Here is a 72089-nt window from a genome sequence, read left to right on the forward strand (position 1 = left end):
CAAGTTATCAATGTAACAAAATAATTATCAGTTGCGTATTGCTGAAAAAAGAATTTAACCAAAATTATGGGGTTAACTATTACCTGGTGAATTCTATATGACAACATATTAGCCAGAGTCCAATTGCCAGATAAGCAGAGTATTTTTTTCTCATGCAATATAAATAGTTGGCTTTGAGAATTGGTATTCTTGCAATTCTGTTCTGATGAGTGCAAGGTGAAAAGTTCCAACAACATGTTTCTTTTTCGACAATGTTCAAGATCTGCACTATCATGCAATGAATTACCAATTACAGGTAATGAGAGCTCAATTTTGAATTGAATATTTCTTTGGTCCCTTCTTTTTCTTTCTATGCGGCAATATATATTTGTGTTTTAAAAGAGCTTTCTAAAGTTGTTCCATAATTGATAATGTACCAGTGTAAAACTTGCTCCCACTTTCACCATTTAAAGCAGATAACATAAATCCCTTTAAGAGGAAGCTAGAAAAACATATGAGGGAGAAAGGAATGAAAGAATATGTTGATTGTATAGAATAAATTGAGTGGGAAGAAGGTCTTATGGAACATAAACACTGGCACAAACCATTTGGGCTGATTGGCCTGTTTCAATGCCATAAAAATTTAACAGTTCTAAAACATTTTAGATCAGCTTTGATAGTGTATTTCACATTGTATGACCATTCCAAGTCTGCTGACTATAAAACTAACATACTGAGGTATTTTTACAGCCCCTTACCCACCCTGCAACCATTCTTCTTGACTGGGGTTATGTAAAATAGATCAGAAGCCCCAGTCTGCCGATCCATACTCAACCTGATCCTAATAATACACAGATAAGATGCCTACTATACTGCCCACTCACCTTAACTATCCAATTAAGTAATAGTCAGGGGGTGTCACTCTGCCTCCTCTGCTATAATGTGCTGCGAAATGGAAGGTAGATGGACTGGGAAGGCTAAAGTTGTTGCAAGGGTGGGAAGGAATGAAGGTACCTACTAGCAATTCCCTCTACAGATTTATGGGATTGAAAAGAATTTGGCATAAGGTGTGACAGAAACATATTGCTATTCCTTTAGTGTTGCTGGGTCAACATCCAGGAATTCCCTAGCTAATGGCACAGTGGGTCAACCTACAGGACTTGAGCTGCAGCAGTTCAAGAAGGCAGTGAAATAATTCCACAGACTCGAGTGTACCACCACCAAGTCACCTTTTATTTACACATGGAAAATCTTTAACACCAATCCAACTATTTCAGAGCCAGTCCTCAGACTAAACAGAATGCCTGACACTCCTGTTCTTATCTGTCAGCCAGGGCTCTCTGACTGGACTAGATTAAAAGCCCCAATCAGGGAACTTATTTTCTATGAGGTCACCTGGCTGACCTCATTACACTCAATACAGGCAGCTCACCAGTAATTTCTAAAGGACAGCTAAGGATGGGCAATAAATGCTGGCCCAGCCTGTGATGCCAACATCCTATCAGTGAATTATAGAAAAAGAACTGAAAATGAATTTAAGGTATCCAAAACAACATCAACATGCAAAGTAACTTTCTATTATGTCATGAGCATCATGTAAAAACATTCCCATAAAGCTGTGCGTTTTTACTACATTAGAATACAGCCTGTACCTGAAGACTGAAGGGGAAATAATTGGCTTTAGATCTTTGCTTCAATTTATGCTCTGCTATCTCTTCCAGGTCCCAAAATAGCATGAATGTGGCAATTGTTCTACAGCACACTCTGTCTACATTTTTCATGATCTAGGCTTGATTTCTATGTTGGTGTGTATAAATATATGTACATACTTTGGTCTATAAGTTGAAGTGACAAAAGAGGAGGACTCACAGCAGTGCTTGCTTTTCCCCCAGTGAAAACTGAGAGAGCAAGGGCACATGCAAGAGTCATTAAGCCTGGGGGAAAGATGCCTTTTGTCTCCTGCCCCCTTGCACTCTTGCTGTTTGTCATTGGAGCTGCCTTTGTAAATGTATCATAATCTCAGTCACTGCAGATGCAGCAGTGCATTATCTTAATGTAGTTACATCCTTCTAAAATCACATTGCTCTTTAAGTGAATCTTTTCTTTGGCTAATTTAACATTATTGAGGTTTAACTACATCTCCCAATCTTTTACCGATTTACTGCTCTTCTCCTTTGGATCTTTAATACGTTGGGCAGAATTGTACCAGAAATTAGTTAAGTATTATTTCTGGTGATTTTCACTGAGGGTTTCTCTCAATGTGTCTGAGCGGGATTTTTTTTGCACCGTCTTCCTAAATTTGCATTAGTACCTATGTACCAAACCCCTGTGGTGCCCCACTCACCTCAAGCAGACATATTGACCAGGGATTCCTATCATTGGCTCCATCTTTAAAGTCAGCTACTCACCCGATCAAGTGTTGGGAGTTCTGCTGCTACCCTGCACAGTTCCATATCTAAGGATGGAGAACATTCCAATGGAGACATTCAGGGAAGGTTCAGTAGGATGATCCCTAGTATGGAGGGATTGTTTCTTCAGCAAAGGTTAAAAAGGTTGGCATCTACTCACTGGAGTTTAGTAGTATGAGAGGTGATCTCAATGAAACATATTAGATTCTTAAAAGACTTGACAGGATAAATGTTAAGAAGATGTTTCCTCTTATGGGAGAGTCTAGAAGCTGAAGGCATAGTCTCAGAATAAAGTAGAATTCAAGACTCAGATGAGAAGGAATTTCTTCTCTCAGAGAGTTGTGAGTCTTTGGAACTCCTTGCAACAGAGTTAGAGTCCTTGTGTAATGCTGTAAGGCTGAGATAGATTCTTCATCAATAGGGGAGTCGTTATGGGGAAATGGCAAGAAAGTGGATATGACGAATGTCAAACCAGCCTTGAACCTATTGAATGGCAGAGAAAGCTTGAGCGACTGAATGGCCTACTCCTATTTCTATTTCTAATGGTCTTGTAATCTAAAGCCATTAGTTCCAAACACTCTCAACCCAGACTTAGATAGCAACTTTCAGATTATTGTCAGGATTAACTTTTTAATGATATTTTCTGAAGGTCAATTAATGTTTTCTTCAGTTTTACATCCTTTCTTTTAGTAGTTGTGGCTGTTTGTGCTGGTTATGGATGGTTAGTGTACTATTTGTTCTCAGTAAGTGATGACTTTCACCATGGAAGATTAACAGTGATTGAGGTGCGAGTTTATTGAGTGACAACTGATTACTGGAAAATATTATCATATTTCAATTTTGCAAGTAAGTAAAATTTGTAAAACTTATTTTGAACATTCAGAACTACAAATTTGTCTCAGATGATGTCACAAAATGAGCCATATTAAATTGGTCACCCATTATACACAGCAACTGCAAATTCGTTGAAACCAAATATCATATAATAGCTGGCCAATTTGATGCTAGAGGTTTTGCAAAATCATCTAAGACAAATTTGAAGCTCACATTGCCTGCAATCATAGGGCAGGGGTGTGGTGTTTGGAGTGGGAAATTAGCTGATATTAATGTTGTCTCATTTATTTCTCAGTTCAACATTATCTCAAATTTACTGCAGTAATCTAGCTACTGATGTTCCAATGCCACTTCTCAATCAGCACAAGCCGACAGAAATCACAAACACAATTGATTCTGCTTTGATGAATTAAGGCTGAATCTGACGGGCACCATATTTAGAAGAGCCAAGCGCTCTCGATTTAGCACAGCAAAAATAATTAAAGAAGGGGGAAGAAAGCCGTGAAAGCACATTAACTCTTCAGCTTGTGGGATTATAAAGACAGGTTTCACAAATTTAACAAAACCAATTGCAGCAATTAGCAAAACAAATTACTGTCTGATAGCTGCTATGAAACCATTAACAATCTGGATTTTGGTCTGAATCAGCTAATTGTTTTTTTATGGGGAGACTGGAAAAACTCTATGGGGAGAACTGTATCTAATTACTGTCTACAGAAAATCAGCAGTAGGTAAAGGTTGGTCTGGAACAAGATTGCATTAGTGGTAAAAGAACGTTAAAGCATCTCTAAGGTCATTTTGACAGCATCATATTTACCATGCTATGATTCTAACCTATTCAAGAAACAAAAAATACTATTCAATTGCCTTCAACATTTTTCAGCTCTTAGTGGCACTTGACAAAATTTGCTAATTGTATTCAATTTTATTTTTATTCTTGACTTGTTAACATCACATCCCTCTTCATTGTCAGTGATGCATTAACTGCCCCACAGGAATAGCCTTTGGCTCTCTGCAAGTTCATGTGTCTCCTTTAATAAAATGGAATTGAGTGTACCCTGCACAAAATGCTGGGGAAAACAAACATGATTTAAGATTGTCTATAACTGAGATGCCCAACCTTGTTTCTTTTCATTGTGCCTTGTTTCTGAGATTCATTATTTTAGTACAGCAAAAGAGCATGCTGTCTTTTCACCTAATAAAAGTATATTACATGGGATAGATATTATACAAATAGCAGATTTCCATTCTTAAGATATTTAATGTGATGATAAAAGATCTCATCATGACTAATTTTTGTCTCAGTGAGTTGGATGAGCTGTTTATTCATTGACTGGGGTCTCTGTTCCCAGATTACAGTGAGCATTACCATCCACAGATAGAGTTAAGGGGTTGGATGTGCAAATGGTCCTGATGCAGGTGTGGCTTTCAGACCTTGGAATCTTGATGCTTCTGAGACAGTTTTAAATTTTCAAAGGGTGGAATGGGATGCTGTTCCCCACTAATTAACAGTCCATTCAGCTCATTAAGCAGTTTTTTTTTAAAATAAGGCTCAGTGGCCACAATTGGAATTTTCAACTTTTAATTCAAACTCAAAACAACCTGATGCATGCTAAAGCACAATTGTTAGCTTTGCTGCGGGAATATTTGAACCTTTCTTTCAATTTAATTAAGACCGACCTTTCCTCGACCTCTCTTGTGCTAGTTCTGGTGCTCCACTATAAATTAATCTGCGTGGCAACTTCCATTCCCAACATTGCCCGAGCTCGGACTTTTTCATTGGAAAAAAGAAGGAAGAGAGGGGACCTAATTGAGGTGTACAAGATAATGAGAGGCATACATAGAGTTGATAGCCAGAGACTTTTTCCCAGGCAGAAATTGTTAACACGAGGGATCATAGTTTTAAGCTGTTTGGCGGAAAGTATAGAGGGGATGTCAGAGGCGGGTTCTTTACGCAGAGAGTTGTGGGAGCTTGGAATGCGTTGCCAGCAGCAGTTGTGGAAGCGAGGTCATTGGGGATATTTTAAAGACTGCTGGACATGCATATGGTCACAGAAATTTGAGGGTTCGTACATTAGGTTTACCTTTCATGAGGATCAATGGTCCGCATAATATCGTGGGCTGAAGGGCCTGTTCTGTGCTGTACTGTTCTATGTTCTATGTTCTATGTTCTATTGCCACTGCCTGGCCTTGTTGCAGCTCCCAGTCTGGACTAAGGGCTAAGTGCCTGTAATTGAACAGAGGATAGAATGTTTCTCAATGGAGAAAAAATAAGGAAGGTATTGAAATATTCAAAGCCAGTGTTACAGTGAATATATGTGAATGCAAAGAGTATAATAAATAAGATTAGTGAGGCACAGGGACAGATTATCATGTGGAGTTATAATGTTATTGCTGTATTGAAAACCTGGCTGAAGGGAGGATAAGGTTGAGTTAAATATTCCTGGTACAAGGTGTTTAGGAAAGGAAAAAGGAGGAAGAGGAGTGGTATTATTGGTAAAGGAAAACATTGTAATGTTGGAGAAAGAGGATGTCTGACACGACGTAATAAATAAATTAATTAATATAACTAATTCAAGGACAGGATTGATTTGGCTCGAGTTAAGAAATAAGAAGAAAGTGATTACATTGCTATGTGTACTCTACAGGCCACTAACTAGTGGAGATGACACAGAGATACCAACCTGCAGAGAAACTTCAGAGAGGTGCATACATTGTAGAGTAGTTATATTGGGGGGGTTTAATTATCTGATTGGAGACTGAGATAGTGGCACCATAATGGTAATAGTACTTAGATTGTATTCAGGGGAATTTCCACTCCAATGAAAAAGAAGGCACTTAAACTAGGTTCTTGGGAATGCAGTGGACACAGTAGATTATGTGTCAGTGCAGAATTATTTAAGGAAAGCCAGCATAGATTTCTCAAGGGAAAATTGTGATTAACACATGCCCTGAAGTTTTTTTTTGAAGAGGCAATGGAGACGGTTGACAAGACTAATGCTGTTGATGTTAAACCCTCCTCTTGTGAAGAAGGGTCACTGGACACAAAACATTTTCTCTGCTTTCTCTCCACACATGCTGCCAGACCTGCTGAGTTTCTTCAGCAATGCTCAGGAAGTGGCTTGCTATTCAATTAGAGACAGTGACAGACTCTTGAGGCCAATGGAACTCCAGGAGGCCCCTGGAGCATGGTAGCAACTGCAACCTATAGTTCTGGGAACAGAGATAATAGGCACCTTCACCTTAACTCACCCCTTTGGCAGCTTCTAAAACTTAAAAGTAATAAAACAATGCCCACAGAAACTGGGCCTCCATGATGGAGGAGCACCTCTCCACAAAGTTGTCTGAGATCAGGTAGGTGTTGCAATCTATCTAGAGTGCTTGGCCTTACCTCGATCTGTTACTGAAAGTCTGCCCTCCAGACAGCTGGCCCACTTTTCAATGTCATGGGCAATCGGCAGGCAACTGTAACCTCTACATGTAGAAGAGTAATGCTTTTGCTCCCATTTCCACCTGTGGGTAAAGGGCCATAGGCCTGGAAAGTACTGGCAAATTGGTACACAGGCTGGCAGCATTAGTGTATCTTTCTGTTCACCTCCATACTGTGGGCAAAGCTCCTGTTCTATGTCCCTGCCTCTTTATTATGTTCAGTCTTTTTATTTCATACCATGATTTTTTCGGTTTGATTTGGTTATGAATTGCATTCTTAATTTGATGAAGGAAGGTACTGGAAACAGTCACATGGAATTTTCTCAGTTCATTCTATCACTTGTCACTCATTTGGGGTGGCACGATAGCTCAGTGGTTAGCACTGCTGCCTCACAGTGCCAATGTCCCAGGTTTGATTACCATCCTCGGGCAACTGTCTGTGTGGAGTTTGCACATTCTCCCCATGTCTGCGTGGGTTTCCTCTTGGTATTCTGGTTTCCTCCCACATTCCAAAGATGTGCACGTCAGGTGAACTGGCCATTCTACATTGTCCATAGTTGTTAGGAGCATTAGTCGGGGGGTGGGTTACACTTCGGAGAGTCGGTGTGGACTTGTTGGGCCAATGGGACTGTTTCCACACTGTAGGGAATCTAATCTAATCTAAAATAACTTTGGTGGAAGTTTGGTACTACATTCATTTATGCCAATGTAAGGGCAACCATCCTGGAGAACCCTCAAGAAATGCATAAGCAAGAGTGAAGAAATTATCTCCATGAGTTCATGAGTCAATTTTGTGCTCCCTATTTGTATGTACATGGGAGATTTGAAAAGTGAAATACTTAGTTGCTTAGTGATCTGCTAATTTTTGTTTCTCATTATCATTTTTAGCTACTTTTGGTCACTTTTAACTAGTTAGACACTTAACAACTAAATAATTCAGATAGTCAATCATAACTCTGCCCTTTTTGCATTGTTCATTTGCTCTCTGGTTGTGGTGCCTCTGGTGTGCAAAGCAGTTATTACCCAACTTGGATGTCATTGTAAAGGTAAAGGTAAAGGTAAGTATTTTTCTTGACCCCATGTGCAGGGAGAAGGCTTTTCTATGATGCTGTATGGAAGAGAACACCAGAATTCTGGCCAAGCAATGAAAAAGGAAGGGCGATACGTGTCCAGGTCAGAACAGTGTGTAGCTTGGAGGGCAAAATGAGGATAGTTGCAATCCCATCCATCTGTTTGCTGTGTCCTTCTAGGTGATTTCAGAATTGCTGTTGAAGCCACCAAAGTGAGCTTCTAAAATTACCTTCTCATTCAATCAGACAGCAGTAATACAGGGATGGTGGAAGAGGGATGGGTATTGTTCTGATAGATGGGATGTTAATCTAGTGAATGGTTTAATCCTAATTGGTATTTAGTTTCTTCAATTTGTTGCCACTACTCCAAACCAGATAAGGTGGAGGCATTCCTGAGCATTGCTTTATAGGTGGTGGAAAGACTTTGAAAAGGCAGGAGATGGGCTGCTCATTGCAAAACATAATCAACATCTGACTGGCTGCATTTGGTCCTTAAGCAGTGTTCTTTCCTTTCCTTTCAGCAACATAGTTTTGCAGACATCAGACTCTGCAATCATCAACAAGGCTGTAACTGAAAGGGGGATCCTTCATCCCTTTATGTTAATCCAAGCCTTTGGTGGTGTCGCAATAGCAGTTGTGTTGTAACAATGCAGACAGCGTCCCTGAAGTCAATGTCAAAGCATCCTCTCATGGTTGAAATCCCATGGAATGAGCCTGAAATGATTCATGACCCATTGAGAAAGACAGTATTAGGCTGCTTTCAGAGAACATCTGCCCTGCTGAAGTCTTCTGTGAGGAGGAGTCTCCCAATCAACTCTCTACCAAGTCTCTAAAGAGTGCATTGCTGGGTGTGCTGTTATCGAACAACTGAGGAGTATGCGATGCAAGATATTAATTATATAGACATTAAGTAGGCAAACCATTTTAATATCATTTGAGGTGCTTGGCTAAATGCCATGTGTGCACTCATTAATAAATCAAACCTAGCAAGGAGTGATAGACTGTTGTTAGAAACGTATTTCACTCAGTGCGTATTTAGGACTACTGGAGTTCGCAACACAGAAACCAACCAGGCATATAAAGTGATCCCATTTTGCAATGTCGAAAAAAAAATCATGTCATGCATTCAGAATGTAAGTCAATATTCCCACCATGCCCCAGTTTTTAACCAATACATGCGATCATGTTAGTAGTCAGCCTCAATATTTCCTTTCTGGATATTTTACTTACTAATGCCTTCCAATAAGGTTCAACAGGCAATACAAGTTGCATTGTAAAGATGTGCGGGGGCTTTAGAACGCATTCGCAAAGACGATGAATGTCAAAGATGGTGGCCTCCCATAGTTTCCTCATTTAAGTGGCTCCAACTGGAACTTTTTAAAATCAATCTGTTCAGGGATATTATGATACACCATTGTAGAGTATGACACTTCAACCTCAACCTCTGGCCCAGGGACAATACCACTGCACCACAAACGCCCCAGTGGTCTACTTTTATACATATTTATAAGTTGATCCTTGTTTCTGGAGAGATTTCTTTGCAGGCTTCAATGATTGACTTAGAATGTCATATCTAGGATAATCTCTTTCAGGTTACACTTGATCCACATTGATGAAGTGCTTGTGGGAATTAGGCAGACCAGAATACCTAGGTGATATGGTCAGTGGATAGACCCTTTGCTATTGCCATGTTGTTTTTGTGCTGCTTTAAAGAATCTGAATTCATGTTCTCTTCAAATCTAAATTTGGAGCATTGAGCATTAACATGTTGTCCAACAAACAATCTGGAAGGAGGAATCATTAATTTTGAGGATGTGACCAGTGACGTACAGGGGAAGCTGGTAGATGGATTTTCAAAATCGACCAATATGGTGCCACATATTGGTATAAAATGACAAGTCACAGGATTGAGATTAATATATTTTTATGAATTACATATTGGTTAATGATTGAAATGCAAAGAGTAGGAATGTATGAGACATTTTTCTGGTTGACAGGCTGTACCTTGTGGGATACAACAAGATCAGTGCTGGGACCTCAGCTATTTACAATCTATGTTTATACTTAAATGAGGAAACTTGAGTGCAACATAACAAAGTTTGCTGATGATGCAAAATTAGGTGGGAAGGAAAGCTGCAAGGAGGATGCAGAGAAGCTGAAGAGGAATATAGTTGAGTGAGTGAGCAACAATGTAAGAGATGGAATACAATGTGAGTTGCATTGTGATGGTGTGAAATTACCCATTTTGATAGGAAACATAATGACATAGGATTAAGATACTAGGAAACTTTTCCATTTGGAGGCAATAAGGTGTCCTTATACTATACATGAATCACAGAAGGTTAACGTGCAGGTTAAGTAAGGAATTAGGAAGGCAGGTGTTATGTTAATTTTGGCTATAAAACATTTGGAGCATAAGAATTGTTACTATAATCATATAAGGTGTAGGACAGACCACACCTGAACGTGTGTGCAGTGTTGATCTCCTTATGTGAGGAAAGATGTACATGTTCCAATTGCATCAGACTAGCCCCTGAGATAAAACAAAAAACTGTGGATGCTGAACTCTGGTCAGTTCTGATGAACAATCAGTAGATTCGAACCATTAACTCTGCTTTCTCCCCACAGATGCTCTCAGACTTGATGAACTTTGCCAGCAATTTCTGTTTTAGTTTCAAGAATGATTGAATTGTCCCACAAGGAGACAATAAATGAATAAGGTCTACATTCTGATTAATTTAGGAAAATGAGACAGTGAACTATTTGAAATATACAAAACTCTTAGGGTTTTGGGAGGGTTAATGCTGAGAAAAAAGATGCCCCCGGTTTTGGAATCAAGTCTGGGAAAGTCTCCGAATAAAGAGTCAGTCATATTTCTTCACTCAAAGGGCTATGAACCTTTGGAATTCATTACCCCAGAGGGTTGTGGGTGTTCAGTTGCTGAGTTTGTTCAAGGAGTAAATTTTAAGATAATTAAGGGATATAACAGATAGTGCAGAAAGATGCAATGGAAGACCAGCAATGCTCTTACAAAATTATGGAGCATGCTGAAAGTGCTCTTATTTGTGTTTTTGACATTTTATCTACTTCTGGCATTTTGGTCAAGAGCGAATCATTACGGCTCAATCATCGAAAAAAACTAAGGAAACAAGCAGCTGGGCAGCTATATTAAGGGCACACAATAACATTGATCTATAGTGTGACCTTAACAATGACACCTGTAGTGAATCCATAAAAGCTATCTTAATATCCATTTTCTTTTACATGATACTTTGTGTGGGTCCCATGAACTTTAAGCAGGAGAAATAAAACAGAAAATTTTGTATGTCTACAATAGGTCAGTCAGTATCTGAGAGAAATAGAAAGAACTGCAGATGCTGTAAATCCGAAACAAAAACAGAAGTTACTGGAAAAGCTCAGCAGGTCTGGCAGCATTTGTGAAGAGAAATCAAAGTTAACATTTTGGGACCGGTGACCCTTCCTCAGAACTTAACAGCTATGAAACATTAACTTTTATTTCTCTTCACTGATGCTGGCTGACAGTCTGAGTTTTTCCAGCTACTTCTGTTTTTGTTTCTGAGTAACAGGCTGCCCCCAATCCCAAGTACTTTAATTTTACGTACTAAACTCTTATCTGAGACTTTATCAACGTCAACTGAAAATTCAAGTAAATCACATCCAGTGGCTCCTCCTTATCAACTCTACTAGTCACATCCTTTCAAAAAATATTTGTCAAGCATGATTTCCCTTTCATAAATCCATACTGACTGTATTTTCTGTATTGTTATCCACTGTCTTCTCCTGGAATGAGACAAAGCCAGGGATTAAGTGAGATGAAAGTGGGTGTTGTATTAGTGTTTTTGTAGGTGGGAGTAAAGTGTTGAGGTTCCCAGTGAGTGAAAGGGCAGCGCAAGGCCCATGCAGGGTTTGTGCTGAGGGCTAAATGGAGGTAAGAGCAAATGAGGAAAGATACTGCATATGATAGTGAGAGTGGCAGAACGTAAGCCTTCGTGGGAGGTGAATGCAGTAACAGAGTGAGAATAAGGTAGCAGAGAGAAGGTGGAAGCACATGCTCTGGTGGAACAGTGATCACCTTCTTCTTACACTGCTGGGCATTCCTGCAGATGGCTGAGACTGCATTCACTTGGGTAGCAAACTCACAACAGCTGACAAGGTCTGGTGTCATAGCCTCCTCTGCTGATTCCGTGGCAAGAGGACGAACTTCCTCTGCACCATCCCAAACATCAGGACAGCCAGCTCCCTGTCCGCAAACTGGGGTAGCAAATTCCCCTTATTTGCCATGTTTGAGGCAAATGACCTGAAGTGTACAAAACTGCTCCAGACTAACAGTGCTTGACTAGATGTATACACCATCACCAGAGCTCCCTGGGAATCCCGGGAAATCCCAGATGGGGTGAGTACTTCCAAATATAATGAGTGGGATAATCAGGCTTGCATCAGAAGAGAGGGGCGCCAGCGGGGTGTGGTTAGTAGTTAATGGCATGCAGTTCTGTGCCAAGGGCTTGCAGCCTCAACATTAACATACAACTGAGACACTCAGCATCACCCTCTCCTTCCTGGGTGCCCAGTCTGTCAACCTGCAAACTTCACACTTCCCCAGGTCATTGCCCCAAGCTATCTACATGCTTCCACACCAGCCTTCCCTTCCCCTTCTCCCTTAGTTTCTGTGAACAGAAGTTTTGGGACAATGTTGACCCATTTTCTGAGCTCCCAGCACTGAACCAGACCCCTGACTGGTGGCCACACATGTCTCTGACTACAGCAGATCTTCACCCCACCTCTGAACTGGCCCCCATGGAGATGTAGGTTTGACCATACTCAAATAGGCATGGACTCCCTGTAAAATTCCACCCCAACCTGACTGTGTCCAAAGTCTAGTATTTCTTTGGGAGACTGCCCTTGATTAACCATTCCCCTGAATGATGACTGCCCTCACAGATTACATGTGGACTACTGCCCTTTGGCTTTCAAACATGTACTGCTGCTTCCTGCAGATGCAGTTAATTTGCTGTGAATACTGCTACCATGTAGAGGTGCTATGTGACACACTAATGCATGACAAGATACATGCGCCCTTGACTGAGGACTGATGCACAGCATAGCCGCCTGCCTGTTGTGTGACTGCATGAATTGTCAGTGCAAGGCAAGGAAAGGCATACATGCATTGGGCATGACAAGGTGAATGTGTGCTGAGAGAGTATGAGATCAGTCCTGGTAGGAACAGCCTGGACTAGATGATTGTCCATGTGCGGTATCATTGGAAGAAAAGTGATATCATTCCAAGTCAGGATGTTGACAGGAATTTGTTGATCTTGGTGTTGTCATGTATCTGCTGTCTTTATCCTTCTAGCTGTAATAGTAGAGAATTTGAGAGGAATGAACTAAAGAGCTTTGGTTAATTTCTGCACGGCAGCTTTGTAGATGCTGCTACTGAGTGTCAGTGCTGGATGGAGTGAATGTGGATATGGGGACAGTTAAGTGGGCAGCTTTGTCTTGGATGATGCCAAACCTTTTGAGTGTTGAAGCTTCACCCATCCAGGCAGATGGGGAGTATGCCATCATCCTCCTGACGTGTGTCTTGTGGGTGGTGGACAGATCTTGAGGAGTCAGGAGGCGAATTACTTGTCACAGAATTCCTTGCCCTTGATAAAAAAACAAAAAAACTCCAGATGCTGGAAATCAGAAACAAAACAGAAATTTCTGGAAAAGCTAAGGAGGTCTGGCAGCATCTGTGAAGAGAAATTAGAGTTAACATTTCAGGTCATGTGACCTTCTGCAGAACTGTTGTGATGAAGGGTCACAGGATCTGAAATCTTAACTTTGATTTCTCTCCACAAATATTGCCAGACCTGCTGAACTTTTCCATCAATTTCTGATCTTCTAGACATTTATATGGATGATCCAGTTCAGTTTCTGATTAATAGTAATCCTCAGGATGTTGATAGTAGGTGATTCAACAATGGCAATGCCATTCAATGTCAAGGGGCTCTTTCCTGTTGGATATGGTTACAGGTATTGCCTCACATTTGTGTGGAATGAATGTTACTTGCCACTTATCAACCTGGATTACATTCTGATGACTATTTCACCAGATCACTCCATGATTGTTAAATGTAAAGTGACTTCGCAAGATTTACAGATAGCTATTTTAAATCTACAAGGTATGCCTCTAGGCAATGGTTTTCCCTCACTGACCACCCTCATATTTGAAGACACATCCACACACATTTTTCCCTCCCACATTCTCATCACTGAACAATATATTGTTGGATAGAAGGGAGAAAATGATACAAGGGCATGGTGGCACAGTGGTTAGTACTGCTGCCTCACAGCGCCAGAGACCTGGGTTCAATTCCTGCCTCAGGCGACTGACTGTGTGGAGTTTGCACGTTCTCCCCATGTCTGCGTGGGTTTCCTCCGGGTGCTCCGGTTTCCTCCCACAGTCCAAAGATGTGCAGATTAGGTGAATTGACCATGCTAAATTGCCCGTAGTGTTAGGTAAGGGGTAAATGTAGGGGTATGGGTGGGTTACGCTTTGGCGGGTCGGTGTGGACTTGTTGGGCCGAAGGGCCTGTTTCCACACTGTAATGTAATCTAAAAGGGCATGATCTATGAAAAACCAGTTATTTCAACTTGAATCAGGACAAAACATTAGAGTTCAAGATATTCACAGAAAGAGGTGAGTTCATGGAGAGACATAGCCGGGGTTGCATGCCATTGTAATGAACAATGGTCACGTCTTGCAAAGAAAGAGATGACAACCTGATCTGTATATTATCAAGCACCTGTCTCTCAAAATGATCACATGGATACTGAAGACACCAACCATATTCTTAGAACAAATGATACATATCCACCTGCAATGTCAGATAGCACACTGCAAAGTGAAGCTACACCACCAAGACATGATTACTGTATAAAGACTACACCTGGCCATGTACATTCACAGAGGTATTACCTAAACGAATGGAGACAATATATCTATTTTCATCCTTGTATATGTTTAACAAAAAGGTTCTTATTTGTTAAAGGGATCAGAAAGTTACAAATAATGTCACGGAGCAGAGCAAGTAGCCTGATGACAGTGACATGGAGCAGTCACGATGCATAAAAATGATTTTCGTGTATTATGATATAGATTCTAGACTAGAAAGGCCTATACCTTTAAGACTGTCACATGACATCACCACTTGTGACATTCCAGTACCCACCTTAACTTCAGTCACTCTCTGTTGTTGTGGAGTCAGTATAGTCTGTTCAGATGGTCAGGTATGTGACTGTAATGTAAAGTAACATTAAGAAGCACAAAAACCATATTGTATGAGTAAATCTATGATCTTGTAGCTGTGTGAGTAGTGCTAGTCAACTTCAAAATGTGTGTCGCAACAAGAAATTGACTTTCCTATGTGGACTAACATATATGACAGGGCTCATCAGCTGGGATGGGATCATGAGCAGGGGTGTTGGGGGAGTCAGAAAAACAGCATGGGGTAACTTTCAGTCACCCACCTCCCCTTGCCAATGCCTGGACCCTAGATCAGGCACTGAGTACCCGGCAATAAAGGACTCCAATTTCCTCACCCCTCCCTAGCACCAACCATCTACAATGACCCAATATTTTGGGGGTTTGCATGTAACAAATCACCCACCTGCCCACCCACCAGGGAGCTATGGCCTCAAAGGGCCATTTTAAGTCAAATCTAGAGTGCAGACATTTGTCATAATGTTTTTTAAAATGGAAACTGATTTCTTTAAAAAACTCTGTAAGAACTCAATAACCTCTTACACAGAGAGGTGACTTGTGGCTATGATACGTAAGATTCACTTTAAGCCATGTTCAAGTCAGACGAGCCGCAACTGACCATTCTGATTAAAAATGTTGTTTCAGTGCCAATTCTGAACAAGTGAAAGATACAAACCATGACATAGTCTTATTGTGCACTTTAAAAACAACACTGCTTGGAAACATGCCCCGTTTTTATATGACTTGCTGAAATTTTCTTTGTTGCGAATAAAAATAAGTCAAGTGCTTCAGGGCTCTTGGGTGGGAGCTGACAAGTGATGAGGAAACCAAGGAAAATCATTTCTACGCATTGTGACGGCTCCATGTCACTGTCACCAGGCCACTTGCTCTGCTCTGTGACACTATTTGTAACTTCCAGCATATTTACCAGAAACAGAACTTCAACCTGATTGTTTAACTGAGACATGCCAGCCACTGGGCCACACATTTGCAGGATTTACAGTGGAGCCAGCACTTTTGTCACTCAATGATAGAAAGTGACAGAGACATGCAATGAACAGCTGATGCTCACCAGGTTTGTAAGGTGAGATCCTAAGCAAAGCTGAATGGAAATGCCTTGCACTACAACACGTACATAATACCCGATGAGCATGTGGCCTTGAAGCTGTCTCTGATGAATATCAATAGGTGGCGCTTTGGTACTAGAGCACACGCAGTCTGGAATTGTATTCAGATGTTATCAATGTGTAGTGTTAGTTCCAATTTAACACACAGAGCACTTTACTAGGGAGAGCTTCGTTGTAACTTTTTTTGATTGTAAATGCATTTTCTTGATTTCATTCTACAAACAAAATAAAGCAAAGTTACTACTCATTCTCAACCACTCCCAAATTCATCTTGCTTCTTAAATGCACATGATTTAGCAAAACAAAAACTTACAATTACCAAAATAATCTTTGGAACTTTCCTCTGTGGCGAAACTCCAATCCAAGGAAATTAACTTCTGTTCAGACCTGTGGCTCCTTCTGTTCTGGTTGTGTTAGATATAGGCAACGCTTCAAAGATGTAAGATGCAAAATGTTCTGGGATGGAGAAGGTCTGATAAGTATCTGGGGTGGTGGGGAAGTTGTATGTGACACTAGCAGAAAGGTATTAAAAGATGCCTCAGAGACAGTTCTTAGTGACACGTTCTTGTCCAGTATGATGTTCTGTTGTGCCATGGACATCCTCCTAAGAAAATTTGTGTCTGGTTAGGAGATAAACATCTTGCCAAAGAATGGAAACATTGAGAACATTGAAACAGAATGAACATTGCATTCAAGAATGGTTCCCTGTTACATAATAGATCCCATATTAACTGATGGACACCCTTTTAAGGATACGTTTATTCCTACGTATTTCTTATACATTGTCGCGTGTGCAAGCCTTTGTCATGAAATGTGGCTAGCCCATTATAAGGCTTTACTCCAATTAGGTTATTTTTTTCGGGGTTGAAGCTCAGAACAATACATGTCACTGACAGATGCTTGTAATTTTGCAAATGGATATAAGCCTGTTTATTTTAAATGTTTTCAGTAGTAGAAAAAGTGGCAGACACTGCCTAAGAACACTGCCTTGAGAATAAGAAAACATATATGATGCAACAATAAGGCAAACATATGAATGTGGCAATTGGAAGTTTACCCAGAGATGTGCTCATTTGCAGGGATAAAACAATTCTTTACAAACAATACAGATAGTAATATTTAAGGTGAAATGCAGTCCAAGTTATTCAGTATTTCCTTACACTTTTAAGATTTTATATCCCTTGAAATATTTTTGGATTTAGTTTTCAGTTGGCTTCTCCTTAAAGTGGTTGTTGACTGATTATTTTATAGGCAAATGTTCTCTGCATAAGAACACATACTTACAACTTTGCTGTAGTTAAGGCAATGAAAAAATTCACCCTCATGAGAAAATGGAGGACTTCAGTTGAATGTATTTTGTGCCTTTAACATAGAAAAAAATCCTAACAAGCTTCATCGATCTCATCCAACAACACGTTAATTAATTATTTTAAACTATATAAATTACATTATTACTTAGAAATCTTCTGGTGATTATACTATTTCACAGTACTTCAGCCAAATTATATTCTGCTGAACCATTTGAAACTAATTATGTAATTTAGATTATTTCAGAATGGTATTTTCTTGTTACAGTGTTCCTGATTTAGGTTTCAAATTGATATTTTAGTTAAGTTCACAAGAAGTAAGATGATAACTCTAAGCGAACAAAAAAAGCTGAAAGGATTGCACATGGTGAAATGGTGAATTAAGAAAAATAAATCTTTGTACAAAGTTTGTGTGTGAACAGGGCAGGATTCTAAACAGTTTGTTTCTTCTTAAGTAGAACCAGTTCAATTTTAGCAGTGTTAAGGAAAGTATAGGAAACAGCTAGCACTATCAAGAAATGCCTTTGAAGGAGCTTGTCTAAACACCCCATCCTACCCCCCCTCCCCCCCCTCCCCCACCAACCCCTTGCCAAACACATTTACAACTCCTTGGTGCTAGTAATGTGTAAATCAGGGGAGATTAACAGTCCTGAATTAACAGAGTTTGTGTTTATTAAGCGCTGCCGGATTGTTTCTGCCTGACTGCATCTTTTTTTTGTGGTAGATTAGCTTTCCCTCATAAGTCCCCTTTATAGGTTACACCACTTCTGCCCCTTGCTGTTCTGCCCAGCTTATTCAACTAAGAGCAGGAGGTTCAGGGCTCCAGATCTTCCCCCCCCCCCCCCCCCCCGCCCCCAACACCTGCCATCGAAATCACTCTGTAAGTTATTGACAGGAGGTGAGTTTGTATGAGGCGTGACTGGTCTTGCCAGCATGTCCTTCCCCAGAGAGGGAATGGAATGCAGTGCAGTCTCTGTACAATTTCACACTGCAGCAGAAGCTATTGAATGGAAAAGACCGGCAAAGTGCAGAAAGTTGCATGTTGCCAAATATAATTTTGCAGCCTTTAGGTTCAAACTGACACAGTCCCACACCTGCCCCCCAGCGACACAAACACATACACAACATACACATACACCCCCCCCGCCCCCAGTTCTGTCTCTTGCTACTTTCCAAACCTGTGCCATTTACTTTCTCACTCGGAGTGGGACGCCTTTGATGACTCGATGCTGCACAACAGCAACAAAGGTGGCCTTTTACAAGCCAGCCTCGGCATCTGCTCGGGAAAAGCACTCCAATACGGACACCTGCTGTGGTTCTGAAGCATCCACGGCTCTCTCCCCTCCACCGCCACCTCCCTCCCCCACTCTGCCCCCGCCAACGGAGCAGTACTGAATGCCAGCACCAAGCCAAGAAACACCATCTGATGCAAGTCTATCGTAATGGAAGTCCAGCATGGGGCTAAATGAGGAGCCACTTCCACAATGCTGAGGGCTAATGACAAAACAGTCCCTCATGCTCACTGCTGCTGTCAACATTAGGATGGCATATGGCACTTGCCCATTTTCTTTCTCACTACCTTTTTTTAATTTAGCATTTATGCAAAGCCTTTTTATGTTCATAATTATACTCTGTTTACAAGACATTGGAAAGCTCAGCCTTTCATGAATCGTGTAACTTGTCTTTCCTTACCTCCTATCTGATTACATGTTATCTTATAGTTAACAAAGCCAAACAATTACAGTGTACAAGTAGGGCATATAAAGCCTTGTTTCCTGTGTTCCCCTGTGGAAGATTTAATATGGTTTTCAACTGATATGGAGACATTGCAGTAACAGGTTTTATTGGATGCAATTGTTATTGTTGTGGTGCCTTGAATAGAATTTTCATTTTTGTTTCTTCTGTGATGTTGTAGTTATCTTACTTGGAATCTGAGTGCATTTTTATGAGAACTGCTGTTAATATATTTTTTCTCTAAGAGTACCACCAAGTCTCCAGTTTGTGGGGGGGTTGGCGGTGTGATGGATGTAAAGCAAGGAACGAATCAATTAAAGAGGTAAAGAAAACAAATTAGGCAAAAAAGAGCAAGAGGAGAGAAATATCCACAAGAATGAGATTAAAGGCAATGAATTTGGGTCAAATAGCAAACACAATTAAGAACAAAGACTAAACTAAAAGGGTATGAAATATAACAGATAAACAAGGGGCTTTACTGAGGTCTTGCATGAGCATAAATGCATCATTTAATGATATTAATTTGCGTCAGTATTTGGAGTAAAATGATATTTCTCGCAAAAAAATGGTTTACGTGAATGATAACATTATTTACAATGATTTTTCACCATATACTTGATAACACAAAATCTTACACTGGAGCCCATGGATGCTATGCTGCCTATAGACTTCACTGTAATAATATGATTGAGTGAGCTGTTTATACAGCTATGTGGATATGAAAATGCTATCAACCATGACAATATAACACTCTCTCCTCTGAGTCAACAACACCAACAACTTATACTTGTATAGTATCTTAGACAGAAGGTTTTGATTTCGAATCCCTTCAGAGATTTGATTACATATGCAGTCAGAGTTCAGTACTGAAGGACGTGCTACTTTATAGATGAAAAGTTAAACTAAGGTCCTGTATGCATTCTTAAATGCATGGAAAAGATCCCATGGCTCTCCTTTGAAGGAGTGTAAGTTGTCCGGGCTAATATTAATCACTCAACCAAAGAACACAGATTGCCATGGAAGTGGTCTGAACAGAGTGAGGTTTAATAGGAAAGTTTTATTTCACACTGAGAACTAAGACATCAATACTGTGTACCTGTAATAATGCTCAGTAGGAGGCAGTTGGGACCCCAGTTCATACACATTTTCATCAATATCACTGATATCTTGGGTAGAGAGTTTAACAATGTGCAAAATGTGGGACACAGGAATACTAGCCCAAAGGCCAGCTCACTAATCTGGAATACTCGCTGGCAAGGGCTTGGGTGTGTTAAATAATATGACAGATTAATGCACTGTCAGCTATTGAAATTATCAGATCCACCGCTGTTGGTGAATGCGAGGGATCTTGTTGTACAAAAAAAGACTAGTTTCTATGCCTACATGGAAAAGTAGCACACTGTATCTGAAAGATCTCTGAGATGTTAGATGCACTTTGTACATGCAAGGTTTTATCTCTCTTACCTTTGAATTTTGTCAAATTCTTTCAATTATTTTTCTTCTCCTTTCACCAGTTTGGAGTTTCCAAAGGAACCTCAGAATTGGAGAGTTTTCTGCGTGGCTGCGAAATCACACAGCATTACAACGAATCTGAACCAACATCAGCATGAAGAGGTGCAGCTGATTACATCCAGGATAATTCCTCCAGGTTATTTATTACACCCAAGTCGTTTCTCTGCTCTTACTGTTCTGGTGATAATGATCTCCTGGTAACGAAGGAGCAGATAATTTGCCACTGCTCTGAAGACAGGCCAGAGAACTGAAAATATAACTGTACCTCCACAGATGCTACATGACGTGCAGAGTGATTTCACTAATTTCTGGTTTAATTTCAGATTTATAAACTCTGCAGTATGTTGCTTTTGTGTTGTAGAGTGTTCTCTGGTATCCTCGCCAATATTCTTCTCCCAAAAAACCAACAAAACAGGTGAAGTGGCCTGTCACCTCAATATTGTACGTTTGACACGTTTGTGAGAAACATTGTCACCCTGTTTGCTTTTCTAATGGCAAAAACTACATTCAAAATGATTCCAAATGATGTTGGGTGTTTGCTGTGGTTGAGTTAATTAATAGCACACTTGTCCCTAACTCAGAAAGTTGCAGGTTCAAGTTCTACTCCAAAAGCTTGAGCTTAAAATTGTTGATGTGGGAGTGCTACACTGCTGGAGGTGTTATCCTTCAGATCAAGTGTTAATTGCAGGCCTCATCTGCCAGTGCTGGCTCATCGAAAAGACCCCTTGGTATTATTTTGAAGAACATTGAAATAATGCCTGGTGTCCTGGACGATATCTGCTCAGTATTACATTGTCGTTTGCGGGATTAAATGGTACATAAATTGACACTATGCTTCTTACTAAATAAGAGCATAAGAAATAGGAACAGAAATAGGCCACTTGCCCCTCAATACTATCCTATCATTTAACAAGATCCTGGTTGATCTGCCCCAGGCCTCAATTCTTTGTCCTTGCTAGTTCTGCAGAGCTTTCAGCTCTCTGATACTTCTAAAGTCCATCGACCTCCTCTTTAAATACTTGCATTGGTCTAATCTCCACAACTCTCTGGGGTGGATAATTTTAAACTGTCACTATGCTCTGGGCGAAGAAATTCCTTTGCCCCTCAGTTTTAAATGAGTGCCTCCTTATTCTATACCTGTGTCCACTAGTTTGAGATTTCCCCACTAGTGGAAACATCTTCTCAATATTTACCCTGTCAAGCCCCTTCAGAATCTTGTATTTTTCAAAATGGCAATAACAGCACAAAAGCAATAATTAGTTGTAAAGGATTTTGGGGCAATTGAGGTAATGAAAATGATTAAGTAAGTGCACGTTTTTTTCTCATTCTTTCATTGTGCATGAAAGAACATAAGGCAGAAGCTTATCCAGGTGTGAGTGATATGGTCTATGGTGAGATTTGGGTCAAGATCGTGCAAGAAATCTTGTGAGGCCTATCTCAGCATCAGGAACAACTCGCTGTATCTTTTATGCATCAGCTGAGTGGTGAAGTAAGTTTCTTACCAGGCAATGGTGAATTGCCACCAAAGGGGCTAAGGTTGTATACACTTTCTTAACAGCACTAACCACCCCAGTAATATTCAGTTTCCAGCTCACCAAAAGGCTTGGTTGCTCAAAGGTTAGCACTGCTGCCTCACATCATCAGAGACCTTTGTTCAACTCTACTATTGGGTGACTGTTAGTATGGAGTTTGCACATTCCCCCCCCCGTGTCTGCGTGGGTTTCCTCCGGATGATCTGGTTTCCTCCCATAGTCCAAAGATGTGCAGGTTAGGTGGATTGATTACACTAAATTGCCTGTAGCATCCAGGGAAGTGCAGGCTAGATGGATTAGCCATCAGAAATCAGGACTTTCAGGGATAGAGGGAGTGGGTCTGGGTAGGATGCTCTTTGGAGGATGGGTGTGGACTCAATGGGCCAAATGCCTGATTCCACACTGAAGGGATTCCGTCTCTCTGCACTTTCTCTGCAGCTGTTAATACTGATTTCTGCACTCTGTTATGTTACCCTGATTACAGGGAGGGTCGGTGTGAACTTGATGAGCTGAATTCTTCCACACTGTAAGGAATCTATGATTCTGTGAAATATACTGAAATGTTGTTGAGAATTCTCAACATGGAGGTCAGAGCATGCATAATTTGCCAATGCCTGTAAAAAGCATTCATATTGCTCAGCAACAAAAATCATCTGAAGGCACCAACTGTGCACACCCTTCAATCATGAAGATAGGCATCAAATGGCTGCCAGCCATTCAGGACCCTTCAAGCACATCTCTGATCTATGTGCAGGATGCTTAGGAAATGCAGAGCATTGCAGGACCCAGTGGCAAATAACATTGAAAGTCTGCACCGGATAGGCATCCAGCTCAGGGATTAGATCAGCCTGCATCTCAGTTGTTCTCTTAGTGCTTGCTCATCCAGAACCTACCTGCATGCCCACTAGCAGTCCTGCCTTGCCATGTTGTACCATTGATGATTCAACAAGAGCCGAAAGGCTTTCAGTTCTGCCTTACTGAATTGCTCTTTTGTGCAGACTCCGGCTACTTGTCAGTAGGAATCTGTCTGGGAGGGGAGGATGTCTTATGGCAAAATGAGACATTAATCAAACATCTATGACATGTGACTGTGTAGCAAACACACAGAACCTTTGTTGTCCCTCAATCCTGGCCTTTGGTCTCCCCCTGACCTCTGATTTGCTCCTACCTTGCCTTCCAGTATTCCCTCTGGCCTCTGATCTTGCCATTACCCCAGGTCTCTTCGCCTTTTCAATCCCCCTCTCCATCACCTCCAGTCTTTAGTGCAACCAGATGCTGAAAGCCTACCAGCCCTTCAACCTGGCACCTGCCAGTTCTGAGGAACATTCATACTTGACTCAAAAAGTTAACTCCGTTCTTTTCCCACAGATGCTGCTGAACCTGCTGAGTTTCGGCAGCTTTTCTTGTTTCTGCCTCAAACTGACATATCATGGCCAAGTAACAGACCCAAATAAAATCGAGTCATACCCTGCCATTGGACTGCCACCACAACTCGAAATAAAATGGGAGGCATTCAGTGTTTACTATTATTTAGTAAATAGCACTTTCTCTTCTGAGGCAAAAATGTTGTGAATTCAAACCACACTCTAAACTTCGATTATAAAAGCTAACATCGGCACTCCACTGCAGTACAATGGAAATGTACTATTAGAAGTGCCATCTTTGGACTGAATGCCTCCCATTTTATTTAGAGATTTGGAGGCAGTCTAATGGTACGGTATGACTTGATTTTTTTTGCTGTCTGTTATTTGGCCACAACATGCCAGATTGAGGCAAAAACAAGAAAAGCTGCAGAAACTCAGCAGGCCTAGCCGCATTTGCGGGGAAAGAAATAGAGATAATATTTTGAGTCAAGTGTTAAACTATAGCCCTATCTGCTTTCTCAAATGGATGCAAAAGATGTAATGAGAGTATTTCAGAAAAGAGCAAAGAAGATATCCTGGTCAATATTTATTCCTGGATCAACATCACCACCATAGATTATCTGGTCATTATGATATTGTTGTTTATACTAGCTTTCTATATGGCTGCCACCTTTCCTACATTTCAGCAGTGACTGTAATGTAAACATTTCATTAGCTAAATGCTGATGGAGTGTACAATGATCGGAAAAGATGTTACAGAAATACATGCCCTCTTTCCACGGATTTTTATTTTGTTATGATTTAAATTGTGAATAGTTATCTCCCTGAGATACACAAACCACTTCAACTGTCCTTTACATTGTGACTTGTAAAGCATCTTGATGGACTAGCTTCTGTATTTGGAGGAGATTTGAGACAATGGGAAGCAATTGAGAGAATCCTCTGTATGTCGTGCTGGAATGCGATTTCATCGACTCTTTCGGGAAAGATGATTTAGCAGTTCTTTGCCTCATTTTAGCTTTTAAGCTTGTCTCAAGGTTGCACATAAAGTGGACATACCTTCACTAAAAATAATCCAATTTGTTGGTAGCTCAGAAGCTCATTGTTGCTTGCTTACCAGTAAAATATAGAAGGATCTTGTTTTTCAAGTTTGTCAACCAAGAGTTTAGGTTGGGTTATGAACACATATGCGCTTAAAGAGCCAACTATATTAGGGATTGATAACTTGCAAGTGAGTTTAGTTGTAATAAGAACTGAGGTAGGTGCTTTACAACACAAGGGATGACAGATTTATCTTATTGTGAATTGTTTACAGTTGACTTTGTTATGCCTCCAATTCACCTTTGGAAAGGATAGGAGAGAAAAAAAGAAGCAGGATATATCCGATTATAGCCTTTAGTGCATACAATTAGAATTTGTAGACATTGCTTGTTCTTTTTGAACAGTAAAGTACAAATTGTAGAAGATTAAAGTTCCAGATATGGGAGTGACACCAAATATAATGCAATCCATTAATTTATAGCAGTCACCAAGGACTTACATCAATAAACATTGACTATTAAGGCTGTCAGCATTATATATAATGGATCCAACAGAGCAAGAGAGACATAGATGTGCAGACATGATGGGCTGAACACGCTCCTTTTCTGCTAAACTACTATACAGCTAGATGTGCTGAGACAAACACAAATCACAACTAGTGTCTTATTGAATATCCCCTCAGCTTGTTAGGCCACTCATGATTTTCTTTGAGTTTTAATTCGCAGCTATTGCACTGACATTGTTCAGGTCACATTTTAAACACTACAAACAAATTGCAGCCTCACTATGATTAAACAAATGCGAACTGCTGGGCTTACAAAAAAATAGCTGGCAATGCTCTCCAAATTATTGTGGGAGCTTTCTCACAATATTCATTTTCTCATTTAATTCAGTTTACATTTTGCAACACCTTCCAGAGAGCCCAGCATTTATGCCCATTAGGTTATGTTGAGGAATAGGGCAGCTCTGAGAAAATTCCTGGCCTATAATTTTTGTAATCTAAGGTTAGAATTACCCCATGATACTACATGATAAATCCAATAAGTAATTTAGGAGAAGTTTAATTTCCAAAGAGTTGTGAGAGTATGGAATTTGCCAGCATATGTGGCACCTTATGTTCGAATCATCCCTTTTCGTCCCATGCATTTCCATGGAGAGAAAGAAATGGCTTGTCTATAAAGCAGAGTTCCTCTTTACCATCTCACACTTTAATTTTCCCCATCCTTTGCTGCGACAATCTGGAAAAGTAAAGAAACTTAACCAACCTCAATTGTCACACAATATTTCAGACATGACTCTCCAATATTGACTCTTCCAGGACTCTGGCAGCACAGGATCCATTCATCTTGATGAAGCATTTAACCATCAAGATACATCCCTCTAAACTTTTATTCTTTCCTAATCAAATACATACAGAATTCTTTGGTCAAAGTCTGGCCTGTCTCTTTGTCGGTTACGTGGAACAGTCCCACTTCCGCAGTTACACCAGCACCATTCCCTACTTTTCCCTCTGCTATATTGATGACTGTATCAGCGTCACTCGTGCTCCCGCGAGGAGGTTGAACAGTTCATCAACTTCACCAACACATTCCACCCTGACCTTAAGTTCACCTGGACCATCTCAGACAACTCCCTCCCCTTCTTGGACCTCTTCATCTCAATCATTGGTGACTGACTCAACACGGACATCTTCTACAAACCCACCAACTCTCACAGCTACCTAGATTACACCTCCTCCCACCCCGTCTCTTGCAAAAATGCTTTCCCTTATTCCCAATTCCTCCGCCTCCGCCGCATCTGCTCCTAGGAGGACCAGTTCCACCACAGAAAACACCGGATGGCCTCCTTCTTCAAAGGCCACAATTTCCCCAACCACGTGGTTGATGATGCCCTCTAGCACATCTCATCCACTTCCCGTACCTCTGTCCTCGAACCCCACCTCTTTAACTGCAACAAGGACAGAACCCCATCCCCGGTCTTCACCTTCCACTCCACCAACCTCCATATACATCGCATTATCCTTCGCCACCTACAAACGGACCCCATCACCAGTGATATATTTCCCTCCCCATCCCTATCCACTTTCCGTAAAGACCGTTCCCTCCACGATTACTTGGTCAGGTCCATGCCCCCTAACAACCAACCAACCAACCCCACTGCCCCATGACTGAAAACTTCAATTCCCCCTCCCACACCCCCAAGGACACGTAGGTCCTGGGCCTTCTCCATCGCCACGGCCTAACCACCCAACAACTGGAGGAAGAACGCCTCATCTTCCACCTTGGGACCCTCCAGCCACAGGCATCAATGTGGATTTCACTAGTTTCCTCATTTACCCTCCCCCCACCTTACCCAGTTCCAACCTTGCAACTCGGCACCACCCTCATGATCTATCTTACCTGTCCATCTTCCTTCCCACCTATCTGCCCCACCCTCCTCTCCGACTTATCACCTTCACCCCACCTCCATCCACCTACTGCACTCTCAGCTACCTTCCCCCCGCCCCACCCCCTCCCATTTATCTCACCGACCCCTCGGCTCACAGCCTCATTCCTGATGAAGGGCTCTTGCCCGAAACGTTGATTGTACTGATTCTCGGAAGCTGTCTGACCTGCTGTGCTTTTCCAGCACCATACTGTCGACTTCCGACAGTGTTGGCTGCTTTTTGCTGGAAATTTGTTCTATTTTTCCACCACTCTTCAGGGAAAACAAATGTATCAGTTCTCTAAATCCTGGCACTTCCTGCTGTTTCGATTTAGGTTTTATTATCACATGTACTCAAGTACAGGGGAACAGTGGAAAGTGTACAATGTTGCCACTCCCGGTGCCATCTTAGGTGCAAAGGTGCAAAATAAAGAAATGAGTTCAACACACTGCAATTTTTAGTATAAAATAAAGAAATAAAGTTAAAAGTTAAACATTACATTCCTTTCTTAAGCCAGGGGCTCGCAGACGCTCCACACTGGGCTTTCCCCAGGAGGGCTATTTGGACTACTTATAATAAAACTCTTGTATGAAAATGTGTCTTACATCTTTATTCTGGGCGAATTCTTCAGGGACCCTGAAATTTGCAGAGGTCATACTGCCCTTCAATCCAATGCAATGTAAAAGCTAAGTACCTTACTACTCAGCACTTAATGAATATATTCAAGGAGTTAAAGCTGTACATACCATGACTGTGATGTCAGGGCTGGAGTGATAACAGCAAGTGAAACATTTATTTTCTGCTCCATTAAATACTGCTGCCTTACTTAGAGATTTGGGGAGTTCTCTTGAGTGCCCTGACCAATATATATCCCTCAGCATAAACATAAATTATCCTTGATTTACCTCATTGGTGTTTGTAGGAGCTTGCTGTGTACAAACTGGCTGTCACTGTTCCTACATCAGATAAGCGATTAGATTTCAAAAGCACTTCATTGGCTGTGAGGTGCTTTGGGACATCCTGAGGTTATGAGATTTGTTATATAAGTGCAAGGGCAATTATGCTATGGCCCATATCCTGAGAACCTTTTTTATTAAAATGTTACACAGAACAGACTTGTGGGCGGCACGGTGGCACAGTGGTTAGCACTGCTGCCTCACAGTGCCGGAGACCTGGGTTCAATTCCCGCCTCAGGCAACTGACTGTGTGGAGTTTGCACGTTCTCCCTGTGTCTGTGTGGGTTTGCTCCGGGTGCTCCGGTTTCCTCCCACAGTCCAAAGATGTGCATGTCAGGTGAATTGGCCATGCTAAATTGCCTGTTGTGTTAGGTAAGGGGTAAATGTATGGGTGAGTTACTCTTTGGAGGGTCGGTATGGACTTGTTCGGCCGAAGGGCCTGTTTCCACACTGTAGGGAACCTAATCTAATCTAAGCTGCCTGGCATTTGTTGTTTACAGTTATAAAAGAAAAATCAGATTGTTGTATTAAAGTCCTGTGCGGTGCAACATCTAGACATGGTTTCTTTCCCAATGTAAATGCCTGAGCTATGAATGCTTACGAAGAAAATTAAATTGATTTTTATTGGATTGGAATTACTTATTTTTGCAGTAGGTATTGGTATCCATATTGAGCAACTCGTGACTACAAAATGGATCAATGAGTGTAAGTTTTTGGGTGAGATTCCTGCTGCCAATCTATGTCAGCAGCATAGCCACTTTCCTCTTAATCCACCCTGTCTCAATTAGCCAGAAATAAGCACAGGACTTTTCTGGTGGCTCGCCTCTACCGAGACCGAAAGCTTGATTTCAGGTGAACCTGGGTCTGCACATGATATTAAGCACAGACTTATATTCCTCCTGGCCCCAAAACCAACTTTAACCTGTACATCACCAAGTGCACACAGACCACAAAAAGACATGGAAGGAATTCTCAAGCATGGGCACATAAACAAGTCTAAAATCAAGCACCATAAAACAAGACAGATCCAGTTAAATCCAACCAGGAATTCAGGAGAAACACTTTAACACAGAGAATGATGAGAATGTGAATCTCACCAACACAGGGAGTAGTTGAAGTGATTAATATAGGTAAACTAAAGAGGAATCTCAATCAGTACATGAGCGAGAATGAAACAGAAAGAAGTTCAAATAGATTTAGATGTAGATGGTAGAGGCATAAAAACTGGTATGGATCTTTTAGGCTGAATGGTCTGTTTCTGAAATTTAAGTTTTATGTAAAGACTGCACAATGCTAATAAAAGAATGGCAGGCCACAGCAATGAGCTGGGGGTAGAGGGACTAATAAATGAGTTGTGGAAGATTAGTCACCAGGAATATCTACTAAAAGCCACTGTTTAATGTTATTTCAAAGTTTAATATGAAACAACGTCATCCCCTGTGACATCACATTTCATTAGACTTGCTATTAAAGCAATTCCAGTTAGAGACCAGTACGCTTGTGAAATGCATTCAGTATTTATTCACTTTTAACTTTATTAATTCCTTCACTTTTAAAATTCCCTGGTTGATATATGTTTAAACATGATCAACACTTTCTTTTTTAATCCACTTAAAATGTTATTACATGTAATACTAATACAGTCTTTCACTCAGTTAGTGGAGACACACATCTTTGGCTACAGGTTGGCAATCCTTTGCGTATATTGTAAAGTTTTCAGAACAAAATGAGATATGTTGTCAAGGGAAAAGTCGTCTTGAAGAGAAGTGTTTTGGTAAAAGTTGTTTGTCTCAAAAGGGTTTTTTTTTATTCAGTTGTGGATCACTGGTGTGACTGGCTGACCAACATTTATTGCCCATCCCTGGTTGTCCTTGAGCAGGTGGTGGTGAGCTGCCTTCTTGAACTGGTCAGTACATGTGCTGTAGATTGACCCATAATGCCCTTAGGAAAGGAATTCCAGGATTTTGAACTAGTGACAATGAAGGACTGTTGATATACTTCCAAGTGAGAAAAGTGAGTGGTTTGAAGAAGTCTTGCAGATACATGGGTATTTGTGGTGTTCCCACATATCAGCTGCCCTTGTCCTTTTAAATGGAAGTAGTTGTGTGTTTGGAAGGTGCTGCCTAAGGACTTTTGGTGAATTCTGCAGTACATCGTGTCAATAGTACTCATTGCTGCTACTGAGCGCCAGTGCTGGAGGGAATGGCTGTTTAGGGATGTGGTGCCAGTTAAGTGGGTTGTGTAAAGCTTCTTGACAGCTGTTAGAGCCGAACTTACTCAGGCAAGTGGGGAGTATTCCATCACACTCCTGACTTGTGCCTTGGAAGTGGTGGACAGGCCTTTCAGGAGTCAAGAGATGAGTTACTTGGCACAGTATTCTGAGCCTCTTACCTGTTTTTGTAACCATTGTGTTTATGTGGCAAGTGGGTTTCTGGTCAATGGTAACCCCAAGGATAGCATGGATATTAATGGTGGTCAATTGAATGTCAAGAGGTGGTGGTTAGACTGTCTTTTGTTGGAGATGGTCATTGTCTGGCATTTCTGTGGCACAAATCTTACTTGCTACTTGTCAACCTAAGCCTGGATATTGTCCAGATATTGTTGCATATGGACATGGACTGCTTCAGTATCAGAGAACTTGCAAAAGGTGCAGAACATTGTGCAATCATCACTGAACATCTTCATTTCTGATCTTAGGATGAGGGAAAGTCATTGATAAAGCAGCTGAAGATGGTTGGGCCTCGGAAACTCTCTTGAGAATCGCCTGAAGAGATGGCGTGGAGCTTAGATGACTGACCTCCAACAACCACAACCATCTTCATATGTTCCAGGCACTCCACAAACAGCACAGATCTTGCCCCTGATACCTATTGATTCCAGTTTTTTTAGGGCTCCTTGATGCCACACTCAGTCAAATGTAGCTTTGATATTGAGGACTGTAACTCTCACCTCACATACATTCCTGATGAAGGGCTTTTGCCTGAAACGTTGATTTTCCTGCTCCTCAGATGCTGCCTGACTTGCTATGCTTTGCCAGCACCACTCTAATCTTGACTCTAATCTACAACATCTGCAGTACCTACTTGCATCCTGAAAGCCAAGTGGGACCAGTGCTTAATAGAGTGACAGGGACTATGTTCAGTCACAGGGTGTTACAGCTGTCAGTCAAGGGAACCATCTGATCTCAATCCTTGCAGATGGTTACATCATTTAGGTACATTGAGCAATCAAGGTCTGGCAATCCATGACTATGCAATCTACAAACTGGGACACGGTCAGTCTTGCAGGTCAGGTTCAACCAGCCTGAGATTACAAACAAGTCAATTGGAAAACAGAGGCAACACGTGTCCAGAAACTGGACTGTGCTCAGTCAGGCCTATCCTGATCAGTCTGGAGAGAGGACCATGGTCAGTCTCAAGAGAATTGGGTAGTGGACATCAAGGAGTATCACTGGGGGAAAAATTCATGTAATATAGTGGAAAATGGGCCACCGAAATCCAGGGATAGTCAGCATTAAGATGCAACATTGAGGGGAAAATGACAATGAAGAGAGCAACTTAAGGGTGGGATCTGATCCAATATACGAGGACATGGGGTAGTTCAGGAGAAGTGATTTTCAAAAGTCACAACAACATGGCAAGAATGGGAGGACAGTGGAGAGTGATTTGGTAATTCAGTGAGTTAAGGGCTGAGGGAAGGAAAGTTAGGCCTGTTGACCATTTATTAAAAGGGTTGGATGGGAACATGGGGAGCCTGAAAGCTGGTGGAGTTGACTAGGTACATGAAGGTTGAGGGGTCATAGTATTTTGACTATCAGGTGAAGCCTGAAACTCACCAACAGGAGAACAATCTGGATCATGTGGTGTCTTCTACCAAATCTACATGATATGGAAGTAAAATGGCTGCAAAGACATTCACAGCGTGTGGATGAAGTTTTGTTTTAGTCTTTGGGGGCAGGTGAATACAATGAAGTTGAGTATAGATGGTGATTGACATTGGACATTACCATTCTTGAATGAGTGCATGCTCCCCGATTAAGCACATAGGTAAAGAGAACCTTTACTATCAGAGGAGTGTGGGCAGGTATGATCATGATGTCACACATACTAGGAGGCCATAGGTGCAGAATATAAGTGGAGGCAAGAAACTATTACAAAGCACTCACAATACCTTTGGGTTCTGTGATCGTTTCATTAAAGTGTTACGTTTTAACTGCACTCATGAACTTTCGGTTGAATGATCGCTAACGTTCACTGCTATCCAGGACATTTTTTGGAGATGGTCATGGCCTCACCAAATGAATTTCTATTCATCTTGCTATGCATGGCTAGGCTGTTATACTATGATGATAATCATGTAATCAGATCGTAAACTTAGTCAAAAAGACATGTGACAATTAAGGTGAATGTATAGTTACAGATGTCACAGAGTCATAGTCATATAGATGTACAGCATGGAAACAGACCCTTCGGCCCAACCCGTCCATGCCGACCAGATATCCCAAACCAATCTAGTCCCACCTGCTAGCACCTGGTCCATATCCCTCCAAACCCTTCCTATTTATAAACCCATCCAAATGCCTTTTAAATGTTACAATTATACCGGCCTTCACCACTTCCTCTGGCAGCTCGTTCCATACCCGTACCACCCTCTGCGTGAAACAGTTGCTCCTTAGGTCCCTTTTATATCTTTCCTCTCTCACCCTAACCCTATCCCTCCCACACCCCAGGAAAAAGACTTTGTCTATTTATTCTATCCATGCCCCTCATAATTTTGTAACCCTCTATAAGGTCACCCCTCAGGCTCCGAAGCGCCAGGGAAAACAACCCCAGCCTGTTCAGCCTCTCCCCATAGCTCAAATCCTCCAGCCCTGGCAACACCCTTGTAAATCTTTTCTGAACCCTTTCAAGTTTCACAACATCTTTCTGATAGGAAGGAGACCAGAATTGCATGCAATATTCCAACAATGGTCTAATCAATGTCCTGTACAGCCGCAACATGACCTCCCAACTACTGTACTTAATACTCTGACCAATAAAAGAAAGCATTCCAAACACCTTCTTCACTATCCTATCTACCTGTGACTCCACTTTCAAGGAGCTATGAAACTGCACTCCAAGGTCTCTTTGTTCAGCAACACTCCCTAGGACCTTACCAATAAGTGTATAAGTCCTGCTAAAATTTGCTTTCCCAAAATGCAGCACCTCGCATTTATCTGAATTAAGCTCCATCTGCCACTTCAACAGCCCATTGGCCCATCTGATCCAGATCCTGTTGTAATCTGAGGTAATCTTCTTCGCTGTCCACTACACCTCCAATTTTGGTGTCACCTGCAAACTTACTAACTGTACCTCTTACGCTCACATGAAAATCATTTATGTAAATGACAGAAAATAGAGGACCCAGCACCAATCCTTGTGGCACCCCACTGTTCACAGGCTTCCAGTCTGAAAAACAACCCTCCACCACCATCCTCTGTCTTCTACCTTTGAGCTAGTTCTGTATCCAAATGGCTAGTTCTCCCTTTATTCTGTGTGATCTAACCTTGCTAACCAGTCTCCCATGGGGAACCTTGTCAAATGCCTTACTGAAGTCCATATAGATCACATCTACTGTTCTGCCCTCATCAATCCTCTTTGTTACTTCTTCAAAAAACTCAATCAAGCTTATGAAACAAGATTTCCCATGCACAAAGCCATGCTGACTATCCCTAATCCGAGGAGCAGGAAAATTGACGGTCAGGCAAAAGTCCTTCATCTTAAGTCGATTTTCCTGCTCCTCAGATGCTGCTTGACCTGCTGTGCTTTTCCAGCACCACTCTGATCTAAACTCTGGTTTCCAGCATCTGCAGTCCTCACTTTTGCCGAGTTGATTTATCCCTAATCAGTCCTTGCCTTTCCAAATACATGTATATCCTGTCCCTCAGGATTCCCTCCAACAACCTGCGCACCACTGACATTAGGCTCACTGATCTATAGTTCTCTGGCTTGTCCTTACTACTCTTCTTAAAGAGAGGCACCAAGTTAGCCAACCTCCAGTCTTCTGGCACCTCACCTGTGACTATCGATGATACAAATATCTCAGCAAGAGGCCCAGCAATCACTTCTCTAGCTTCCCACAGAGTTCTAGGGTACACATGATCAGGTCCTGGGATTTATTCACCTTTATGCGTTCCAAGACATCCATCCAGCACTTCCTCCTCTGTAATATGGACATTTTGCAAGCTGTCACCATCTATTTCCCTACAGTCTACATCTTTCATATCCTTTTCCACAGTAAATACTGATGCAAAATACTTGTTCAGTATCTCCCCCATTTTCTGCGGCTCTACACAAAAGCCACCTTGCTGATCTTTGAGGGGCCCTATTCTCTCCCTAGTTACCCTTTTGTCCTTAATGTATTTGTAAAAACCCATTTGATTCTCCTTAACTCTATTTGCCAAAACTATTTCATGTTGCCCTCCTGATTTCCCTCTTAAATATACTCCTACTGCCTTTATACACATCTAAGGATTCACTCGATCTATCCTGTCTATACCTTACATATGCTTCCTTCTTTTTCTTAACCAAATCCTCAATTTCCTTAGTCATCCAGCATGCCCTATAACTACCAGCCTTTGCTTTCAACCTAACAGGAATATACTTTCTCTGGATTCTCGTTATCTCATTTCTGAAGGCTTCCCATTTTCCAGCCGTCCCTTTACCTGTGAATATCTGCCCCCAATCAGCTTTTGAAAGTTCTTGCCTAATACCATCAAAATTGGCCTTTCTCCAATTTAGAACTTCAACTTTTAGATCTGCTCTATCCTTTTCCATCACTGTTTTAAATCTAATGGAATTATGGTCGCTGGCCCCAAAGTGCTCCCCCACTGATAGCTCAGTCACCTGCCCTGCCTTATTTCCCAAGAGTAGCTCAAGTTTAGCACCTTCTCTAGTAGTTACATCCACATAACGAATCAGAAAATTTTCTTGTACACATTTAACAAATTCCTCTCCATCTAAACACTATGGCAGTCCCAGTCTACGTTCAGAAAGTTAAAATCCCCTACCATAACCACTCTATTATTCTTACAGATAGCTGAGATCTCCTTACAAGTTTGTTTCACAATTTCCTTCTGACTATTACGGGGTCTATACCCACAATCCCAATAAGGTGATCATCCCTTTCTTATTTCTCAGTTCCACCCAAATAACCTCCCTGGGTATATTTCCAGGAATATCCTCCCTCAGCACAGTTGTAATGCTATCCCTTATCAAAAACACCACTCCCCCTCCTCTCTTGCCTCCCTTTCTATCCTTCCTGTAGCATTTGTATCCTGGAACATTAAGCTGCCAGTCCTGCCCATCCTTGAGCCATGTTTCTGTAATTGCTATGATATCCCAGTCTCATGTTCATCCTCCTGAGCAGTTTTAGCAAATTTCCCTGCCAGTATATTAGTCCCCTTCCAATTCAGGTGCAATCCGTCCTTCTTGTACAGGTCACTTCTACCCAAAAAGAGATTCCAATGATCCAAAAATGTGAATCCTTCTCCCATACACCAGCTCCTCAGCCATGCATTCATCTGCTCTATCCTCCTATTCCTGCCCTCACTAGCTCATAGCACCACGATTAATCCAGATATTACTATTCTCGAGGACGTCCTTTTTAAATTCCTGCCTAACTCTCTGTAATCTCCCTTCAGAATCACATCCTTTTTCCTTTCTATGTCGTTGGTTCCAATATGGACAATGACCTCTTGCTGACCCCTCTCAACCTTGAGAACATTCTGCACCCTCTCTGAGACATCCTTAATCCAGGCAACACACCATCCTGATTTCTCGCTGCTGGCCACAGAAACGTCTGTCTGTACCTCGGACTAGAGAGTCCCGTAGCATAATTAATCTCTTGGAACCCGATGTACCCCTCATTGCATTAGAGCCGTCTCAATACCAGAAACTTGGCTGTTTGTGCTACATTTCCCTGAGAATTCTTCACCCCGTCATTTTCCAAAATGGCATATTTGTTTGAAATGGGTATAGCCGCAGAAGGCTCCTGCACTACCTGCCTACCTGTCTTACTTTTCCTGGAGTTTAGCCAACTATGTGACTGTATCTGAGACTTCCCCCTTCCTATAATTGCCATCCATCACATACTGTTGCTGTTGCAAATTCTTCAATGCTTCTAATTGTCTCTCCAATCGATCCATTCAATCTGATAAGATATGCAACCAACAACATTTATTGCAGATATAATCTGCAGTAATCCTTAAACTCTCTTTAAACTCCCACATCTGACAAGATGCGCATATCACTCTACTAAAGGCCATTTTTGCTCCTTCACAATCTACCGACCCAGAAAATAACACTGTCTTATTCCTTTACAAAACACTGCCCAGGTTAAATTAATAGTTATGGCTTATATTTTAAGTTTAATCAAAAGACATATCTCAACAGACATATAATCAAGAAAGAACCCACTCTACTCACTATTGCAGACATTCTGTTGGTCCCACTTTAAAAACAATACACTTATCTGCTTCTGTGCTGTGAACTTCGCCCAACAGTTCCTCTAAGATCAGTTGTGAGTTTCACTGTTTGTTAATTTTCCCAGATGCACTCTGATGTCCAGCAATACATGAATTCAAACAGCAAAGGCAGTAACTGTGCAGGTTCACTGCTGTGTCAGTTTCTTTCTCTCTCTTTCCTGCACTGACCTCACCATGTGCTTCTTTTGTCTGTTCTTCTCCCTTTTAAAACTGTTGTTGTTTTGACTTTTTTTTTCCAAAGTTCCAAAACGATACAACAGCATATGAAACAGTAATTGCTGCTCCTGGAATTTGAGGAAATCACCACCAATACCTAAAATGTCAATAAAGGTGCAGCTGTTACAGCCAGAAATGTTTCCCATCCTCCATCTTGGATTACACAGAATCCTTGTGAAAGAGCATTTACCATGTTGTGTCTCCCCTGCCACCTATGTGTAAACAGAGCAATGGGTTTTTTTCCTCAACATGTCCAGGTGCAGCCTTAGGGTCTGTAGTTAGGGTGGAGGGAACCTGCTCTGTGGTGGGCCTTGATGGATTTCCAAACATTTGGCAGAAAAATCATGGATGCGTTTGTGATTAGAGAGCCCAGACTTGCTGAGAGTGACCTGCCAGCTGCTTATGCTAAGTTTTTTTGGAACACCGCAGAAGACCCAGGATGGATAAAACATGGGAGCAAGGTGATTTACAGAAATGGCAAGGAACTGGAAGATCTGGGTCATGTCTACAGACAGAGCGAAGGTATTCCACAAAGTATTCACACAGTTTATATTTGGTCTCACCAATGTAAATGAGATTGCATTGTGAGTTGCTAATACAGTCGACTAGATTAAACAGGTACTGGACATATCTGTCCTTGCTTCCGCCTTATTGCCACACCAACTGGAAAGCAGCCAGGCACTTCATGGCTAAATTGAATGATGCTTGATTGTCAATCAAATGTCCTTCTGACCATCTCTAATTTTCTCATAATTAATATCTAGTCAGCATGGACAAGTTGGACCGAAGGTTCTGTTCCTGTGCTGTATATTTCTATGACTCTATGACACTAAATAATAAGAATCTCACATAATTTTGTTTTATTTTGATTGTGTATTAATTGTGTCCCCATCGCTCTCCTCACAGTTGGTGAACATCAAGAATTAATTCCAGGCAGGTCCAGGACATTCCTGAAAGGTTTGGATGAATGAAGCAAAAATTTGGGGCAGCACGGTGGCTCAGTGGTTAGCACTGCTGCCTCACAGCACCAGAGTCCCAGGTTCAATTCCAGCCTGAGGTGACTGTCTGTGTGGAGTTTGTACATTCTCCCTGTGACTGCATGGGTTTGCTCTGGTTTCCTCCCACCAGTCCAAAGATGTGTAGGTCAGGTGAATTAGCCATGCTAAATTGCCCATAGTGTTGGGTGCATTAGTCAGAGGGAAATGGGTCTGGGTGGGTTAATCTTCAGAGGGTTGGTGTGGACTGGTTGGGCTGAAGGGCCTGTTTCCACACTGTAGGGAATCTAATCATTATAGCTGATGAAAGCGTTTTTTTAAATGCTCCATTATATTCACACTCATTACAGTCACCCTACCTCCCTCTCTCAAATGGCCCCTGTTAACAACCACCCACCCTCACCAGGTCATCAACCATTCCAGGAATGTATTTTAATGCTTTCCTACATGACATATTTGGAGGCAGATATCATAAGGAGAGCCTCCCAAATTCCCACCTGTGCCTTGGCTAGGTTGGAAATAGGAAGGCCCACAGATGGCTTCCTTCCCTTACCACCAATTAAGGCGCTTACATCTTGTCTCAAACCAGGCCTCAATGGATTTGTACACTAACATCTATCAAATGTCCTTTAAAACAAAACAAGTTAAATTAAGATAAACATTACCAAAAGAAGCAACAGCAGATTAGGGAAGAATACTTTTATATTGCACTTAAATGGTTACAATTGGCAGTGACAAACAATATGGTGGGTGCAAATTCCATCATGGCTTTCAAAAGCAAATTGGATAATTACCTGAAGAAAAAAGGCTTGCAGGGCTATGAGGGGAGAAGGACAACATGAGTTGCTCTTGCATAGAACAGGAATAGTTACAAAGGACAGAATAGCTTCCCTCACTCCTGCAACAATTCTGTGACTTTCTAAGTGCTATGTTTGTAAGTGAGAAATTACAGTAGTAATTTAACTTAAATTGTCCAGCCAGGAACTGGCCATCAATGGGGTACAAATTTGTGCATGTATAAATACAGGTAGTTAGCCTTGTTAAGTTAAAATGACCCTTCATCTTGTTGACACTTATTTCAGTTATTTATGAAGAGCTGTGTGCAGCCTTAAATATACAGCAGCAGTCTAGCATTTTCTGCGTGGCTCTGCCAGAAATCTTATGGCTCTAAGTTTTGGTTCCTTCTGAATCCCTGAGGCTTAGACCAAAACCCAGCTACTGAACTGGCCTCCAGTCAAAGCAAGCCATAGTAGATTGCCTCACCTTCTTTGCTATTTGCAGACAAGGTTGACCTGAAACTTAAATATGCCTTTATTTGAGCAAATCACGTAATTACCATACAAACACAATCTGGCAGGTGCCCTCTGGAAACAATTATATTTCTCTATATGGACTACCATTGGAATTAAAATGATTGGGAGTAGAGAAAATATTCATCTAACTGATGCTCACTTTATGGAAACTGAATTTATCTGTCAGTTTGTTTGTACAACCAAGCCTTTGATAATAGCTTCCTGTTTTTTTCTAGTTGAAACATGACTAACATGCAGCAAAACATAATATGTACTTCATAGAGACATATCAGTTCCCATCGGAGGGTCTTTGGATCACATTCTTCCTCTTAGATGTTTTAGTTGTGTATTTGCTGTGGAAGATAAACATTGCATTGTGATTTCAATCCGAGGAGATGATAACACAAATCTGACTACTTTAAACTGATGGAAGTGCAATTGTCGTTGATTAGCATTGCCAAAAACACAGCTTAACCCTTTGACAACTTCAGTAGCAAAATATGGAACAGGTACAATGCAATAAAACTAAAATTTCCCACTACACTCCTCAGGTTACATCTTTTGACATAAGCACATGGGGTCCAACTGTGCAAATTATAGATAGCTCCATGACTCCTTGCAAAGGCGCTTCCCAACTGTTCAATCAGAAGGATGATTTGAGCCAAAGTGGGCGATGGGATGAGGTTTGAAGTCTCTCAGAAGACCACACACTATTGCTTCTTATTGTGCCTAGTTGATTGACAAAAGGTCATCAAGTCACAAGTTCAAAGAGAAAGAAATTCTATTTGAAATGGTAAACATAACCAATTGAATTACTTGATTTTTTTAATGCAATCCATTAACTTATATATTTCATTCTGGGAAAGCTTGAATTAGAAATGTTTTCCTGTTCTGTGCAATTTTTGATTTTACTGCATAATGTATAGTATTCATTATTCTTTAATCCATTCTTAATAAATCAGAGGGATTGTTTGACAAAGTCAGGAGAAATTCCCAATGGATCCCTCAAATGGTTTGTCCCTCAAGCAAATTGTGCTCTGTTTCCATGGCTACTTGCAGACTTCATTTTTTCCAGTATCGCAAATGCTTATGGAAAGTTTTCCAATTCTTTTCAAGTCTTTAACTCTATTCTTTCCATTCTGTTGGAGACTAACTGAATAAAATGTTCACTGAGGAACACCTAAATTGAAATTGCTTTCTCCAAATTCAGTCCCCAAAGTTTGAATTAAGATAAATTCTATCAATGCAGATTCAAAGATGTAACTGTAAAATGAAACTACTGCTTGCATATGGTGATATTATAGAAAAGTGGAGTCAAACTAAAAGATCAGGCGGGATCTTATTGAATGGTTGAATAAGGTCAAGGGTCAAATGGCCTCATCAGCTCAAAATTCTTTTGTTTTTATGCACTCTGTACTATCACAAAGTTCTGTCAGAAATTTACACCAAACTGTTTTGGAACTTTTATTATATTATTTATTATATAGAAAATAAGAGAAGAGATTACATCAGCAAAGATTTGGAAGTCCAGTCTTAATTAACTTTTAATTTGCCTTCTATAATCTTCAATTCTCAAAAAAGTTAGATTACTTCACTTCAGAAGAATATAGTAGCAGTTAGAAACAATAAAAAACTTATATGCCTTAATGGAGAGGAGTTGGGGGAGGATGGAAAGCCAAGGATGGAAGCCCTGTCTATATATTCTCTTTCCAAATGAGAGTGAATGGAATATAGGATTAATGGATAATATCATTCCAAAAAGCAGGAAATGAAAACAAGGCCTTTCAATCCTGAATATAACAAGGTTTTCATTACATTGGCATAACTACAGCTTAAATAGACTGTCTTCAAAGGAAATGGGATTAAATATGCCATAAGGTATGAGTGGAGACATGTATCTTTGATGTAGGCTAAATGGTATGTATAAAAGAACATAGCTGGTAATAAAAACAAGAAATGTTGTTAATAGTTTTTCAGAGAAAAAAGATTCAGTCACCAAAAATTTGCTCACTGTATGTCTATCTCTATTTGGTTGTTAACCAAATCAGGCATCAATGAGACCTGTGCCTCTACTATCATGGGTTTTTGCTCTCTCAAAGTGTGATGATGTGAACCAGGGGAAAGAAAGTTGAACACTAGAAGTTGAATTGTCGAACCACCTCAATGTCACTTCCCATTGAGTAGCAGAGTCCAGCTCTCAGCATTGCTCAGTTGATGGTCTTATAGCATCAGATAGTTTAGGATTTGGATCTCACACTTAAGTGTATAATCTACATTACCATTTCAGTGCAGTACTTACAGTTCCATTTTGGGAGAGGTTTGAGGTAGAGATTAATCTAGGCCCTTTTTCATGTCTAAACATATGAGTTAAGGAGGGGTGTAAAATGTAAGATGTTGGTCCTTGAGGCTCATTAACATGTTGGTGTGGGTTATTGATGCAGTCTTTCTACCTCACAAGGAAATCCAATTCTCAAGACCAACAGACTTCAGGCAAGTTCTGAGAATACAGTTGGAGCAGGCAATGGATTTGGACAGGGGTTTAGCTAAGATCTGACCAATAGGGTTACGATATCAGGGGAAAAAATGTGATCACTTCTTCAGACTCCATAGGAAAAACAATTGAAGAATCATTGGCAAGGCAGCTTCAATTCTGTGTTCCACTTAAGGGTAACTCATTTTGTAAAAGGGTTCATTTGATAGGCATCAAGGGTCAGTCAGTTAGACAGCTGGTTTGTGATGCAGAGTGACACCAGCAGTGCCTGGTTCAATTCCTACACTAGCTGAGGTTAACATGAAGGTCTGTCTTTTTCAATTTCTCCCCTCACCTGAGGTATGGTGGCCCTCAGGTTAAACCATTACCATTCTCTCTGTCTCTCTCTCTCTCTCGCTCTCTAATAAGACAACAACTCTGTGGTCATCAATAACTTTAACTCGACATTTTTAGGCCCATCACTGACAAAATCAAAGAACTTAAAACATATTGTAGTTGGTTGCCCAGGATGCCAAAAAGAAAACCCACAAATGTATCAGAGGGAGCATCATCTGTGTAAGTTGACCCAGGCTGTCCCATTATAAATTGTCATGCTCAATACCCAATTTTAAATCTGGAACAGGTACAAATCAAATGGATAGTTTTAGTTAAGATGTTAATCATGGCCATTTTCTCCTGTTAATTTGCATGCAAAGGTTCTCAAGTCAGTACTTAGAGAAAAGCAGAGAGCTCCTGTCCAATAGTCCTCCCTTCACTTACACCATAAACTTAGCTTAATTTGTCAGCCAATCTTAGGCACTTTAACTGAGATTCATTGAGAGCACATAGACTGCCATGTTTGCCTATAAAATAATGATTCTGCTTCAAAATTAATTCATTGCAATTAAAAATCATGATATATGGGTTTTATCTGTCTTTTAAGCCAAAATTTACCATAAAGTAGGTTCCAGAAAATACGCATCATTCTTTGGAATCACATTAACATATGACTGCGAAGTGAAGGGTGCTGATAGGTTGGGACTTTACCGGGCCGTCGTCCATTATCTGTTCCTCTATCAGTTGTCATTCCAACTACTTCTCAGCCATTATCTTCTGCCGTTTCCAATTTTGGCTTAAGGTTTGAATTAATCGTAAACAACTTCTAAGATTATGGACAGTTGATGACTGTCCTGCTTTCCAGCTATTATCAAAATGATGAATCATTAGCAATAGAATTAGCAAATAAATGCTTGAAATGTTGTTGAAACACCAACAACTTGCACTTCTTTATCATCTTTATTTGCCCAATAAAATGTCCCAAGGAGCTTAGGCAAATTTAGATGGACTGCATTGTGTTTCCTATCTTTATCTATTATTTCTGACTGTAGTGCATAGACAGTAGGGCTGGCTTTACTTCCTTATTCAGTCATGCTAGTAAAAATGCACAGTAATTGAAAAATATTGGGGTTTTTCCATTTTCTGGAATACAACTTAAACTGGATCATAATACCTACTGATCTCGATAATTCAAAGATCCAGATCCTTGAACAGGGTTAATTTACATGATATGAGAAATTATATATCCCACCCAGAGTGCAGAAAGAATAAAAGCATAGACTACTTTCTAAATGGTGAGAAAATTAATAAAGCCAAAGCACAAAGGGATCTGGGAGTGCTAGTTGAGGATTCTCTAAAGGTAAACATGCAGGTTGAGTCCGTGATTAAGAAAGCGAATGCAATGTTGTCTCTTATCTCAAGAGGGTTGGAATATAAAAGCAGAGATGTACTACTAAGACTTTATAAAGCTCTGGTTAGGCCCCATTTGGAGTACTGTGTCCAGTTTTGGTCCCCACACCTCAGGAAGGACATACTGGCACTGGAACGTGTCCAGCGGAGATTCACACGGATGATCCCTGGAATGACAGGTCTAACATATGAGGAACGGCTGAGGATACTGGGATTGTATTCGTTGGAGTTTAGAAGATTAAGGGGAGACTTAATAGAGACATACAAAATAATACATGGCTTGGAAAAGGTGGATGCTAGGAAATTGTTTCAGTTAAACGAGGAGACTAGGACCCGTGGACACAGCCTTAGAATTAGAGGGGGTCATTTCAGAACAGAAATGCGGAGACATTTCTTCAGCCAGAGAGTGGTGGGCCTGTGGAATTCATTGCCACGGAGTGCAGTGAAAGCCGGGACGCTAAATGTCTTCAAGGCCGAGATTGATAGATTCTTGTTGTCTAGAGGAATTAAGGGCTACGGGGAGAACGCTGGTAAGTGGAGCTGAAATGCGCATCAGCCATGATTGAATGGCGGAGTGGACTCGATGGGCCGAATGGCCTTACTTCCACTCCTATGTCTTATGGTCTTATGGTCTTATATACTTGATGTGTTTTGTGATAGGAGTGGTAGAAGGACAGGTGGTCAGATTATTTGGAGGAAATAAAGCAAGGGTGTGGTTGCTGTTTTGAAAAACAATGAAAAGCAGTAATTCATAGTGAATGACATGGGTATTTCCAAGCACAGCATGCTACAATGAATCACATGGCATCATGTTCCTTGTTCCACCAGCAAAACCACTTGAAAGCACACATATCAAATATTTTACATTGAGTAATGCATACGAGTAGACTGAAGTCTTGCAATTTACACACTGCTCTGTTAGCCTTACAAGGTAACGTGCCAACGTGGAGGCTCAGGATGAGAATGTGATGATTAACTCATTTCACAATTGTAAGGCATGCAACATGTTCTCATAATTTGCAAGTTAGTGGCTGAGCACAAACAGCGAGACACCCCTGTACATGTTATGGCATGGGAATCTTCTTTTGAACACTCTTTGCTTAATTTTTATTCATGTTTTCATGAACATATAATGTGCAGCACTAATGGTTATGTAGAAATTGTAGAAGTAACACAAATTGTGCGGGCAATGAAAATCACTTTGTCACTCAGCAACTACCCTGTCTCTTACGGTCTGCTGTTAAAATAGAGTGGAGATGAGGAATGGATGAATGTAATGACACCTCCCAGGAATTCTGAACTTACATGTGAAAAGCTGAGCCCATTATTGCAAATGAACTGGGTCATTAGAGATTGGAAACCCTTACAGTTCATTTATTCATGGGAGCAACCTTTGCAGTAAATATGGATTCTATCAGTAACCTCATTACTTTGGAAAATTAGTCAATTCTGAAAAAAGCTGATAATTCTTTCACTGTGGAGTCACAGTCAAATTGTAAGCATTTAGCAATCTTGGCAAAAGAGTCTTTAGTCATCTGCCTTCTGCTGGCCAATATATTAAACTCTAGTCTGATAAGAATTTCTGTCATATAATATTTGAGGGTTTGCTTTCTCTTCTTAAACTGTTGTTCAGAGAATTAAATGTCCATTTAAAAAAAAAGGGAGCATTGGTTATTGTCATTTGCTCTCTAACATGTACTGCATGCACTTACAGAAATGACAGGCAAGAATGAAAATTTGTTAACTTCGAATGCGAACCCGGGAGACAGTGCCAGGTACAGTTGGATTTTCATTTGTGTGTTAGCTGACTGGCAGGTGCTAATTAAAGTCAGGCCTCACTCCCAGAAACCATGTGAAGGAAGCTACAGGGCTCGGGATGCATAAAGGTGAGCTATTTAAAGGGCACCCCCTCCTGCCTTTCCCCTTACAACTTCCATGCCAACTAACCATTCTCCATCATGGGCAGACCTCAGGAGCCACACTGAGATGAAAGAGAATAGAATTCTAAGATTTAGATCTTTACAATGCTGGAGCACCTATAGAAAAGACAGCCTTCACTCCTGACAATACTAACCTCTTACACTCACTTCCTAATTCCCATTCATGTCAATTCATGTCACCTCCTGCCCATCCATTCCTATGGCTCCTTATTCCCTCCATGCCAATTTATTTAGTTCATGTCACATTACATAATGTCCAATTTAGTAAAGTTATGCTGAACTATTCCTCCAACCTATTACCTACATTCATCCTTGCACCTCTATGCAACCTCCACCATTATCCACCATGGATAGAGATCAAGGACCATATGGAGATGATGGAAAATGGAATTCTAAGGCTTGGATTTTCATCATGATGGAGACCTTTTCCATTGTTACAGCAATGTCAGATGAGATGAGAAATATGATGTTACATCTCCAAATACAGCAATACTATTTTTGTAACGATGGGAATGGGAGCAGGTTGTATTTCCTGCTTACTATTTTATGAAGGCAACTATCAATAGCAATCAACAGATCCCTGCACTCATTTCTAATTCTAGTTTCACGGGTGGCTGCAACATGATGTCTACAGCTTCGACTAGGTAGGAGCAGCTCGGAACTTTGAGGATTTGTTTGGATAATCAAGGTAACATTTTGGACAGATGTTTGGGAGAGGTAAAGAATCATTTAACATCATTAAATATAGTCATGAACATGTTAGAAAAGTGAATAAACATGTTAGAAATGTGAAGCTCATTGGAGCTGTCAACAGTACCCGTCAAGCACCCGTATCAAGAGGAGCTTCCATTCTGTTGCAAAAATTCCAACTTCCAGAATTAGATTCAGGGATCCAGAATGTGTCCCACTCTGTGCTCTTAACCCAAGGGCCAAAGTTCAGGACTAAATATTTATTACATACTTCACTGCATAAAAAACAAGACTCTCATTGATAAAAACTCATTTACTAGGTTTAAATTCCTTCAATCACTTAATTGCAGATTTAACAAACATCTCCTTCAAGTACACAATGCTTTGAAAAAAAAATGTTTTCAGCAGAATTCCAATGATCATTGACCCCAATAAAAATAATTGGATATGTGAAGACATAATTGTTCATTTACATCATTCCCTCAAACCAGGAATTTCAGGGTCATGATGGGGGCAATTCTAATCCAATCCCTTGAATGAGTAACTGACAAGATCTAGTGCCATTTTGGTTTTGCAACCCATGTGATTTTAATCTTCATTAACTTCAGTTGATGTAAGTCCAATGCTGGACTTCATTTTGAATTGCAACATTAGCAGAAGATATGAGTCATAGCCTTACATTAACAGGTGAGGACTTTTGACAGCTTCAGATAGACCAGAAAGCAAGCTATAATAAGTGATCCTTTTTATTTTTCCTTTGTTCCCAATGAATCTTAATTTGACCAAAGTCAACTTCCCCTTGACTGAACTTTGAATTTTTGTGAGTTTACACATGAGTTGCAGAAGTCAGGACCTATTTTTACATTTTTAATACTTTACTATGTTTTACCTGGAAGATTTTTAACACAATAAAACCAAAGAGAGATAAAACTAACCTCTTACATATTATAATTCAAATAAACCAAACTGGCTAGTTCTTTATCACATGCATTTAAATAGATGACTACACATTGAATTTGGAAATACTTCCTTATTAAATTCAAAACCTCATTACCATCAATTCAGAAGGGGGAAAACAGTGGACTCTTCCACTCCTCCTCACCACCCATTATACTTGCAACTTTTCTTGTCCTTTTTAAAGTCAATTCAATCTATCTTAATCACTGGCTTCAAAAATGCACCATTTTATCCTTTGCTACAGTTTCAATTCAGGTCTGCTCACCCATTCCATTCAGTTTTGCTTACTGATTTTGTTTGAAGCAAATTTGCCTCAGCTTGAAGATTTTGCATTTACATTTTGCTGTGTAAAACTATCCCATATTCTTTAGTTGTCCTTTAATAGACTTTTTTTAGATTTTTTTTCTGTCATGTGTACTCAATTACAGATGTACAGGATTACAGTGAAAATTGTCTAAAGTCAACACTCATGGTGCCACCTTAGGAACAAAGGTATCGAGGTGCAAGACAATTAAGGTACAAAGTAGTTAAAGAAATAAAGATAAACAGTTAAACATTTCAGACCTTCATAGAATAAGTAGAAAATAAAGAAGTATCTAGGTTGATAGCGAGGATGAAATTCAATTATTGGTTATTGTGGGGTGAAACAGTATTTTGTGTATGATCATATTCAATAATTGACCCAGTGATTTATAGAGTTAAGTGAAATATCATTATTTAGACCACACACATTCTCTGTGCCTCTATGGCTATTCCAAAATTGTGACGCTTTACCAACAAATTGCAAAGAAATTTGTGGGATCTTCATCCTTGATTTTAAGGTAACTCTACATCTCTGTAATCATAGACATGATTACTGATGACAAGCAGACTCTTCTTGGTTAGGTGGCACATTCTTACTAATATCACAGAAAAGTAGACTATCAGTTAGTAAACAGCCAAAATGCATGAGGATTTTCTCTGTGTGACAAAGACTTAACTGCAAATGATTTTAAAAGAGTGTTCTTATAGAATAACTGAAGATATGCAAAACATTTGGAATATTTTAGGGGAGAAAACATGGATATGTGAATGCGATTAAGTACATTGATGGTTATATGAATCAGAGGAGTATATGATTTTAGTTACTGTTCTTTCCTTTAAAGAGAGTTTGCAATGACACTTGTGTAAAGCTCCAACCCTTCTGTCCCCCCACAAGACGCTGACATCAACAGATACAATATTAGTCATGAAATGTGCACAGATCACATTACTGCAGGTGGCTATGAAGCAAGCTTTACAGGAATGCCATTCGGAAATAATGCACGATGAAGAACCATTAATCAGATCAGTAATGTGGAGATGTTTCAAACAACGCCCTTCCCATTTACAGTGTAATCCTTCACTCTTGTTCAGCAGTGATACTAGCTTCAACACCCTACAACCTCCAACTTTAAAATTGTGGGAACTGAATAAAATTACTGAAGCATTTTCAATTTTACACTTTTGTAATGTCGTAAATAGAATTTGTTAATCTATGTCCTTTCTACCAAATATATGAATAGCCACTGAAACAAAGAAACAATTCAAAATACGTACCTCTGTAAAAGCCATTTTCCTATATTGTTAATATATTTCTCTTAATTAATATTATGAGTTGCTGTTATAAGAAATTGGGAAGATGAAGTCATGAAAGGGAAGTAGAAAGCCAAATATTTAAGAGAAAAATTTAAAAAGAACATGCATTTATGTAGTACCTTTCATAACTGTGCGAGTCCCTAAAGTACTTTACAAGCAATTAAGTCCTTTCATTTGAAATTTAACCACTATTAGAAATGTGTCAGCCAATTAAAGCACAGCAGGCTCCCACAAAGAGCAATGTAATAATGGTTAGATAATCGTTTCTTTAAATGATCTTAGATGAAGGTTAAATATTGACCAACATAATGGGGGAGAACTCTTAAAGGTTACTCACGATGTGGAATATGCTCACCTTTCACCTCCTGGCAGTACAGCATTGGCTTTGCAAGTGAGATCTTTGGTTAGCATTGACTTTAATCTATCTCTTCCCCTCTCTGTAAGAGGAAACAAGAGTCTACAAAGGAATCTGATAAACACACAAAAGGATCATATGTATTGACACATGTGACCTGACCAAGCATTTCAACTAGAAATATCCTAACTGGTCACGGTACTATCACAATACTGTGAACCTTTTTCACCATAAGTCTGCAGTTAGCCTTCTAGACAGCCGTATGTCAAAATTGAAAAGTCATAAGCTGTGAATTTAAGTTTTTAAGATGAGAATCTTGGTGCATGATTGTTTCCAAAAGGATCAATGCACCATCTACCTGAAGTTACTAAAATATCTCTGGATGATGAAATCATACCAATTTTACACTGGGAATGCCAGATTGCATTTTTGTCACTAAATCTCCTCTCCTTCTAAGATCTACCCTTTTCCTAGAATAACAAGCACTGCTGCCTCAACATCCCATCAGATTAGTAAAGAGCCACAAAATCCATTGCAAGTCTATGGAAGGTGGATAAATCATAGAATCATAGAATCCCTCTACTGTGGAAACAGGCCTTTGGTCCAGCAAGTCTACACCTACCCTCCGAGGAGTAACGCATTCTGACCCATTACCCTACATTTACCCATGATTAACACACCTGCCCGAAATGTTGATTCTCCTGCAGCTCGGATGCTGCCTGACCTGCTGTGCTTACTCAGCAATACACTCTCGAACCTAACCTACACACCCCTGAACAGGAACCCCGGTTCGATTCTGGCCTCAGGTGATTGTCTGCGTGAAAAATGCATATTCTCTCCGTGTCTGTGAGGGTTTCCTCTGGGTGCTTCAGTTTCCTCCCACAATCCAAAGATGTGCAGTTTAGGTAAATTGGCTATGCTAAATTGCCCATAGTGTTCAGGGGTGTGTACGTTAGGTTCGAGAGTGTGTTCCTGAGAAAGCATAGCAGGTCAGGCAGCATCTGAGGAGTAGGAGAATTGACATTTCAGGCAGGTGCATTAATCATGGGTAAATGTAGGGGAATGGGTCAGGGTGGGTTAGTCCTTGGAGGATCGGTGTGGACTGGTTGGGCCAAAGGGCCTGTTTCCACACTGTAGGGATTCTATGATTCTACAATTCATCCACCTTCCGTGGACTTGCAATGGATTTTGTGGCTCTTTACGGATCTGTGTGAAGGTGGGGATGGGGAGGGATTCAGAAATTCCAGCATGTGGGTTGCCCAATGGTTACCCTTCTTTCACAGTCTTGTCTCCAATTTAATGGGATGTTGGTGCTAAAAGCGTTATCTTGGTCCTCCAGCTCTTGAGCCTATTAAGGCTAGTAATGACCAAATTAAGTGTGTTGCTGCCAACCCACAACTTTCCTCTCCCTCAAACCATCAAGCGAGGCACAAACCAGGTATCCCGGCAGTTTTCATTGGTGAGCTGGTATTGAGCAAGAAACTGCAGTTATGATTAGATTCTCTACAGTGTGGAAACAGGCCCTTCGGCCCAACCAGTCCACACTGACCTTCCAAAGAGTAACCCACCCAGACCCATTTCCCTCTGACTAATGCACCTAACACTAATGGCAATTTAGCATGGCCAATTCACCTGACCCTCACATCTTTGGACTGGGGGGAGGAAACTGGATTACCCGGAGAAAACTCATGCAGACATGGGGAGAACATGCAAACTCCACACGAACAGTCGCCCGAGGCTGGAATCGAACCTGGGACCCTGGTGCTGTGAGGCAGTAGTGCTAACCAGTGAATCACCGTGCCGCCCAGTGATTAAGAGCAGTAGCTAAAGTTATTTGAACTGACCCAGGAAAATTAAAAACAGGAATCAGTCGAGGTTCTTAAGGACATGGTTAATCAGTTTTGTACTGTGATGGTGTCAAACAGAACTACAAAATCAGTCTGAAAATGTCGGTGGACAGATGGGGAAGGCTTCTACCATTAACAGCAGTATTGATAGAAGTATTATGCAAACAGTTTATGCATATAGTTTACAGAAACCAAAAGAGAAAATACTGGAAAATCTCAGCAGGTCTGGCAGCATCTGTAAGGAGAGAAAAGAGCTGACATTTCGAGTCTAACTGAACCTTTATCAAAGGGTCAGTTAGACTTGAAATGTCAGCTCTTTTCTCTCCTTACAGATACTGCCAGACCTGCTGAGATTTTCCAGCATTTTCTCTTTTGGTTTCAGATTCCAGCATCCGCAATAATTTGCTTTTATATAGTTTACAGATATGCAATAGACATCTTAGTGTTCATTCTACACAACAGACCAATGGGATGGATTGCCCCAGTCCACCAAAAAAAGCAATGACCTGCATCTCTAATCTTTGCTCCATCCTTTTCCAAATCTTGATACCCATGACAATCCTAATATCAGCTGTGGCTACATTAATAGTACTCTTGCCTCTCCATGAATGTGTTCCATTCTAGGACTTCAGAACAACAGGCTATGTTGACACTCTAGTACGGCCTGGAGTGAGCGATGCAGTGATGGGAGTGCCTTCTTTTGGACAAGATGTTAAGCTGAGGCCAATTTTGCCTCTTCGACTAGACGGAACAAAGTCCCATGGCACTATTTTAAGGAATAGCAGGGAGTCAGCTCCCATGTCCTGGCCAATGTTTATCCCTCAATACATGTTATTAAAACAGGTTATCTGGTCATAAGCACATTGTTGCTGTGGGAAAATTCATTGCTGCATTTCCGACATTGCAACAGTAATTGCACTTCAATCACTTGTAGAGTGTTTTGAAAAGTTGGGTGGTCATAAGCAGCATTCTAAATATGATTTTTTTTTTCTTGTTTGACTAAAGTCTTTCCACTCTCAGTCTTGAGAGTTCTAGTTATCCTTGTGTTCTATGTCTTTTGGGAGGGTGAGTTGCTAATTTCGAATGCAATTTTGTAGGCAAAGATTCATAATGATTTCACTCCTGAACAACCTTGCTCTAAATTAAATATAGGATCCTTCCATCAAAGAAAACAGCTTTTCTGTACCTGCACTGTCAAACCCTTTGAATATTTTAAATACATTTATTGGACTACCTTGTGAGCTTCTGTATTCAAAAGAATATAGGCCAAGTTTATACAACATTGCCTCAGAGTTTAATCATTTTAACGTTGGCATTTTGATGGCAAAACTACAATGCATGCCCTCCAGGGGAATATTTCCTTCACAAGGTATAGTACCTAAAATGGAAAACAACACTTAAAATGGAGTCCACCCACAGAACTCTATGCAATGGAGCACATCTTCTTCCTCTTTGAAAATCAGCACTTTCACATTATAGGCCAACAGACCATAATTCTTGTTTATTGTTTTTTGCACTATTAACTAGCTTTTAAAGATTTGTGTCTCTGGATTCTCAAATCTTGCTGCTTCTCTCCAGTTTCTGGTTTCTGACCATTTAGAAGAGCACAATAACTCCATCATTGTCAGCCATGTATTGCTTGATTGAGAGAAACAGCACTGGGAGAAGGAGGTCCCAAGAAAGCCACTCTCTTGCCCTTGCAGTTGATCCGTTTTACACACTCTTCCATGACCCTCATCCTGTGACCACTTTCCACCTGTTCTCCTCCATCCACATCCTCAATCCAAGGCCTCTGTTGGTGCAGTACCAGCAACAGCCACCAGCTCCCTAGTGGCATCGCTGGGTTCTGAAGAGTAGTCGGCCTCTAATGGGCTGGTAACTCATGGTTGGTAATTCTGGGGTCTTTAAACCCAGGAAAGGGGTGTAGATGGCACGTTAAATGTTTTAGTGGAAATTAATGTGGTTGGCTTTTCCAAAAAGGGAGTGACTTGCAAAGGGGGTTTGGTGACTGGCAGAGACCCAATCATTTCCAAGAGACACCACACAAGCCCAATCAAGTTGTTCCCCTTATTCTGGTCTTGTTTTTACTGCTGCCGGTGAGGTACAGGTACCAAGGAGTGTGGGATGGTGGCGCCCAACTGCTGCTCAGTTCTAAGGAAAGGTCACCGGACCTGAAACATTAACTTTGATTTCTCTTGATTCTGCGTAATCCAAGATGGAGGACAGGAAAAAATTCTGGCTGTAAGAGCTGCTCCTTTTTTTGAGGTATTTTAGGTGTTGGAGGTGATTTCCTTGAATTCCAGGAGCAGCAATTACTGTTTTATATGCTGTTGCATTGTTTTGGAACTTTGGAAAAAAAAAGTCAAAACAACAGCAGTTTAAAAGGAAGAAGAGCAGACAAAGGAAGCACATGGTGAGGACAGTGCAGGAGAGAGAGAGAGAGAGAGAGAGAAAACCTGCACAGTCATTGCCTTTGCTGTTTGAATTCGTGTATCGCTGGACATCGGAGTGCATATATAAAAGAGTCCTAAGGGGCAACTTTTTCACGCAGAGGGTGGTACGTGTATGGAATGAGCTGCCAGAGGGTGTAGTGGAGGCTGGTACAATTGCAACATTTAAGAGGCATTTGGATGGGTATGTGAATAGGAAGGGTTTGGAGGGATATGGGCCGTGCGCTGGCAGATGGGACTAGATTGGGTTGGGATATCTGGTCGGCATGGATGGGTTGGACCGAAGGGTCTGTTTCATGCTGTACATCTCTGTGACTCTATGACTTTATGAGATGCTGCCAGCCCTGCTGAGGTTTTCAGCAATGTCTGTTTTTGTTTCTAAATAAATATTACTTGTCCTATTTCAGGTGACTCACATTACGATGGGTCATGTCCATTTAACAGAATAACACAGTTGGATTCTTTGTTGTTTTGATGGCTGTTTATGCTACTCCCTAGTACTGTCTGTGGTTATATTCTATTCCTTTATGATGTCAGTGATCAAAAGTCACTGTTACTTTGTGACCGAAAACATTTGATCCCTCTAATCCAAATAATTAGCAAAGTGCAATGTGATAGTTAATCTAACAAGGCATCCCTATCCTGAGATCATTTGAAATGTCTATTTCTCTGACAGTTTTGAGGGAGGAAATTGTTATTACATTTCATTCAATATATTTTGTTATGAGAAAATACTTTAGATTTGCTTAGGATCTCCTCATTGAAGGGTAGGCTTAGAATCCTGTGTTACATCATTTCACATTGTATTAGAGATCAGATGTGTTCTTTGGGTTTTATTATCTTGTTAACACTCATAGCATGACTACCGAGACTGGATTTTTACTGAGAGTAAGTATCAGAAGATTTATTCATAAAGCAACTGAATACATCACAACACAGATTTTGGTATCGTCTGGGCTCAAGCTGTTTGCCTGATTGACTTTTCTAACGGATTAGCATGTACAGCAGTAGTTATTCAAGATGGAATTGATACTTTAAGCAAGAATGTTACATATGGCATCATGTCCCACTGATGCAATTGTTTAAGTATCTTAAGATACTTCCTTGCCTGATTATACATATCTGCAATATCGTAAGATGTATCCATGATACAATCGACTGGGTAGCAAAATGTAGAATAACAGACCTTGGAGCACAAAATCAAGCCTTTTTGTCTTACTAAACTTTACTGTTATTTATGTTTGGCATGAACATCCTCCTAGTTAATTTCATTTCTATCAACCTGCATATCCATCTTTTCCTTTCACCTTTATGCACCTGTCCAACTTCCCTTTAAATGGGCCTGTACTATTCTCTTCAACTACGCTCCTTGGAAGCAAATTCTACATACTCTCTGTATAAATACATTTCTCCTGAATTAAAATTGAATTTATATTCAATTATTCATTCACGGCATACAGGTGTCACCATAACAGCCTCTATTTAGTTGGTCATCCCTTACTGCCTCTCAAACTGAGTTAGATAACTTACAGTGTGGAAACAGGCCCTTTGGCCCAACAGGTCCACTCTGACCCCCCCCCCCACCGAAGAGCAACCCACCCAGACCCATTCCCCTACATTTACCCCTTCACCTCACACTACAGGCAATTTAGCATGGCCAATTCACCTAACCTGCACATCTTTGGACTGTGGGAGGAAACTGGAACAACCAGAGAAATCCATGCAGACACGGGGAGAATGTGCAAACTCCACATAGACAGTTGCCTGAAGCAGGAATTGAACTCGGGTCCCCGGCACTGTGAGTGCTAACCACTGTGCCATCGTGCCGCCCCTACTGCAAGATCACTTCAGAGGGCAGTTCAAAGTCAGCCACATCACTGATGGTGTGGGGTCACATGTAGATCAGATTAGGTTAGGATAACAGATTTCATTCCCCAAAGGACATTAGTGAATTAGGTGACTTTTATACCAATCAATGATCGTTTCATGATGATTATCACTGGCATTAGCTTTCAGATAAATTCCAGATTAATTGTTTTTCAGATTTCACTCTTTGACATATTAAGATGTGAACTTATGTCTCTAGAACATTGGCCCTGGGTATCTGAATTATGAGTTGAGTAAATTACTATTAGCCACTGATTCCCCCTTATGAATGACATTCTTATAATTATCATATAGTTATATGTTTAAATATTATATTCACACAAATTATATTTTGGCCAGGATCTTCCAATCAGGATATGAAACCTTCTTTTCAATCTTAATTGGACAAACCATACAGACTTATCTTTACATAAGAACGTAAGAACTAGGAGCAGGAGTAGGCCATTTGGCCCATTGAGCCCGCTCCACCATTCAATAAAATCATGGCTGATCTTTTCATGGACTCAGTTCCACTTATTCGCCCAGTCACCATAACCTTTAATTCTTTGCTCTTCAAAAATCGATCTTTGCCTTAAAAACATCTAACAAACTAGCCTCACTTGGGAGGGAATTCCACAGATTCACAATCCTTTGGGTGAAGAAGTTTTTCCTGAACGCAGTCCGAAATCTACTCCCCCTTATTTTGAAGCTATGCTCCCCAGTTCTAGTTTCACCTACCAGTGGAACCAACCTCCCTGCTTCTTTCATATATATTCCCTTCATAAGTTTATGTGTTTCTATAAGATCCCCCTCATTTTTCTAAACTCCAATGAATATAGTCCCAATCTCTCCTCATAAGCCAACCCTCTCAACTCTGGAATCGACCTAGTGAACCTCCTCTGCATCCTCTGCAGTGCCAGTCCATCCTCTCTCAAGTAAGGAAATCAAAACTGTACACTAGTACTCCAGGTGTAGCCTCAGCAGCACCCTACACAGCTGCAGCATAACCTGCCTATTTTTAAACTCCATGCCGCTAGCTGTGAAGGACAATATGCCATTTGCCTTCTTAATACCTTTAGAGGAGTTCTCTTCTAAACCTCTGGGCAAGATATCTTCTCAATGGAAACAGTCTAGTCTGGGACAGGAATCCATGCAACCAGCAAGACGGGATATGTAGTCAAACCGTGTCCCTTTGCTTACAACAGATCAGACCTGATTCTGAGATTTCAATGACTTGAAGCCACTTTCATAACTACTGGGAGACGGAGTAAGTGTGTAAAGTAACTGAGGGGCGAGGGTGCCAGGTATGTGAGCTGTAGAATGTTAAGTGGGTGAAAGGCTTGGGGTGGCAGGTTAGTCAGGATTAAAGTGACAGGTAGGTGAGAGAGTAGATTGGCAGATGGGTAATGGGTCAGAGTTGGGATGGTGTTATAAGGTGGGTGAGGAGGTAGGCTCACAGATTGGTGAGGGATTATGGCCATATGTGGGCCAGGAGGTAGAGTGTATGGTGGGGTTGGGATACTCAGTGGGTGAGGAGTGGGATACCAGGTCGCTGAAAGGGAATTGGTGTAGATTTAGTGGATAGGTTGGAAAATGGCTGAGGGGGTCAAGTATCACGTTGGTAAGGGAGTAGGGTGGCAGCTATGTGAGGGGCTGCAGTGTCAAGTGGGTGAGGGAGTAGGGTCTCAGGTGGGTGAGGAGTTGGGTGCCAGATGTGTGAAGGGTGTAGCTGACAGGTGAGCAAGAAGATAAGATGACAAGTAGATGGCTTGTGCTTAGGGTAAGTTGGATGTGGGAGATGGGGCTTTTAGGGCAATTCCAAATGGGGATATCCACTTATGATCTTGGTAGTATGCTTGTTTTAGTAGGTGTAAAAAAGAAAATAAAGACTTCCATCATGGAGCAACTTTTATGACTTCAAGACATCTCGATACAGTCAGTTGAAGTATGTATGAGTGTATGTTTTAATGTGGGAAACATGGGAACCATATCAAGTTCCCATAAGCAGCAATTGTGATAGCGACAAGATAAGTTGTTTGTTTGATACTGCTGAAGGGACAAATGTTGGCCCAGATACTGGGGGATAAATCACATACTCTTCAAAATAATTCCTTCATGTACAGCAGACAGGGCTGTTGGATTCTCAGTTGTAAAGGCCCACACCTCCAATAGTACAGACCAAGTACTGAACTGGAATGTCAGCCTACATGAATGGGGTTTACACATGAACCCTGCAACTTTCTGAGAGATAACAGCATGCCTCACTGAGATTGTAAATGATCCCTATGGCCCCACTTGAAGAGAATAGAGAGTTAACCAGATATCCTGGCTAACATTTCTCTTTCACCAATTAAATCTTATGATCTGGTCAATTGCTTGTTATGGAACCTTACTGTATGCTAACTTGCTGCAGCAATCACTTGCTGGCCAAATAGCACTTCAAAAGAAATCCACTGGTCATGAGGCCTCTTGAGGCTTGATGAGACACCTTGGGAAAATGCAGGGTGCTATTTAAACAATACCTGTTGTGCATATCCTCCATGTTGAAAGCCCAGCAGTGATGTACAAAGAGTGGGTAACACCATATGATCCATCTGGCAAGAGCACTCAAAGTAAAAATTGCCTACAATGTTGCAGAATTGTCACTAGTGTGCTGAGGGAGGGGCAGCATTAATCCAGGCATTAGACGAGGTTCATCATGCAGGGTGTGTAAGGAACAACCCGGTGACCCTCTTGAGCAGTAAGTTGCGAGCTCGGCCTTAGATTCTGTTTGTCCATCAAACACTATAATTACAAAAGTCTGCTTCAGTTGAAACACATGACCACACCGATTATTTCCACAAACTGGGGCTCCAAGCAAAACCAAGTAGCCAGCTGGACTCCTAATGGTTTGTAATTACTGGATCAGTTAATATTTTGACATCCTGTTAATTCTGATTAATGGATGGGAATCTGTGGAATCCAGAGGGTGTTTATGACATGGCAAAAGTCAAAAGTTACTGCAGAATATCTAAAAGGGGTCAAGGATTTTAACAAGCTTCATGTCTGAGCAGCTTTTTTGCAATATTGTGATTGTCTCTGGAAAGAGATAAACTCAGTGGCCTGCTTACCAAAAGTAGTTGCCTGACTGGATGGTCACTCCCAGACCAAGTCTCACTTTTTGTGCCATATGTGACTTTGAAATGCAAATTGAGTGTTGTGGCTGCCTCACTGCTGCCTAAAAAGCTGCTTCTCCCTTTCAGTTCTATTAAACTGCCTGGCAGATAGAATCATAGATAGCTATGATTCTATCTGCCTCACTTACGCCTTGCTCTCAGATGTATGTACTGGAGGCACTTTGGTGTTACTAGCTCTGTCAGTGCAGCAGAAGAACACGGATATTAGGAACAGCAGAAGGCCATTCAGCCCGTCCAGCCTGCTCTGCCATTACTAAGATCCTGGCTGATCTGTTTGAGGTCTTGACTCCATTTCCTGTCAGCACCCTGCAAAACACTCTCCTCTTTTTTGTCAGTCAAGAATCTACCAAACTCTGTCTCAAATATATTCCTTGACCCCACTTCTTCTGTTCTCTGGGAATAAAAATCCCATCAACTGGAGAGACAAGAGTTCTCCTCATCGCAGTCTTAACAAGGGAGATGCATACATTTTAAATAGTACCTCTGTTTCTAGACTCCACTAAAAGGGAAAAGATTCAAGGATTTAGGAGTTTTCAGAATACAAGATAGGGTGTCCTTAGCAGTAGATTCATCTGAAGTTCCAGATTTCTGTCTCATGAGGGGAATGAAAACAATTAAAAGGGGCACTGGGGAGAGGGGAAGAGAGGTACAGTTTGGTTCCGAGTGCCTGCAGGTTTTGCTTCTCCCAGTGTTCTGAATGTCAGCTACAAGCCTGACTCCATGCAATGTGACCAAACACATGACACTAGCCCTTGAACATACTGTTCAGATGCCATTAGTGCCATATGTGACGGCATAAGCCCAGGCCCACAGGAACTGAAGGAGACTTACTTTGGAAGGCTGCAGTGCAGAGCTTGCTGTGATCAGTCACACAGGAGGCCAGAAGCCTGCATCAGGCAGCAGTAAACCTGCAGGAGGTTTCCAGAGAGCCAAACACTCTGGGATGGAAGTGATTAAGATGCAGACATCGGCAAGATAGAGGACATTCTGGAATAATAGGAATAGGAAGAGCAAATGGCCTATCAAACACACCCCCTTCTGACCTCCTTGTAGTTTATCTGGGCACGATGAAAGATCTGTGCACTTTTCTCCCTCTAATGATTTCCTCAGTAATCAGGGAACGGAAGTTGTTGAGTGCGGCATGATTAGTTGTGAGGGATTTGTTGATCATTTGGCTCTCATGCCCAGAACTGAGAAATTCATCCGTAATTTCGAAAGCAGCTGGCACCCAGCTCGATACAGCTGCTTCAACAAGTGCTGTATAGTTCAAAATTGAGAATTTAGGGGATGTTGGTTCCATTCTGCTCATAACATATTGTGGCATGTGTCAGACCTCTTAGAGTGGAGGTGAGAGACTGCTCTTCAAACGTGAAGTGTCTTGCTTTGCTCCCAGTAACCCGCGACAGAAGGGAATTTGCTCCAATTTGTGTCTTTATTTTCCTCCTCGCTCCAAATAACAAATGCTATTGACAAGCAACGAACAGTAAATTCATCCTCAGAAGGGAGATGACATTTCCTTAGTAAGGACTCCCTTTTTGTAGGTAAGTGCCTGGTGTGCATTTGCCTCCATTGTCTCTGATGCAGCAATATTTACATTTTCTCACATAACATTGGAAACTGAGCATGAATACTACGATATTGTTTATTATGGCTAACTATTATGTACAAACATTGAATTCACAGGCAAATAGGTATCTAGAATAATACTAACCTATTGTCTTACAACAGTAGACATCATGCTTCCGGCAACACGTCATACACTTTAAGTGATTCAGGGTAAGATGAAGTCTGAGACCTTTATGCCCTCAGGTCAGATGCCATGATGCAACAATGACAGAATGAGCACGTCTCTTAAAGGAACACTGGCATACTAACCATGAGACATAACACAACGCTGTCTATTTCCGCATTCATAGCATTACCCAAGTTTATGCCAGTCTTAGTTCATCTGTTACTGAAACAGTCATTCATGCTTTTGTTATCTCTGGATTCTATTACTCCAACACATTCCTGGCTTGTCTTTTGCAGACTAACCTCTGTAAAGTTGGTCTGATTTCAAAATTCTGCACTCCATGTATGAACTTGCAGCAAGTCCCATTCATCCATTACCCTTTGTTCACTGACCTACATAATTGTCCCTCCCTATCGTGGTAATCTCACCCAATGCCAAAAGCCTCTGAGCTACCTGTACTCCTACAATTCTGGCCTTTTGAGGATCATTAATTTTAATCACTCTCCTGGTGGTGGCTTTGCCTTCAGATGCCAGGCTCCAAAATCTGTAAAGCTCCCCTTCACCTTTCTGCCTCCCTGTCCTTCTTTCAGACTTTCCTGATTGGAATCATAGAATCCATACTGTGTGAAAGCAAGCCATTTGGCCCATCGAGTCCATAGCAACCCTTCAAAGAGCACCCACACCGACCCCTACCCTATTCCTATAACCCTGCATTTGCCATGACTAACCCATCTAGCCTGCACATCCCTGGACACCATAGGCAATTTAGCATGGCCAATCCATCTAACCTGCACACCTTTGGACTGTGGGAGGAAACTGGAGCACCCAGAGGAAACCCATGCAGATACAGGGCGAAGTGCAAATTTCACAGAGACAGTTGCCCGAGGCTGGAATTGAACCTGGGACTCTGGTGCTGTGAAGCAGCAATGCTAACCACTGAGTCTCCTTGCCGATCCTAAACATATTGTCAGCTAAATGGTTTGTCATGTGACTCCATATTTCCTTCTGTGGCTCAGCGTTGTATTTTGTTTTATCATATTCCTGTGGGCTAGCCGAGGACATTTCATCATATTATTTGTATGATTAAACGTTGTTGTCCCTCGAAATGTTTTATGTTGCATAAGGATGCAAAGGTCTGAAAGGGTTATTGATGAGGCTTGCATTGAGTACCACTCAATATAATAATGTCGTATGGACCTAGGTGGGAGACCAGCATTGGATCTCAAAGGGGTATGATCTACCATCTAAATCTTCCTCGTAGTCTTAGTGATGATGTCTATCACACCAATGGTATAACTTGTATCTAATTGCTTGCATGTAAGAAACCACATCTTGATCAAGGGAAGAACATCTTCTCATTTGACTATCAAGTGGTTTTCCTGTACCACAATATTAGATAGAGCAGGTCCTGTAGATCCATACCAGGAAAGAGAATACTGGTAGCAAATTTACAAGATGGTCATTGCCCAAGGTGAGCTGTGGTGGGGTTGCATCATAAACAACATGATAGCATGGGTATTGGTTGTCTTTACAATTTGTTGGTAAATGGTAGAGGTCTGAAGGCTCTTCAGACACAATTTTAAGAAGGCTGCTGAAAGAATTGAGTTTTCAAGTATCCTGCAGAAGAGAAATTCATGGCAGATTCTACAAGGCAGAATCTTTGATCGAACATAAAAGCATTTCAGTAAGAGGTGCATTGCAATCAGATAATTAGGAACCACCTGGAACTGGATTATTAATCACTCCAAAACAGGTAGAGGCTGCATCATGAGACATCAGTCTATGAAAGCAGTCTGAGTCAGAGTCCAGCTGATGAGTGAAAAGATGCCATTCATGAGTAAACTTAAAATCCCTGTCGGGCAAGGGGTGACATTTTATGAAGTGGCATGGTTTACAGGCAGAAGTAAACAAGTACTTATAGTTAGGTTGAGCATTGTCACTGTATCACCATGACACACCAGTACAATCACAAAAGCAGTCCAACCTGGGTCACAGACCCAGGGATGTTGCAAAGTTATAGTTAAAATGACAAGGGTCCACATTTGAAACCGAAGCAGATGATGTCTATTAGAAGAAGGAAGCTAGGGGATGACTGAAGCTGCATGAAAGGTAAAAGATCTATTACTTAAACATGGTAAATGTGTGAAGCATTTATTTAAAATACTCACAGTAGGACTTATTGAGGGAAAAAACCCCACAAAGCAATGAGGAGTACAAGCAGCACAGGAGACAGAGGATATTATCTAGTGAAATAGGTTAAAGGAATGGGATTTGTCTCATGGAGTCATGGAGAGCAAGATTCAGTTGGTAAAACCATTAAAAGAATGGGAATTATTATGAGTTGCGAGCAACAGGATTCATTCATTAGATTTGTTAGATTGTTGATGAATCTTTGTCAGATTAATTATGTTCAAAGGAAGATTTTGCTTTGGTAAAAATTATTTAGGTGATAATTTTAGGCATTTGTGATCACAGTTAACAGTTATAGGCAGTACATGATTTGTAAGTTTTTTTTAGTTTATTAGATTTGTTAAGAAGCAGCAGTTTAGCTATAATACTTTAGTTAATTAGATAAAGAAAGTATATGCCTGTGACAATTAAGAATGATTCACTGATAACAGAGGACAAACAGGCTGTCAGCATGGAATACTGCTATCTCATTAAAGTTGAGAAGGCAGCATCCTGCTCTGTAGCTAAAGTGTTACGGAACTCTTCCCTGAGTCTTCAGTCTCTCTGTCTGGACTATCTTCCATCTGCCTGGTGAAAATTGCTCAATGAAGACTCCCCACCCAATAAGAATTACTGCCTACAAGGTCCGCTTGATGAGAACTGCCCTCTGAGAGAGCTCTTCTCTGAGAATTCCTCTCTGTCCCAGCACTTATATTTATGCCACCTTTCCAGGGACAGGTAACTTACATTGTGTTAACCAACTGTCTGAACCCTTTTGGCAATGGCTATCAGACAGCCAATCTTGATGCAAATTACCACTGCTTCATCTGAGAGTTAGTTTCCCATTCTTCCTGAGAACAAATGTTTCTTATTTTCAAAGTAAGAGTGCATTTAGAGCTAGATAACTTGTGGACATTGGTGCAATGGGCATCATGACCTCTATATTTTTCATATTTCTTCCCTTTGTTTTCATATGCTAGTTCTTTAGCGAGTACTGTTTTAATAGCTACACAGTAAATACTAGGAAAATTTTGTTTTTAAAGGCCCCAGTGCTCAAAAAAGAACAGGAATTGTTTATTAAAGCTGAAGGCACCATGATTCATCTTGCAGAGCTAGGTGAAGACGCAACTCAACTATCTTGCTCATAAAAAAGGCAGGAATCATCCTTATGAATCACAGAAGGTGGGAACTCCCCATTCTACTTCTATAAGGGCATGCTTCACTTTTCCAGTAAAAAGCATGGGATAACCCCCCAGTATAGCATTACATATTCACAGTTTTGGTGTATACTGCAGAATTAAATGCCTTTGATGAAGGGAAAATAAACAATTACATTATGAAGAAATGACAGCAGAAATAGTTTTGCCAATCAGATTTAATTTCATAAATGGACCAAGTAGACCACAAAATGGAACATCTTGAAGAAAACAATTCTTTAGGTACAGGATTGCTTCCAAAGTAGATACTAAATCAGAAGCTGAATAACTAAATAAACTTTTGAATTCAATTGGGACTATAGTTGATGTAATTATACTTTCACAAGGTATAATGGGTAGAACAGACACTTTTGATCCACATCTATAAGTTTTTGACTATTACTTTACTCAAATAATACATTTTTGAAAGATCAAGATATAGCATAAGAGCTCAGCATCCAGGAGAATCCATAGGTAATTTCAGTAATGAGCTCTACAGATTAGAGGAAAACACAATCATGGGGCTTTAAAGTCAGAATTCAAACAAAGCAAAATTATTGTTGGAATTATTGATGAATCTTTGTCAGATTAATTATGGTCAAAGGAAGATTTCATTTTGGTAAAAAATATTCAGATGATGAATGAACCAGATGTCTGGAAGCAACATAATTCAATTCTAAGAAGACAGGATGAAACTTGTCACAAGAGATCAGCAAAATCTATCCAGTCTGTTAGGTGCAAAAACTCTAAAGACAGATGTCAGAAGCTAATACAGAGAGTTAGCAAGATACAAGATACTAATAGTCAGCATAAGCACTGCATAAAACTACAGAGAAACAAGCAATAACCAACTACTAAAACAGAATGTATTGTCTATAAAACACAAGGTCATTTTCAGGAAATGTGTCATAGAACAGCAGCAAGTCAAATAGCTGCTCTCACAATGAAGTTCATAGGGGATAAAGTTGATTAAAATAGGAAAGAACACTGAAGGTATTCCTAGGGGAAATGTATGACCCAGAACTAGCCTTTTGCCAAGAAGTTATTCATTCTAATGTACCTGGCACAATTTTAAACTTAATGCAGGGACAAGTGTCACTACATTGTCAGACAGTGTTTCCAGAGTGAAGAAATACTGTTTGCAGTATACAACAGCGCAATGACATGATCCAGAAGATATACCATTTATGATTAAACATTTGCTACAAGCAACTCTGCCATACTAGTGGTGTCAGATAGTAGAGAACATGTACATTCTTAACAATCAAGAATTCTCATTCTTGAACATGAATGCACGCCTTAACCTCTAGCATCTTCAATGACAGAAAGAGTTAAACTGTTTAATGTCGAGAAACAATTGGTCAAGAAAGTGCCAATTATGTTGCAATCATTCAAGGAACAGTCAGTCATGGAATGACATGAAAGGTCAAATGGTAGAAGATTTTGTAAGGCTTCCTAGACTGAACCCTAATGAAAAGCAAATCCAAAAGCAAAATGCTGCAAATTCTGAAAGAAAAACATAAGAAGTTGGTAAAACTCAGCAGGTCAAGCAACATCCATGGAAGAGAATGAGGGAAAAACAAATCTTGGTTAACAGGGGTGGCTATTTATAAAGACATGACTCCCAGATATTGCACTATATCATAAAGAGATTGTATCACAGTGGCAGCATGGTGCTAAGCAGCAGTGCCTACTTGTAAAAGATTTCAAGATCTTGATTACAGATGCTTGAGAACTCCAGTGAAGATTTCATGGTTCTGGATCTTTGTGGGTTCAGAAGACGAACAGCAACAAGTTTGTGTATTGATCAGCAAGTTGAGAATGGTTCATTGATAGTAGAGGACAACAGGGTGTCAGCACAGAATGTTCCTGTCTCATTAGCCAGGAGACAGAATTGCTTCTTCTTACTTCATGTTCAACTATAATCCCTGCAGTGCTGTTACAAAAATAGACCAAAAGAAAGTTTAACCGTAATTCGTGACATAATAAAGATAACACAATAGTTAAATAATTTCTTAGTGGCTTAAAAGTAAAATCAGTAGCCAAATTGCTTCCTACAGCCTTAAAAGTAAAATTAGCAGTCAAGAATACTTTCTATTTAATGCAAATGTATATTTTTCTTTAAACAGAAATTCCTTGTGTTTAAAGAAAAGTATATATTGTAAGCACTCAAAATTGATTTTATAACCTAATGAAGCTCGCCTGTCTAAAGAGGTCAGTTGGTTACACCATTCTCTGTTTTCCCAATTTGGCACGAAATCTTGTGGTATCCCATCACCCTTCATTCAGTGCAAGCTTCCACTAGTGGCTGAAGTCTGCTACTATAGACCTGTGAAGGCATAGTCTTATAGTAATCAAAACTCTTTGAAGGTGCTGTAACTGTCAAAAATAAAGGAGAAGAAGAAGATAAAATAAAGGGGTGAAACACCAAACAAACCATGTACTCTACTTCAACAAAAAAAAATGCACAGACCTTCAACAAGGAATGGGAGGCGAACATTTGGTTATAGATTGTGCAGCAATTGACATCTTCACTAAATTACAGATAACAGCAGTCAACAGAGCAAAATAAAATTTTGGAAGATGATTAAGTTTCATATTGTCAATCTCATATGATGGTATAATACGATCATTAACTTTTACAATCACAAATACTGTATAGCCCAAAAAGCAGTTCAACACACTCTGAAAGCCAAAATTGACACAAGAGTTAGTGCTGCCATATTAATGTTATGCATCCTAAAAGACATGTACTCCAGCATATACCTACAAAAGACCATCTCAACATATAACAAATCACCAATTCCATGCAGTAGGTCAATCCCACTGCTATGCTAATATGTTATCTCAGCTTCTCTTCCCAAAATCTTGTACCTGCCAAAAATCCAGCAGTGGCAGGACCAGCAGCATATACAGGTTTATGACTATTCACAATATACCTGATAGTATAAAGTTTTGACCTTTCTGAGTCCTCAGGCGCACTGAGGTAAGCTTGCTACAGTTACATTGTATTGCTTATCTTCAGCTGAGACTAAAAGGTCCTGTGATTGTATTAAATATAGACACCAAGAAATGTAGAAAATGAATAGATTTCTTCAGTACTACGTTAACCACACTTGGTCTTGTGTTACAGAAGCCAACATTAAGTATTACTCATCAGGTATGAATATCCTGCTGAACATAAACAGTGCATCACTGGACCCATCATAGATTGTGAGAGCAGAACAGACCGTTTATGAAGAAACAACTTCCAAATACATCATCACACCACATGACTCATGCTGTCAAGAACAGAATCAAAGTAAACAGTCTTCAACCCAGAGACCTCCTGATCTTCCAAGATGGAGCCAAATGTATTCTGGCAAAATTGCAAAACCTCCAGCCTGCCTGAATTTGTGAAGTCAGAGACTTTGCGGGGGTGATTGGGTAGTGGTTGATGTATTTATATCTTCAAATATATAATGTTAATACTGGAAGATGAGTACATTAAGGGCTGCCAAATGTAATGATGTCATATAGACTCAAGTGAGAGAACAGCTTTGGACTTTGAAGGAGTAAGACCTAACATCGAGGCCTTCCTCATAGACGTGGTAATAACGTCAATTGCACCAGGTGATGGTCAGGATCTAGCTTAAAACATATTGAACTGTTTAAGCATCAAGATGACATTAGTAATGTCCAACAACACACAAACTACATTATCACGTGAGCGATGTGCGATACTGTTGCTCCATGATCATGGGTCGTAAAGGCAGTGGTTCCATTTTGCCTGCATTTATCTACTTGAAGAAGCTTTTAAGTTTAAAAGAACACTTGTTCAATGAAAGGGGAGTGGCCAGTTCTCTCAGCTCAGCGATCCTCTGGTTTGGTTTGGTTTTATTAGTCTGGCTGTTCAGAGCTGCTAGTCAGTTGTTAGCTGAGAATCCAAAAGAAACAACTACATGGAAGAAGATGTTCCATGCCATCTCTCTCTCTCTCTCTCTCTCTCCTGTAAGACCCTGTGTTTGATTTTATCTTTTTTTGTCAAGGGGTGTTAATGGGAATTGTTGCAGGAATTTGAAACAGCATCATTAGGTTGGGATGATCTGTTGGGTTTTTTGTATAGTTTAAATTATTCTGTTCTCTTTTGTTTGTGTTTCATTTGGTAACCTCGCAAATAAATTCAGTTTTGTTTAAAACCAAGTGGTTGGGCCAGCTGCATCACTCCTAGAACATCCACTGTACATCTGCTTATAACAGCTAGAAATATTAGGGTCTGGACTACTTTCTTCAAATGTTTTGATGGTATCTGGTCTGGTCCATAAGACATGTTAACATTGAAAACTGCTTAGAATATAATCAAGATTGGTGAGAGAACTCTGAAAAACCCTGGAAGCACATACACCATGTGCACTACGGAAATTCAAGAAAAAGATACTCCACCATTTTTACAATGGCAAAAGGCTGGGAAGTAATGCATCCCTTAATTGAATTTTCAAAAAAAAAGCAAAATGACAAAAAACTTTTGGGTAGACCTATGAATATGAAGGGCTCAGTGGGATATGGGCCAGGAGCAGGCAGGTGGGACTTGTTTAGTTTGGGATTATGTTCGGCATAGATTGGTTGAATTGAATTTAATTGAATTTATTTATTGCCATGTGTACGGAGGCACAGTGAAACATTTTGTCTTGAAAGCAATACAGGTAGATCACATAGTTAAGTGGCAGAGATAAGTAAATAATAGGTAAACAGTGGCAAAAACAAAAACACAAGAACAGGCAGAATCCTTGTGTTTGTGAATCCTTCCAGTATTCAGCAACAATAGGGTAGAAACTGTTTCAAAACTGGCTGGACCAAAGGTTCTGTTTCCATGCTGTATGACTCTATGAATCTATGACTCAATAACATCAAAAATAATAGAGTTACAGAATGATGTCCCTCCAACATAACTGATCATCAGGAATGTAATCCTGTCCTTCTGTCTTTGGGTAGTGGAATATAGGGTTTTTTGGTAGTCTCTTTGCAAATGTCTAAACAGTGAGGATCTGTAGGTATGTGAGTATTGAGGATATTTTTCTTGATTATCTTTTGAGATTAAGGCTTATTCTTAATTCAGGGTTGGATTTGAGTCCACAATAGGGAAAATTATACATGGTCAGTGGAAGGAGTACTCATGATGAGGGTGGAAATAATTTTGATGCACTATTTTAAAGAAGTGGAATGGAGTTCTCCTCAGCATCTGGGTCAACATTTATCCCTCAGCCAACACTTATTAAACCCAATTATCTGCTCATAATAACAAAGCTGTTGGTTAGAGTTACTGTTTACAAAGTGGCTGCCATGTTTCCTACAATATAACTCTGACTGCGCACAAAGATAAAACTTAATTGACTGGAAAGCACTTTTGGGCATCCTGAGATCAGTAAGACGTGACATAAATTAACATCTTTTATATATTTTTAAATGTCATTTTCTTATGTTATCCTTGTGAATCTCCTCAGATTCTACCTTGTATCTCTGAGCCACCATTCTCTTGAGCCTGTTGCCCGTATTGAGAACAAGGCTTATTGTTTATCAACTGAATTATGGTGTCACCATTTCATTGTTTAATGGGAAGGCATACTGAGTAGAGAGCATGTGTTCCTAGCGTATGCAATTTGCAAAGCTTTCTCTTGTTCATTGGGACACACTGGCTATGCAAAGGGCCATACAGGAGGAAGAGAAAGGGGGAGAATTATCTCACTGCTATATACTTATCTTATATGCTTGTAATAGTACAGGTGACAGTTCATCCAGGTCACTTTATAGTTTTGAGTATCTGTTACTTTGATTATATTAGTGTCTAATCCAAAATCCAGCATAGTTCTACTTCTAACTGTCCCAGAGTTAATCAGTTGATAATAAAATGATCTTGCAGGTTTCTACATGATAGATTATTGGCGTAAAACAAACTTATTGTGACTCCAATCCATGCTAACTGATCAACTTGAATACAAATGTTTTCTGGATTTCCCTTTGGGATATAAAAAAAGGATATCTCGCTGACTGACTAAGAGAGAGAGGAATATGAAGAACATGTGAGAGAGTTCTGCAGAAAAAAATAGATAATGTTGAAAAAGGCTCAATAAATAGCCAGCATCTGTGGAGCCAGAAAGAGAATTAACATTTCCTCAGAACCGAAAGAATTGTTGTTATTCAATAAGTACAGAGATAGAGGGGAAATGAAGGTGAGAGGAGTGTGGAGGGAGGAAAGAAGAAAGGTAAAGATTTGTGATATGCATATTCTCTATTGAGAATAAAATCAGTTGGGATATTATTGTACCCAATTCTTTCAGAGGAAATAAATTAAAATTGCTGTGTGTTAAATGTGTTTGTCCCTCCCCGTGTATTACTTGGCCCACTCCACTGAGTAGTTTCCAACATTTTCATTTTGTTTCTGATTTCCAGCATCCGTAGTATTTTAGTTTTGTTTAAGTGTTTGTTGGAGCCACTCAGAAGCATGCTCAGCATTCAAGCTGAGACTGAACTAATGTTCGGGAAGAATCTCATATATCATTACAAATCATCTCATAAAAGCATTTTGCTATGTTCAGGAGGAGCTTGCAACTTGCACATGGCAGTCCTGCACATGCATAAGCTTCTTGTTCAAATTCTGCCAAAAAAATTCAAATCCAGGTCATTCTCGCACAATATTTTGAAACTGCTGTCTTTGATTTTTAATCAGATTTTTTTATTTCAAGAAGACTTAAGTTATAAACAGGGGTAGGCGTGAAAATAGCATGCATTTAACAATTAACAGGATTTTTTTAAACCAGAAAATACACTCATTATCAAAGAAGTATAATACTTCTGATGCATATGAGCCCAATAGTACTGTGCTTTTGGGTTGCAAAGCCTGGTTCTCATTTTAATTCCTGAGTTACACAGTTGTTTCTTCTTCATTAATTGAGAAAGGCTTTCACTGTCCACATATAATCACCAATGAATGATGTTCAACCACTTTGCAAACATATTGCAATCCTTAAAGAAAAGGTCAATTAAACCCTCCCAACAGAACTGTCTGAACTTCCTGTTTCATCATCAATGAAAGGGTTAAGATTCAAATCTGGTTTTTATCATTAAGAGGAGATCCTTTTTTTATTCTGAAGATACAGTTTTTGAAACACATCAGCTAAAGCTAGACTGAAGAATGCTTTGAAACTTGCCGGCTACTTTAAGGATTTTCTTTTTTCTGGCAGTTGCACAGTTTCAGCATTTTTCTCTTCCCCCAATTCTGTCTGAGAGCTGTGTTTCAAAAAGGCTTGATGGCTACACCAGTGCCTGTACACTTCTGAATTATTTAAATATCTGCATTCAGCTTCACCTTTGATAGAAGATAAAAGGAGAGCACCAGAATAATAACTGTGAAGATGTGCTTTTCAAAGTGGGGGGACGGTGGTGGAGATGTCCAATTTACGATGAAGCCTTAATTAACTAGCTGCCACATTAGCCTGATCCTTCCCCATCAGATGCTGCTAAATTCCTCCATCTCTTCTAATGTGTCTCACATGTTAAACAGCCCGAGATATTTTCATGTCACATTCTTTTTTACGACAACATGGTAGGTACAGCTATAGACTATAGACTGAGCTTTTTTCTCATCCATCTCTCTCTCTTCTTTTGCTTCATATTCAGCCTCCAGGATCTCGAGTGTTTTTCCAATAATGTGAAAGTGTAAAGTTCTGCCCGATGGTAAATTGCCACCTGTGCACAGGGAGGCTAATCCCTTTATGTGCAGAGATTCTAACAAGGTGCTCGCTGTGCCTCAGGCATGCTTTCGAATTCAGCCTTGGCAGCTGTGTGGTGTTGAGTCCAGGGATGGCCCTAGTTACAGAACTGAGAGTGGATCAGGAAATAAACACAACTGTCTTTCATTTAATCCTCTCCTTAGAGAGGAAGGGGAATTCCATGTCTAATTACTTCAAGGGTCACCGTATCTAACTGTGTCAAAAAACCTGACACATTATACTCATAGGCTTCAAAAAAGGTGGTGAGGGTGAGGAGGACAGGGTCAGGTCGGAAGGACAAGGACTGACATTTACTGCAGTCTTCAATTTAAATCTTCCACTCTTTAATCTGTTCCTAAATCACACTTATTTCTGACTATGTAAATCTTTATTGCTCTTTCAAACTTTGATCATTATTTTAAAAGTGTATTTTGAGGCATGCAATAATACGTTCAAAAAACAATGGAACTGTGTGTTTTATGTGAGGATTATCAAATGGTCATTTCTTGTAGTAGTCTACCAGCTTTCAAAGGAAAAGTATAATACATTGCAACAACCCCTAACCTTCAAAAATATTTCAGCACTTTTAAGTGCTTGAAGATATCTGATGGGCGTAAAATAGGGCTAAATGCAAATTTGTTTTCTGTGGCTCAATTGGTTGCACTCCTGCCTACGACATAAGCTTCTGGGATCAAGTCCCTGTCCGGGATCCCACACAAAAGTTAAGGTCAACACGTCAATGCAATATTGAGGATGTGCTTTTCTCTCGTGAGATATGTCTTTTGGTTATAATGTTCAGCCTAAGCTAAGGTCTGCCTATTCTAGATGCATGTAAAAAATTCCCAGCGCTTTAGTTTGAAGAAGATCAGGGAAGTTATCCATAGTGTCCTGGACAATAGTTATTACAACACCACAAAATCAGATTAAAAACAAAAAGCAGCTGGAGAAACTCAGCAGGTCTGGTCATTTTTGGTGGTGATGTGCCAACTTTCAGCAGAAAAATATACTACATTAGCCAATGGCAATCCTTTAAGAACCAGGGGTCACAGTCTGTGTATTCAGGGTGGACCATTTAGGAGGGAAATGAGGAGACATTTCTTAATCCAAACATTGGTGAATCTGTT

This window comes from Chiloscyllium plagiosum, chromosome 4 (genome assembly GCF_004010195.1).
Source record: "Chiloscyllium plagiosum isolate BGI_BamShark_2017 chromosome 4, ASM401019v2, whole genome shotgun sequence".
Taxonomy (NCBI): domain Eukaryota; kingdom Metazoa; phylum Chordata; class Chondrichthyes; order Orectolobiformes; family Hemiscylliidae; genus Chiloscyllium; species Chiloscyllium plagiosum.